The sequence below is a fragment of the Hippoglossus stenolepis genome, chromosome 1 (genome assembly GCF_022539355.2).
Source record: "Hippoglossus stenolepis isolate QCI-W04-F060 chromosome 1, HSTE1.2, whole genome shotgun sequence".
Lineage (NCBI taxonomy): Eukaryota > Metazoa > Chordata > Actinopteri > Pleuronectiformes > Pleuronectidae > Hippoglossus > Hippoglossus stenolepis.
The window spans coordinates 11,284,219-11,354,923 of record NC_061483.1 but is presented as its reverse complement, the minus strand read 5'-3'; the positions used below and the strand labels follow the sequence as shown (position 1 = coordinate 11,354,923).

The 70,705-nt window shown below is 41.8% G+C and overlaps 6 protein-coding genes across 10 annotated transcripts in view; 4 read left to right on the top strand and 2 right to left on the bottom strand.

Annotated features, from left to right (window-relative positions):
• Positions 1-5,216, top strand: part of galns (galactosamine (N-acetyl)-6-sulfatase) — a 21,783-nt gene extending 16,567 nt beyond the window's left edge. For all 3 annotated transcript variants that reach the window (XM_035155608.2, XM_035155607.2, XM_035155609.2), the window contains 2 exons: positions 3,525-3,642; positions 4,745-5,216. In XM_035155608.2, coding sequence (XP_035011499.2) covers positions 3,525-3,642; positions 4,745-4,831 — 205 coding nt within the window. In that variant the 3' untranslated portion in view covers positions 4,832-5,216. The remainder of the gene's footprint in view (positions 1-3,524; positions 3,643-4,744) is intronic.
• A 141-nt stretch (positions 5,217-5,357) lies between these two features.
• LOC118107014 (chemokine-like factor) lies at positions 5,358-7,202 on the top strand. The gene is made up of 4 exons (XM_035155611.2): positions 5,358-5,639; positions 6,087-6,242; positions 6,358-6,453; positions 6,771-7,202. The coding sequence occupies exons 1-4, from the start codon at positions 5,550-5,552 to the stop codon at positions 6,879-6,881; spliced, it is 453 nt and encodes a 150-aa protein (XP_035011502.1). The 5' UTR covers positions 5,358-5,549; the 3' UTR covers positions 6,882-7,202.
• Positions 7,203-7,367: 165 nt separating this feature from the next.
• cmtm3 (CKLF-like MARVEL transmembrane domain containing 3) lies at positions 7,368-14,913 on the top strand. The gene is made up of 5 exons (XM_035155610.2): positions 7,368-7,612; positions 11,384-11,539; positions 11,638-11,733; positions 11,829-11,946; positions 12,724-14,913. The coding sequence occupies exons 1-5, from the start codon at positions 7,493-7,495 to the stop codon at positions 12,750-12,752; spliced, it is 519 nt and encodes a 172-aa protein (XP_035011501.1). The 5' UTR covers positions 7,368-7,492; the 3' UTR covers positions 12,753-14,913.
• Positions 14,914-17,184: 2,271 nt separating this feature from the next.
• cmtm4 (CKLF-like MARVEL transmembrane domain containing 4) lies at positions 17,185-32,074 on the bottom strand. Its single transcript, XM_035160507.2, has 4 exons — positions 31,318-32,074; positions 24,989-25,165; positions 18,774-18,872; positions 17,185-17,909 (listed from the first exon to the last, which is right to left on the bottom strand). Exons 1-4 carry the CDS (start codon positions 31,501-31,503, stop codon positions 17,745-17,747), a joined length of 627 nt encoding a protein of 208 aa, XP_035016398.1. The 5' UTR covers positions 31,504-32,074; the 3' UTR covers positions 17,185-17,744.
• A 1,294-nt stretch (positions 32,075-33,368) lies between these two features.
• dync1li2 (dynein, cytoplasmic 1, light intermediate chain 2) lies at positions 33,369-47,917 on the bottom strand. 2 transcript variants are annotated; one of them, XM_035152035.2, is made up of 13 exons: positions 47,681-47,917; positions 46,832-46,905; positions 46,211-46,327; positions 45,868-46,098; positions 42,088-42,251; positions 40,560-40,653; positions 40,229-40,364; positions 39,966-40,077; positions 39,776-39,835; positions 39,129-39,173; positions 38,874-38,991; positions 37,666-37,803; positions 33,369-36,822 (listed from the first exon to the last, which is right to left on the bottom strand). In XM_035152035.2, exons 1-13 carry the CDS (start codon positions 47,764-47,766, stop codon positions 36,710-36,712), a joined length of 1,488 nt encoding a protein of 495 aa, XP_035007926.2. In that variant the 5' UTR covers positions 47,767-47,917; the 3' UTR covers positions 33,369-36,709. The 2 variants fall into 2 exon arrangements, with proteins under 2 accessions (XP_035007926.2, XP_047196444.1); XM_047340488.1 differs by having other exon boundaries at positions 33,369-36,817; positions 47,681-47,912.
• A 3,656-nt stretch (positions 47,918-51,573) lies between these two features.
• On the top strand, positions 51,574-56,792 carry si:dkey-56m19.5 (calphotin). Of its 2 annotated transcripts, XM_035162671.2 has the most exons (3): positions 51,574-51,857; positions 54,321-54,684; positions 54,727-56,792. In XM_035162671.2, the coding sequence occupies exons 2-3, from the start codon at positions 54,331-54,333 to the stop codon at positions 56,185-56,187; spliced, it is 1,815 nt and encodes a 604-aa protein (XP_035018562.1). In that variant the 5' UTR covers positions 51,574-51,857; positions 54,321-54,330; the 3' UTR covers positions 56,188-56,792. The 2 variants fall into 2 exon arrangements, with proteins under 2 accessions (XP_035018562.1, XP_035018553.1); XM_035162662.2 differs by having other exon boundaries at positions 51,575-51,857; positions 54,321-56,792.
• The last annotated feature ends 13,913 nt before the right edge of the window (positions 56,793-70,705 follow it).

The window sequence follows — 70,705 nt, the reverse complement described above, 5'->3', positions numbered from 1 at the left end:
GTGGAAGCTCCCGGACTGACCTTTCTTCTTCTGCCTTCTGCAGCTCTGCCTCTCGAGTTCTGCTCTGACCTCATCTCTTCTTCACCTCGCGCTCAAACTGCTCTCGGCCGCGGTGTGAGATTGGATGATAAAACATTAATGTTGTTTTTCATTTGCCCACCTTTTAGCCTTGCTATTCACTTGGAAGAATAAAAAAAAAAAAAACAATCAATATGCAGCCAGGTGTAGTGCTGGATGTGCACACACACACACACACACACACACACACACACACACACACACACACACACACACACACACACACACACACACACACACACACACACACACACACACACATAGAGAGAGGCATGCTCATTTCTGCGCCCTCCCACGCTGAGGGGTCAGTGGGTACTTCTACAAGGTCACTCAGCTTCATGACCTCTTCACTGCTCACCCTCCGTTCTTCTTCTGTCCTCTCTGATCTGCACCATTCTCCCCAAACGTTTGTCTTACTTTTCCCCCCTTGTTTCTTCTCCCTCCCCACTTACTGATATGCATCTCAGCTCCCTCCTCACCGCTCAGCCTCTGTCCCTCTGCATCCACTGGGACCGTTCTACTCCATCCTAGTTAAGCCTGTGTGTGTGTGTGTGTGTGTGTGTGTGTGTGTGTGTGTGTGTGTAACGTACACATGTGTATGTGGGGGTTTTGTCCGTGTGCTCCTCGGTCCCCCAGCTGGACTGGCTGCCTGGCCATCATTAATCTCTGTCGACACCTAAAGAGCCACTTAAGATGATGTAGGGCCTGTCTGCACACATACCTTCACTACTGTCGCAGGCTGTGATATAGCAAAGAGTGCGCACACTCACACACACACACACAAATGTATATTATAATTATGTAACAATCATCCAGTCGTTTTTAGTTTCAGTTGTTTCTCTACTGTCTTTTAATTAATGGCTGCGAGCCGAGGCCTAGCTGCCATTGCTTCAGACGTATGTGATTGGTACAGTGGGGTTAGAAGACGGTCGGGTCTGTGCTGGTGGTCCTTCTGTCCGGGGTCTGCACCCATAGAGTTGAGTTTGAAGTCTGTAGCCTTTTCCCTGCCCTCCACTACGCCCCCTACCTCTGTGACCTCAGGCCTCGAGGTTAACACACCCTGCCCTTCTCACCACCTACCTCAGCTCACACACACACACACACCACCCCTGAGCACCCCCCCCCCGATCAACCAGAGTGGAGTCCCAGCCGCTACACCGCAGGCAGCCCCCCGCACGGCCTGGCCTCATATGCTGCCTGCCACCGCGCTCTTGTGTCCCCAATCAATAGTCCTCACTGAAGTGCTCAATTTCCACCAGGGTGGAGAAGATGGTGGAGGGGAGGGGTAGGCAGGACAGATGTATTTGATTGTCTCCTCAATTCCCCCACCTTCTGCTACTGTGTGTGTGTGGGTGTGTGTGTGGGTGTGTGTGTGTTCCAGCAATAGTGTTATGAATCAGTAATCAGAGTGGTGACACACCTGAGCAATGCCCCCATCCCCCTTGGGTGCCATACATTATAAATCAAAAGACTCAATTTGCATACAGCCTGCTTATTATTCCAGATTTTGCCTCTACACCAGAAAGCTAAGGGTTATAATCATGATAATGAGGTGTGCTGACTGTGGGCTTTTCATTATTTGTTTGCAGAGGAGGCATAAACAAATGATATTATTAGTTTTTTGATTTAGAGGTCTGCATTGTAAGGTTTTTCGGCGCGCCCACGAAACAATAGGAAACTTTGTGTCTCGTGCAAGTTTTCTCCTGCTTTGCTTGCAGACTCGGATGGAAAAATGGAATTCTTCCAGCGCTCTGATAAATGTCCCTTACATTTACTTCTATTAAGTTGCTTCATCACTTATCGCCAAAATGAATCGCAGCAATCAGTAGCGGGCGCAGATATGAGGGGAATGAAATATCCCTCTCGCAGATCGAGATCGGGCGGAAGCAGAATTTGAGATTTGAGATAGCCGAAGCAATTTAATCTGGATGTCTACGTTTTGGAACCGTAGGGAGCGCTAATCTGCTTTTAATTTTTTTTCAGTTTGGATCACAACGCAAAGATAGTTGGCTTATGACGAATGTGGCAACGCGAATACACGGACTAATTGCAGCCGGTTCAGTAGCAGTCGAGTAATTGCTGGGGGAAAGTAAAGACTGAGAGTATGGAGGGGAAGGAGCAGGTGCCGGCTGATGGAGGAAGCCTTGCTGCCCTGTGGGAGATCTAAGAGGGGAGGGGAGGTGTGAGCTGGACAGAGCCTGGGGTTATTACTCTAATTGACACTTCACCTCACACACATGCACATGTTCCCCAGGGGCCAATCAGAGGGCCGGGCTTGCAGCGGAGGGAGGATGGAGGGTTGGCACAGGTGCTGCCGGCGAGTGTATCGAGGGTGTAATTGCACTGCTGATATTTGTCTATCTGTGTGTCACGCCACCAGACTCCCACTCCCCCCCCAACACACACGCACACACAGACGTGGACACACAGCCCATTAACCCTACAGGTCCTATTGAGAGCAGCGTTCCTTTGAAAGCCTTCGGGGCCCCTGTGTTTTACACACTGAATATAATAATGCACAGAGGTGCTCGCGCTCACCGGTGTCCAACAGCAGTAATTGAGAGACAGGGGAAGGGATAGAGGTTACATAGTTCACCCCCGCTGAGCGCGCCTTCCCAGAGGGCGCACGAGTGGACGGCCTGTTTTGTTTTTGTTGTTGAAAAGCTGCAGCATGTCCCCGCTATAATATAATGACTTGAACACTTAGTCTGTTGTATGGTTTTATTACCGGACACATGTTCGCACTGAATTTCGACTTGGAGTAAAACGGCCGAGACAAACGGGTTAAACAGAAAACTGAATGTTTGAGTCAATGGATTTTCTCTTTGTATTAAACATATAAACATTCAGTGTTATCAGACTAATCTACGTTATTTAAGCCTAAGATTTAAATTGTGATATATATATTTTTTTATTCTGGCAGGAAGTCATTCTTTATGCTGAGCATTAGAATTAAACGCGTTAGTCAATTGATCGAGTGGCTGATTGGCAGAGAAATAATCAGCTATTTATAAAAAAGAAAAAAAATTGAGTCCATTTTCAAGCAACGGTGCCACGTATCCACTGGTTATAGCTTCTACAATGTGAAAATTTGCTGTAAAATCACTGTAAAAAGAGAAATCTGGACTTGATCAGGCAAATCAAGACATCTCAAGATTATAGTAATAACTTTATTTATATAGCACCTTTCAAACAAAGTTACGAAAAGCTTAAAAATGAGTTAAGTATATCCAAAACACAAAATATAACAAGATAAGATATTATCAATAGTTTTATTATGAATATAATAAGAATAGATGTCAACTTGTGTGTGTGTGTGTGTGTGTGTGTGTGTGTGTGTGTGTGTGTGTGTGTGTGTGTGTGTGTGTGTGTGTGTGTGTGTGTGTGTGTGTGTGTGTGTGTGTGTGTGTGTGTGTGTGTGTGTGTGTGCGTGTGTGTGTGCGCAGAGTTATGAATCGGGAGTACGAGGACGTGCTGAGCAGGATCTCTCCAGTTGTGCAGCAGCATAAGAAGAGTCTGGTGCCCGGGATCCCTCAGCTCAACATGTGTGACCTTTCAGTGATGGTGAGATTTACGTTTACTTAAATAAGTTAAATTACTTTCATGATGCACTTATAAAAAAAAAGAATAGTGGCAGACTCCTAATTCTGGTTTGTGTGAATAATGCATGTTAGAAAAGTTGATGGAGCTGTTGTGAAAAATATAAAATCAATTAAAGTTGCTATAGGTTTCCATTGAGCTCCGTATCATCCATGTTCATCCTCCACTTCAACAGTGTGAGCTTTTATTTTCACATTTGTTTATCACTATTGTATAATGTGAATCATATTTGATGAAGTCGTTAATTAATTGTCCTCCAATCTGAACATTTTCCTCTGGGTTATTTCAAGCAGCTGAATGTAACGTGGCTTTGTCTCCTCAACGACACGTTGAACAAGCTGCTCTGGATTTATTTGTGTCATAGCACTGCCCCCGGGTGGTGAACAAAATAAACACCATTTTATTTAGGGTTGGTGTGTGTGTGTGTGTGTGTGTTTTCCTGTGATGCAACGTCCTGTCCTGTGTCAAGATGAAGTTGATCCTCAGTCAAAATGTCTATTAACAATATAATCATCTCATTTGGAAACATTAGTAACATTTTTTGCATCATTTGAGGGTCTGAAGTCATAAACTCTTCCTTCATGTTTCTGATTTTAAAGACTTGTGAAGTTTGAGGAATTTCATTATTTGGTATTTTGAAAACCTTTTTAAGACTAAAGTTTGTGTTGGTAAACATTGCACAGTGCAGTGAGAGGCTTAGTCTGTGAGGAGGCTGTGCTTGATTTACTTGTGAAGTGAGATTTTGTTAAGCGCTGCAAAAAGTTCTAAAGGTAACGAGACCAGATGTATATTTTAAATAAATAAATGTACGTGTAAATTATTCTGCTATTAAGAGATATCTTTCCATATAGTTTCCATGTGATGACCCTGAAATAAATGGCATGATAGGTCGGTATCAATAAAGGGAATAGAAACCAACTAATAAGACCTTGAGGACAGGACTCAAAAAGGATCTTGTGCTTGTCCCCCCGAGTGACAAAAAGCTAAATTATTAGTAAGACACATTTAACAATTTTGATGAATTCATATTCTTGTGTTTTACTGTGACGGCTGCTCTCTGTTGCAGAATTGGGCCCCCGCAGGCTGCGAGAAGTTAGGAAAGTGTCTCAAAGGGCCAAAGTCTGAGCCGTGGAAGTGCGACTGGCCACACTGAGAACAAAACTGCGGAGCCAGACATGAGGAAAAAGAAGCAAAACCTTTTTCTTTTTTTTAAAGTGCCTTTCTGCAAAATATTCATGTTGAGTAGCACCAAGAGAATCTTCTTTGTGTAACAACATTGATTTGATTGTGGAAATAACTTTTACTGCTGTGATTTTAAAGATCCAACAAGTGAATTGAGTAAATGGATCAGACTCATTTCAGTGATGTGGAACAAACAGGGAAATGTATTTATTTTCATCGTGCCTCAAGTAATAAACTATACGTTACTATAAGTGGGATTCATGGATTGATTCTGTATACTTTTGATGTGTTTTTTATTCAAATGTATCAGGACTGTATTTGGGGCTGATGTAAGAATTAAATATGTTTTATATTCAGTGTGTTCATAAATTATTCTTTATGTCCACAAAAAACAGATGGAGAACATTTTTTACAAATTTACTGTAGTTCTGCTCATGGGTTAAAAAATAACACGTGACACATGATTTCACAATAAGTGAGTTAACAGTAAAACATCGAATCATTTATGGTTTAACATTTCGTGAATATGAATTATGTGAATATCAGAGAACACATTTATTTACATAGTCGACTGTTGCGTAGCAGCAGCTGGTGTAAAACACATTTTTTACCAACAGTCATTTCCTACACAGCTCAAAGGAAATGGCTTGTTTCAGGAAACTGAGTGACTTGTCGTTTATTGCATCAACATGTCAGCGGATCAAGGTACAGTCACATCCATGGACGTGGACGTGGCCTTTCTCAAATCCAAGAGGGGAATCCTGAAAGCAGCAGAGATGGTGAGATATTCTTCATCATCATCTTCATCATCATGGCTTTGAAACCGCTGAACTGAAGTGACAATGCCCTGGACACATTAGGAAGCTGCAGCGGACGAAGTGCATGAGGAAATAACTAAGAGGAGTCACAAGTTTGCTGTGTAATTCAGTTACTAACAATGTTACTGGAACTAGTTTGTTATGACTCGCATGTATGTTGTGAGAGCGTTTTAGAGGCTAAAGCAGAAACGGGATCAGTTGCTATAGTTTGAAAATATGAAGAGGAAACTCACAGTTTAACAGGTAGATGTTTGACCAGTTCCTCTTTCTCTGCCAGAGCTGCAACATGTTGAGTGACGGACAGGGAAAAAAAACCCTGTGAATCTCTAGTCAGGATATTACAGTTGAATTCATATCTTCTATCGTTGAACTGATCTGTTGGGTGTCGTGTCTCTTTTCCTGCTGTAGGTGACTCTGTTTGCGGCTTTTGTGGATTTCACTGTCGTGTCCACACCAAAGTACATCACAGCCACTGTGCTGGAACTTCTCATCACTTCACTGCTGCTGTCGTTGTACCTGTTCAAACTCAACAAGAGGCTGACCTTCTTCTTTTGGCCTTTAGTTGTGAGTTCTGCTCTGCAGCACGCTATTGTCATAAAGTATTCATGGTCCTTGTGAGAGGAGAGCAAGCCGCTCTACATGTTGCATTGTCCCAAGTTGTTCTCCTATTTCTCTTCAGGACGTTTTCAATTCAGTCTTTGCAGTCTTCTACTTTCTTGTCTTGAGCCTGTTGGCTATGATCACACACACCGTCACAGGCATGCTGGTTGGAGGGGTGAGATATACTTTAGCATTTATTTAATACATATAATCTCATTCTTGGTTGTTTAATTCATGAGGATTTCAGTTTCCCTCAATACTTTGTAATTTAAATTAAATCATTGCACCACTGCAGAGGATGTAACTCAAATCTGAGTCTATTTTCTGCAGATTTAACAAAACCATAACATCTTCTTGCCCCAACTCTAATACGATCCAAAGATTTACTTGCTAACTCAAAGTTGAGTCTCTACAACGCGAGAGATAAACGTGCACTGAACTCCAGATGTGTTGTATTATACCATTTACTTTTAAAATCTGCTCTGTTTGCAGATATTCACCCTCGTGTTAGCTGCTCTGTTCAGTGCAGACGGCTACATTCTCTTCAGGAACATCACGTTCAACCAGCCAAGAGGTGAAACCCAGAGTCCAAACAATCAATGAGTGAATCAATCACATCAACTCACTCCAGTGGATCATGTATTGGTACTTTAAATATATGTAAAACGTGTAACACCACGACCCACTGCTACTTATGAGTATTAGAATGTACTGTGATGCTGTTCTGCAGGCTACAATAATACGTTTTTAAGGTTTACTTTAAAGTTTGTAGTTTGCAGCATATTTAAGATGCTTGCTGTAATTATTGAGTATTAAGTGACTTTACATATTATTAAAAAAATATAAAGCTGTGACTCATTTGAACCATATTTTACAGAATTTTACATTGACACAAATAAACAACGAAGATATATGAAACACGAATTTCGTCTGTGACATGCACTGAGTGATTGTGTGTGTGTGTGTGGGGGGCGGAATCTCATTTCACATCTGGAGAAAGCAGATGTTGCTCTTTTTGGTTGCCAACTTCCGCGCTGTCAGTGTTTCCGTTTCCACCCCGAGCTGCCTCCACACAGCCCCCTCTCTCTTTTTCTCTCTCTCTCTCTCTCTCTCTCTCTCTCCTCCTCCTCCTCCTGTTTTTACCTTGAGCCCGTTAGATACGCGCAGTTTGAGGAGTGTGAACTTTGGGGAGAGTTGCATCGCTTTGAGGAACAATGGGGGACATCGAGGCTCCGGGCTCTCGGCCGCCGCCGAGCCAGAACGCCCTGCTCTCGGTTCTGCCGAGCAAAGAGTTCGCCTCCTCCAAGAAAGGAATGCTGCTCCTCGCTGAAGTGGTAAGAAAAATGACCAGGGGGATCTCCTCTGCCACACACGAGGAGCTGGAGCTGTTACTGTGCCAGAGTTTCGCCCTGTGCGCGCTGGAGCCTTTGCGCGCTGCGTTTTGGGTACTTCTAAAGTTTTGTGCAGCTTTGGCGGCCAAGTGCACATTTAGAAACAACTTAAAGAGACTGTGTCACTTTGAATATAGGTCAGTCAGCTTTCCGTCACAAGGTTTCCATTAGTGAAGGGAGGAGCAGGGACATCTCACAGCAAACTTAGGATAAACGTGTGTGGAAACATCTGGATTATGGACAGCGCATGAAGACTTATCCATAAGCAGCTTATTCATTGTTAAGGCTCATCTGCAGCGTCAGCGATCGAGCTGATCAACCTCCAGGTCTCGTAGTGTTGTGTCACTTTGTGCACAATCGATTTAAACTTGTTTTTATTAGCGGTCCAAGTGGATTCCAACAAAGCAGGAACTGAAGGGCTGTGTGATGCATCATGTGTTACTTACAGGAAAGGCTCCTCTCGCAGTAGCATGAACCCTCACATCTGTGTCATGTGACGTTCTGCCCATAAGAGCAGTTGTCTCCCCCACAGTCACATCCTTCAGCCTGTTGCCATAACATGAGGCCGAGAGTACAGTCCTCACTGTGTGTGAATGCACAACTCTGCAGCCCCCTACACACACACACACACACACACACACACACACAATACTACCCCTTTACTGCCTCTTCATAGTGATTGTGATCATCACCCCTGGGCTAAAATTCTTCTTCTGTAACCCTGTTGGCTTCTGCTCACAGTCGAAGGCATAACCGTTTCCCTCTGTATGTGTTGAGATGAGGCCGCACACCTGGTTCAGGAGGAAGCGCCTCGAAGCTTCAGGAGATCTGTGGTATATGGTGCAGGGTTTAAATATCTATCTATAGGCCTATAAGTGCAATAAGTGAGAAAATCAGCCTTTCAGCTGTCGTGGGAGCTCTTTACATTTGTATGAATGTTGATTAATGTACAGAGTAAAAGTAAAGTGAATTCGGTGGAGCTCCTATCCTGTTAAAACCTGTAGAAACTGAACACGCTTCTTGGAAGTAACATTAAGGTTCAAGATGCTTTGTTCCACACAAACGATGACAATGCTTGAAATGAACACAACTGTTAGTTAGGTCCTGATCATCGAGACGAGATGTGTTTGTGTCTTATCGCCTCCGCTTTAAAATCCCAAACGTTTTCTCATTTTCCTCTGGTGGTATCTGGCTTTGCATATAATTTGGTTAATCACTTCCTGATTTTGATATTTCCATCTCTGAGGGGACGGCACTGCTTTTTTCCAGAAACTCGATATACTTGAATAAATGTTTGACTGGAATGAAAGTTTATATATATATATATATAGAAGGAACATTTTACATATTGAATGAAAAGTTTGAATAAGTAGAAACAAATCTGAATATATGTAGCTAAAGTTTGAATACGTAGAATGAGTGTTTGAACATATGGGTTCAATTATTAAACCTTAGGAATGAAAGACAGAAAATATTGAAAGAAATTAGAAGGTAGAATATTTAATTGAATATTGAGAATCCAAACCGGCTCACAGGCCCACAGTCAGTTAGTGTGACACTGTAAATACCATGGAAAAATAAATGAAACTTTTTTAGGGATGAAAAATCAAATAAAAATTCAATATTACCTTAATGCAGTCCTGGTTCTTGATTTGCAACATCAATGGTATATGATTTAAATGTTTGATAAACTCTATCTCACACTGTGTACAGTATAATTTCACTAAGTTTAGTGTCTCACAGTTTAATTGTGTTTCTGTTGCACCTCCTCAAGGCCGAGTTAGATCAGTCCCTGAAGTCAGCAGAGAGAAAACAGCTCGGAGCTTCACACTTCTGCAGAGTGTTAGTCAGACATACGCATCCTGCTGAGCGTGCATTATTATACAGTGTGCCAGACCACTGTGTACTTCTCTTTAGAAGTCTCGGTTTCCGTCAGCAACGAGCTCCAGAAGGAACGTGCACATTTTTGTAGCGTTTTGAAACGTTTCCAAAACACAGACGAGCTGTTGATGAAGGGTACGTGTTGTGGTACATGTGTGAAAAGTGTGTCTCCTCCTCCTCCTCCTCCTCATGTGGTATAAACTGAAACAATAGGGATGATTCGAATTCTTTACTCAGGGTGTTTCTGGCCTCGGGGAACTGTGATGTTTTTGAGTTTATAACTCTTCAAACTGCTCATTTAACTTTTTAGAGGCAGTAAAATGCTGTTTTCCTCCTGATCCTGTTAGAAAAGGATCAGATGTCTTAACGTCAGATCAGATGTCTTTGTCTTTTAAATGATAACACAAAGTTGTTGAAATGATTTGTTGATTAAATGTGCAACTATTTGACAGACTCGTCTGTTACAAGTCTGGCGATTCATCGTATAAATCACACTTCATGAAAAAGGCCAAAGATTCTCTGGTCCCTGCGTTTTCGTGGCTTTATGTCGTTCTGTCAGCCGAGGAGGTCAATGCTGTTTATTTAGGCAAGATTACGTTAAAACTATTGGACAGAAACTTGGTGGAAGGATGTGGTGTGGGTCAGGGGAGGGGCCATTCAATTTCGGTGTAGATCCACATTAGGGGGCAGAACCTGATATATTTTTTTTTTCAATTTCTTTAGCATTGACAGAAAAGGCGTTTTTCAACATTTTTGTTTTCTCCTGATCCGGATCTGCATTAACATGTAATGGGCTGTTTCCTGACCAACAACACATCCGTCTACTAAATTTTGTGGAAATCCGTCTGTGCATAATACTGTCTACAAACAAACAAACAAACGGACAAGGCTGAAAACACAATCTCCTTGGTGGAGGAAATAAAACATTTTTGGATTTTAGGCTGTTCACAACCAGACATTTGTTTCCCAACTAAATGATTAATTTACTCCTTGATTTAATTTACCAAGTTGGTCATAAAAGAAACAGAAGGAATCAGTTAGACTAATAATTGTTCTTACTGCCCTGGCACAGTTAAAATGTGTGATACCATGGAACTGTAGAGTATCAACATGAAGGATGATGTCCTTTACTGCCGGCCCACCCACTGATGTGTCGTGTTTCACTGCTGCACAGCGACCGTCCCGACATCCCACACATTATTCTTCAGAAGCAAACATTCACCAGGATTTTCCCAGAACCTTCAGAGAAAAATCTCACTTCGCTGTCTTGACTCTTTTTCCCTTAAAGTGCAGCAGCTGCAGCAGTTCTGGTCGAGTCAGGGGGAGTTCCTGGCCTCAGGCTGCTGTGGGATGACTGACTGAGACAAAGACAAGATGGCCGGGCCTGTTAGAGATTACAGTGTCTGGACTTGCTTTCATTTTGCACTGATATGATGCGTCCACCTCCTCTAATGCAGAGCTTCAAACACAAGCTCAGCTTTACTGCTTAACTGCACATCCAGCACGGGTTTAATCAGTGTGTGTTTGTGGGTTTGGTGTAAAAGCCTCCTGTTAATAAACATTGTCTTTTAATAGATGTATCTGCTTACAGGAAGTGGCCCTGAAGCTGTAATGCACACCGGCTCACAGCTTCGGTGCAGTGTAACATCTTGAAGGGAAAAGATTCCATTTTATTCATTATTCAGATAAAGAATGTAAATGTGCCCTCGAGCATCTTACTGAGAAATAAATAAACACACAAATTTAACAAAAAAACTGAGATTCTGTCCTTTCTTTTTTTTCTTCTTGTCTTAAACTGTCTCTCTCTCTCTTTGTTTGATATTTTGTCTTCAGGCTCTCTCCTTCATCTCGTTCGTGTGTTTCGCGGCGTCCACGGCTGCGGCCTTCGTCACCATCCCTCTGCTGGAGTTCCTGGCCGCTCTCTTCTTGTTGTTTGCTTACTCCACCAAATTCAACGAAAGGTTTAAAGGCTTCCTCTGGCCTCTTATGGTGAGATCAAACATTTTAAACATGAGATAAAAAGCTATGAAAATCCTCAAGTGCGGAAAGAAGAAAATAAGGTTAATTTTGATTATTTTCTCTCAAAGGATTTCATGAGATGTGTGTCCGCCTCCGTCATCTTCTTCATCGTCTCAATAATGGCAGTGTCTAAATATGTGGATGGGTCCTCGAAGGCTGCAGGGGTAAAGTCAACATCTCTTCATTATTACTCAGTAAACCGATGTCCAACAACTTCCCCTCCTCTAATTCTTTGTTTGATATCTCCTTCTCTTCTCAGGTGTTTGGGTTCATCGCGACCATCGTATTCGCTTTAGATTTTTACCTCATCTTTAATGAGCTCGCTACTTTCCTAAAGCAGGGAGGGGAGACCACCGAGGAGCCGTCAAGGCAGCAAGGTAACAGCACAAATAGGAATCTATATAAGAACATCTATACTGAACATGGACCCATTTGTGATTTTATATATCTGTTATTCTTGTATTAAAAAGTAAATGTTCTAATATGTAGCAGAAATAGTTTAGTATGTATGATAATTCAGTATATACGCATACATGTATTAATATATATCTATATATAGATATAGATATATGCTGTTTGAATATTCTGTGCTATATAATGCACACCCATGTTCACATCAACATAAAATATTTACTTTTCATTTATTTATATTATAAAGAAATGTGGATATACATACATAGCCCAGTTTGTTTTGCTAAGTGTTTAAAAATAGAATAGAACAGAAAACATGTTTTTTTTTATTGTATTGGTTTATATAACAAAATGCAGGTGTGGACCTCTTATAAATATAAAGAATATACACAAGGAGTGAATTTAATCATCGCCAATCATTTAAACATATTTGTTTATTGTAATAAAAGCAGTTTGCAGTGACCTCATAATCAACACTGTTTGATACCACTAGGGGGCAGTGAATATGAACCAACTTTTTACACAGCAAAGTTAACCACACCACTTCAGGGAAATAAAACCTATAAATGTTTTCTTCAACATTATAACTCAGTTAGTTTCATCATGTCTGAGTTATATTTTCACTCTGTCACTTTGTCTCATTGAAGTCACCACACTTTCCAATGTCTCTTATTTTAGTACCTGGCGAACAGGACGCACACGTGGAGAACTAACACACGTGTTTTGTCACTTTTATTTTCCAGATGAGTTTTCAGACTCTGACTCAGACTGAGACCTGGAGGGATCTTCACCAGCGGATACTCTGACAACAAGTCAACCTTTGCAGTAGAAATGTCCGCTGCTGTGCTGACATCTGTCTCGTCGTGCCTCAAGGTTACGTTATTAGTGGGTGTGCAGTAGAAATCCCACCTACACACTGACTGTGTCCTAATTACTCTCATCTGGGATTCTCTGTTCGGTCCTCTTGGGTCAAACATGTTTAAAGGGGAGGAACAGGATCCTGTGCAGTTTGAATGGGTTTCTTCTGCTGAGCATCAAATAAGTTGTTCTGTTTAGTTCATAATTCACTGCTCAATACAAGTCATTTGAAAAACAGTTATTTTCCATCCCCAAAGTCATTTTTCAGTGTCTCTGTAGATTTTGGTAAAATATAAAAGCTCTTTATCGACCTGATTCTTTAGTTATCATAAAGCTGTGAACTTGTTTGGTCGCATTATACTGAATTGTTAGAAGGTGTTTGTACCCACGTGTGAGATCATTCAGTCTAGATCGGAAATTGTGACTGATATTGACTTTTGAGCCTGTAGTGTGACCTTGATTACACACATCTTTAACACTAAATTAATGTCCGTAGTGAATAAATGTTTGCGAATGGCATCTTAAATAAGACGGGAGGCCTACACTCACTTGGCAGTTTATTAGGTACACCTCACTAAAGCTAGGGCAAGTGTTTCTGTCATTCTGTCTGCATTTATATCTACAAGGGGCGGCTAAATAACGGAAACAGCCCTCGGTATAATTCAAAACAGCATAAATTGCATCGTCCAAAATGATCTAACAGTTCAATCAACTCTGTTGAAAACTGTTAAACACTTACAAACAGAATCACCGCCCTGTGGTTAAATGCCAACCAGTGCAGTTTCAGACCTTTGACCTTTGATCACTGAGACCAAAACGGGTGCATGCAGACGGCCAACCTGAAAACATAATGGTCCACCCCGTGCATCCACTGGCTGTCGCTGGCACGGAGGCACTTTGGATTTGTTGCAGGTCGGTTGTATCAGCGTGCATTAGTTCTAGCTGGGTGTACCTAATAAATTGTCTGTAAGAAGGGTGTACTCAGCATTTATATATTACTATAAGAAATTGTACAGAATATAGACAAACTAGTTGGTGGCAGGTTGGCTGGTTTCAACCTCTGTCCAATCGTCTTAAATCTACAGGAGTGATTTGTTCAGAATTTCAGAATAATGTTTCTATTCCTTTTAAATTTGACTTTTGAATGAACAGAGTTCCTGTTCCTTCTGCGGGTCACTGCATTGCAAATCTATTCAGTGAACACAAAGTTGGAGAGCCTTTTCAGCTTGTCTGCTGTATGTGTGTATGTGTGTGTAAATAATGCATTACAGCCACTTAATGCAGTATTATTTTCTTTAATGCTAAATATCAAATATGTGAATTGTTTTTTTCCTCCAGTTTCTGCTTGTTTGTCTGATTCTTCAGTTCCTCCACTGCCACTACTGAGAAATCAGATGCACTAAAAATGCCACAGCGACTGTCTATGTAAAACACATCAGCATTAAATGAGTGTTGTAAATCAGAAATGAAAGAAGTTTGATTTAAAATTGGCGTCAGTGGCCTCTGATTTCCATTTGGGATTTAAACTGATTTGGGAAAGTTGAGCTTCGATAGTGATTTTTCACCATTGTACCTTATATGGGAGAGTTTTGTTTGTTGGGAAAGTAAAAGTGGTTCCATTTATATTAACATTCTGCTTTACATGAATGATTTTAGTCTAAAATTAAAAAAATAAACTCAAATCCAGGCAAAAGAACCAGACCACGACTGATGCTAAACAGTGTGTGATGTTTTACACAGTGTTATCACTGTCCTGTAAAACAACCCAAATCTGCAAAACTCCCAAATTTTCCACGTAAACTTAAATCAAATGGGATTTTAAATAGTTTTTTCCTATGAAGTTGGACAAATTTCCCACATGAAGGAACAGTTAATCCTTCACCTGATCACAACAAAACTTGTGTGTACACAATTTAGAAATAATCTCACGGTGAAGACGCAGTATCAACACAGGGTCATTTTAGGCACCTTGCTGAACAATTGTAGGTGAAATATAAAGTTGTGTTGTTTGTTTTTTTTACTGTTATGCTCTTTTTGTCTTTTGTGAAAAAATGTCAATAAAAACCTGAACTTTTTTCAAGGTCCAAATCACTTTATTTAATCACTAAACTCAAGTGAAGTGTTTTAATTACAAAAATACAGCTGAGTACGGCTCCGTGCTGTACAGGACAGACTGTCGTATTTATTAACATAGTTAAAAGGGAAGAAAATGAGCATCTCATTCAAACATTCATTCGTTTACACCTGATGTGTGTAAACTGTTTATATCACAACCTGGAAACAAAACTTTTCTTTCTCCATAAATACAAATTCTTCATAACATACTGTAGCACTGACTGGTACATTAAGAAGCTTTTAAAAAACACAATGGTCAGGTTATATTATCAAATAGTAAAATGCACTTGAATGATTTTGCTGCTGTTCAACAGTTTAGGTGATTAATTGTTATAGTGTCACTCAAAAAAAAACAAAAAATCGATCAATCAATATTAAAGGTTCAGTGTGTAGACTGGTGACATCTAGTGGTGGCATTGCATATTGCAGCTGAATACCCCTCATCTCACCCTCCCCTTACAAACATGAAAGAGAACCTGTGGTAGCCTTCAGTTGTCATAAAAACTCAAAAGATGTTTAGTTTGTCCAGTTTGGGCTCCTGTAAAAAACATGGCTGCCTCCGTAGAGAGGAACCGCTCCTGATGTAAATATAAAGTATTTATATATAAAGGGCCCATTCTAGGTTAAAGAAAACAACAAGCAATACAAATCACACTAGTGAAAACATCACTAGGATTCAATTTTTGCCAATAGATCCCTTTCACCTAAATCTTACACACTGAACCTTTAAGTGACGGATATAAATACAAACGTGATTGTCTTTCCGTACAATTCTTTCAGTCGCTAAATCAAGAGATATTATATAAATTATTTGAAAACATGAGAAAAGTCTGATTATTCAAACATATTGTGTAGTGTGAAAACCTCCGAGGCTATTTAAAAACCACGTGCAGTTTTATTTTTCACACACAAATACACTTCTGGTCCTTATACACACACACACACACACACACACACAATGCTGTCGACCAGGAGATGGAGCCACAGAGTCAATTCAGACCCTGCACAAACTCACCCGAGCCAAATATACACACAGAGGTCTCACACAACAAAGAAAACGCAAACATGTGTAACTGCAGTGTTGCTTCAATACATCACTACGATGAGAGATGACACAAATTAAATAAGCATTTCTTCCTTTAAACTAAAAAATAAGCAAAAATTAGATTTTTTTTTTTTTTTTTAAACTTCCTGTTTCCTTGTCGACTACACTGGTCGAACAGGAAAAAATAAAACCATGTTCTGCATTCTGTGTACGAGCTGCAATGTGGAATGACAGACTTCATAACGAGTGAAATGTGTGATAATATACTGTAGATACACTGACATTTAATTCAAAGAGTTAAATACAGAGTTAAATGTTGTTAAATGTACCATATTTCCATCCCAATGTCTCCACCTGTACTTTTCCTTTGCTTTTTTTAAATTAAAAAATGAATTATAATCCTCTGTGATGGTCCCGTCACGTGTGATAATTTAGAAGGCAGTGGGGAATACAGCGTTCACGTCGAGGCACCCTGTGATTTCATTTCAAATGTTGTCTAAGAATGACGGAGTGTGTCGATACCTGAGGTTCAGTTCAGGCCGAGGGCATCGATCTTGACCAGTTCCCCTGCTGGTGGTCAACAAATTGAGTTGCTTAAAGCTTCTGATAGGAAAATATAATTACCTTTTCATCTCCTGGCTCACAGAGACTTCAACATTCAATTTCTTTTAATTCTAGTGAGGATATATTTTTTTTTTTTGTTACAACAATATGGGATAAAATTCATGGAATGGAGTGTTACGAACTTTTACTTTGGTCTCGTAATAGAGTCAAACCCGTTGTTTTAGATTGTGTTGTTAATAAGTAAATCTGTCTCTGTTCAGACGTGGTATTAACATCTGTCCTGAGAGGGAGTGAGAGTGAGAGAGAGTTAGAGAGTGAGAGAGAGTTAGAGAGAGAGAGAGTTAGAGAGAGAGAGGACTTGTGATCAGATCCCTCAGGACGGATGTTAACCAGGTCTGAACAGGATTTCTGTTTCAGTCAGATATTATGACCTTTTCTTTCACTTCCTGTCTTTATTGCAGTAAAGAAAGACCCTGTACGGTTACTCTACGCTTATCGATGGCAGAGATCTTAATAGTAGCTAAAATAAAAGGTCATCAAAGGTCATGTTGAAAGGCATTTTCAAAGTGTGATCTTGAAATATTCAACGTCACAGGTGGAAACAAAACACTGACCAGTGAAGTCGTGGTGGGTTTCCGGCAGGCTGCCGTGGGTTTCTGGTACAGGGGCGTCCTGGATCCACAATCGCATTTATTATTACCAAAGACTTTACAAACAGCAGCGTGATATAAGCAAACTGTACAAAAGCTGACCTTCCTCTACTTCACTTCATTCACAGTGAAACACAAACCGATCTAAAAAAAAAAATCAACGCCATCATCACTGATGCACAGTTGGAGTGAAGTCGACCTTTGTTGGTTCTTCGTGGACATCATCCTTCAGACAGAAAGATAAGCGGATGATAAGTTTTCTACCTTCAATTGTCAAGACTCTGTGTGGCCCTGCAGCCTGACACACAAAATCCACAGAGCGCATCTGCGGCTGTGAAGTGAAGACGTGTTCAGCAGCTGAGCAGCGAGACAGCTCAGCTCAAGTGGTGTGATGAGAAGTCAAAAAGCGCGTGGCGAGCGAGAGAAGGCCGTTCTGCCACAGACTTTACAGTTCTGAAGGCAGAGAAGTGTCTCAGCTGCCGGACGGTGGTGTGGCTTTCTCTTAGTCTTTCTTTTTACCGTTTGCCAGCGCTCACGCGATCTCGGGTCGTGCCTCCATTTCTCCACGAGATGCCGTGCGTGCTCGCATGTACTCGCTGGTCTGGGGCGCCCTCTGACAGCCGTTGCCAAGGCGCATCTTCCGTACCGCCAGGAAGGTGTTGATTCCATACGCACCCGTCACCATGAAGCCAAAGATCTGGTGCAAACACGAAACAGAAAAAAACATTTAAATGTGAAACAATACACCAACGGCTGCAAGTATCAAGATATCTCAGTGCAAACTTGTCAGTGCAAACTTGATTTGGGCGGGTGGAGATAAACAAGAAAAGTCAGCTGCTCACATTTTACCAACACCAAGCATATGAGGCCGGTGGCTCTCCAGTTCCTGCCTCCTGTCACTGGCTGCCAGTTCAATCCAACATTGGATTTTAAGAGTCTTTTAATAGCTTTTAAAGCTCAACACAGTCTGGCCCACAGTTATATCACAGAGCTACTAACTCTCCAACACTTGCTCGTAGTTTTTAAGCCAAGGCTGGTGACTAAGGGTGACTGGGCCTTTGCCATCAGGACCCAGAGGCTCTGGAACTCCTTGCCTGATGAAATTAGAGTTACCAGCACTTTACCTGTTTTGAAATCATTAATTACACACAGTGTTTAATGTCTCATTTTAAAAGTTTTAAAGTTTTTTCCCAGGTTTTACCTTTAGATAAGTTCTATAGAAATGGTTTTATTTCTTTATTTACTAAACTGTGAAAATCATTATGAACATGTTTTAAAGTACATTAAGTTTAATTGCACTTAACTACACAAAAATTGTCTGGTGTTAAGAAATATGAATTCTGGTCTGTTTGTGTGAGTCGATAACAAATCTGAGCAACTGAATCTGACAGGAATCAATAGTTTTCAGATAATTCAGTATATTTATATTCATACATTAATCCTTCATGATAGGATGCTGCTAAATGACTAACCTAGGCAGAGGTTTACAGATGTTTGCTTTGTTGGCACTGAAAAACAAAACAAAAACAAAACAACAGGTCGGTTGGTTCTGAAAACTCACCACTGCTGCGATTTCAGCTCCAGTGTTGTGGTTCATGCAGGCGAGCACGAGGGACGACAAGAAGAAGAAGAAGGTGCTGGCAGCCGTGTTAACCAGGTCCTACAGGAACACACACACAGCAACATACAGGATCACTTTGCATTCCAGATGACTTTATGAGTATTTCATGAGGTGAGCAGCTGAGGCAGAGGAATTCAAAATAGATAATTTTAATGTTATTAAGTTGTCTATGGAAAAAAAAATCATTTTCATTTGTGCATAAAAATATCCAGTGGGTGCATCATTTTAAAATTGCTCAGTACTGCTGCCACAATACAGGACCAACACCAATACAAATTTTCATTTACAAGTCAAAACTTTTTCGTACAAGCATAATACCAAGAATATAACAAAATACAGTCTGAAATGGTCAAATGTTTATTTAAATCAGGAAGAATCTGTTCAAAGCATTTGACGGAGTATTTCATGTTTTTGTTTTAAGTGCTTAAGATCCATTACATTAATAATAACAAGAATCACAGCCTCAGGGTCTTTGAAGAACAATATGATGCGACAGTGAAGTTGACCTTTATCTTTTTGGATATAAAGTGGCATCACTTCCTCATTTTATCCAACTGTTTATTTGTCTAAAAATGTTTCCAAACTAGTGAATAAATTCTTGAGTTATGGCCACAAACATGTCAAGTGAGCGAGCTTGACCTTTGACCATCAAATTCTAATCAGTTAATTCTTGAGTCCAAGCAGAAGGTTGTTCCCTGATGTAATGAAATTTCCTCTAGACATTCCTGATAAATTATGTTCAGAAGAATGTGAGGTCACAATGACTTTGACCTTTGACCGAAAAAATCTAAATCAGTTCATGTTTGAGTCCAAGTGAACGTTTGTGACAAATTAGAAGAAATTCTCTGGAGCCGTTCCTAACATATCGCCTTCATGAGAATGAGACAAACGTACGGGTGGACAACCCACAGACTTAAAGCTTCTGGCCACAACCGGGAGGAAAAGTACATGAGCCTGTAACCTCAAAGCACATCAATGAACATGTAATCTAAAATTTATAACAAAACTAAAAACCTCTGAGGCCTTTCGACACTAATTAAACCAACAATAGCAACAAGGGTGATTCCATGTCCAGGCTTCACAGTAAGTTTAAAACCACAGAAGGACGAAGAGGCCAACAGCCACCTAGCACATCATATTACACACAAACACACGAGAGAATGAAAGACACACTTCCCTCTGATGTTTTTACTCGGCTGCTTTCAGAGGAAAGGGTTAATAATGAAGTGCTCAGCTTGACTGGGGCACTGCCCTCGTGATCAGATGCGTGATTGTGATCATGGCACACGCGGCCTCTCATATGACACACAGGGCTCATACAATAGCCATGTCTCACACACTCACTCACTCACACACAGTCAGACACTACATGAAGCAGAATCAGTGGAGGGTTAACGCTGTGATAATGTGTCACTGATCCTGCGGTTTAATCAGTTACACATTAATATGGACCCGAACTAACTGACACGGTCAATGTGCACCGGTGTCTTAATCCCTAAATGCCTTCAGTTGAAATCATAACCCCGTCCATCGCAAACTCCCACACCCTCAACATACTCAAGCATCTCAATGTCAGCAGTACAAACACTGCTGACATTTCCAGCAAACACACTCTCGAGTATCTTGCTCAACTGGTTCAACAGGTTAAACTGTATAATAAGGCTCCAGTGTCATGTTCCTGTTTGCAGCCTCATTGCTTTACTCTTTACCTTTTAACCAGACTGACAATCTGTAACTTAAACAACACACGGGACCAAACCACGGGCTCTGCGACTTATTCTTACCTCAGCGGGATTACACAAAAACTACTGAACCCACTTCAATGACAGTTTGTGGAGGGGTGGGGCATTACCCAAAGAAGCGACGCTAAAAAATGTCTATGTTATTTATCATTGCAGGGTTGTAATTTTTTCAAATAATTGTAAATATCTGAAGAAATAATGCAGGGATGTTGATGAAAAAAATTGGATATGTGTAATGCGTGCTAATAGAGTGCTATTATCTATGAACAGGTTTGGTGCAGATCTGGACTTATCTGATCTTAAAACACAATATGGTGATTAAGTGATGAATCAGCCACGACAGAGGTGTGCTTCCGTCTCAGAGTGAACCTTCTAGTTCATTTTAAGATCCTAAAAATGTTGAAATTTACTTGTTTTAGGAGTAAGAAGAAATAAAAAACAATCCATTAGACATGTTTGTATCTCAGCATGTGATTTAGAGTAATGAAGTGTTGCTTATAAGAAAGTCCAGATTCCAGAAAGAGGAAGGATTGAAATCTGACACATTCTGCAGTTTATTTTAGGTTTATATTTCTAGTTTGTGCGCAACAAGGGGATTTTTGATCCGCAGTGCCTGTTAGTATAAATAACACATGCCGTTTCATGCGACTGTGTGTGTGTGTGTGTGTGTGTGTGGTTCTATATTTCAGTTGTGCTCTCAAGGTAGAAGCTAGAAATACTCGTAGGACTGCATCTATGGAAACCCTGGAGGATGCAGTGGAAAACTAATTATGAAGCCAATGCCCTTGACAGTTGTAGCGGGTCACACGGGGCCAGGAAGCTTCATGCGAGAATAAAATCTCTCTCCAGCTTTCACATCTACGCCTGATTCTCTTTGAAAGACAAATAAAGATGGTAAAGATGAATTTCATGTCTTTTGGCTGCTTGGGTGGTAAGTTTCAGCTGTTTAAAAACAAACATGCTTTTATTGGAATCCACTTGTAGGTTAAGTAAATAGAAGAAGAGTAAAGTGGTTTCTGGTCTGAACTGATGATAGATTAATGACTGTGGCTAATAATAATAATAACCACTATCCACAGCTGTGTGGGTGTGTGGGTGCGTAAGTGGATTCAGGATAAGAGATGTCGGTCATTAGAATAACACAGCGTGAGACAGAGAAAAACGAGGATGGGTTCACATACACATATTGTACATGAAGACGACACACTGCAACTTCATGTGAAGAAGAAGATGCTCTGACACTGGTGTGTGTTTGTCGTAGGGATGTGAACAAACACAAATACATTATTTAACTATGATTAATTATTAAATGCTCTTTGAACAGATACAAAAAAGCATCTGGATTATTGCAGTAATAACACAAACACAACTCCTTCTTAAGATGTTTTCATGTTCTGAAGTCTGGACATTTTCCTGAACTTTTCCAGAGAACTATTTTACCCAGGCTTCACCCCTCATCTGGTTTGTGAACGTATCTGACCCGGACAATCTCCTGCTGCGTTCTTCATATGCAAACGGCTAACTACAAAAAAATGGGTCCAGACATATCTCGGAGTTCATGTCTGAAAAAATTACTGAAGGAAATTACTGTACAGTACAAACTGTGACTACTTGCAGCACAATGAATATATCTGTATATGATTACATATGAAACTTCTGGCAAACAGACTGACGGTAGTGGTGTGTGAAGCTGTGACAGATGTAATGAAGTGCCTCATTCATGCATGCATTAACTCTGATGAGATACAGTCTGCAGAAATCTGCCTGAAAACATGGCCAACAGTTATTTGGCTGTGATAATTAGGCGTGGTCTTCCTTCATCTGTCTTTCTGTTATGCAAAATAAGCCTTGAAGTTCAACTAAATCACTGAAAGTCACCAAGCAGCTTCACAACAAGGTCCCAGAACTGCTTTCATTTCGTTGTGGGAGTGGGAGTGAAGTCAGGACCAGTGTTTCCCCCGTCATCGCTGCCAAAGTCATCATGGAGGATGAATCAGAGAGGAGATGGGATCATGTAGCATATAATTGTACAATCAAAATCTCATTCTGAGACACTCGGGCGCACGTTAAAACAAGCTCACTCCATCGAGCAATGTCAGTGTCAGCTCACAGTTTGGAACGGAAGGAAGGCAGCAAAAGGGTTAACAGTTGGTTAACACGCAGAAGTGCTTACTCATGGCGACATTCCCTGGGGCCCAGTTTGACAGGAGCAGCTTTGAACTTGATAGACACACACAGCGTGGGGTAGAGGCTCCACTGTGAAGAGCCACGAAGCATCATGGGCTTGTTAGCTACTTCAACAGCACAGCTCTACAGAGTAGAGTCAGAGCAGAGACTGGGAACTTGTGAAGGCAACACCTACTGTGAGTGTAGCTACTCACTACTGACCAAACATGACCAGCAGGGGGTTATTGTGTCATAAACACAGAATTTGATGTCTGCCAAATACAGTACATGTTATTATTCACAAACTATGAAAGACTTCTAATTTTGTGTGCATCATAGCATGATTCCTTGAAATACCAATAAGTAGGGTTGGGTACTGAAATCCAGAACCAATCAGGCCCACAGCTGACACAGACCGAGCTAGTAGCTAGTAGCTAGTAGCTACCTCGAACGCATGTCGACAAGACAACAAAATGCCAAAAGCTAAATGGTGGAAAGTGTGGCTGTAATTCAAGCAAAGGATTCTGACACTGGGACATGTAGCAAATGTTTGAAAAGATAAATTTCAACCTCCAATTTGCCTTAGCAATGAAAACAAATATTATTTCTGTTCTTATCTTTGTTGTTTTTGTGCCTTTTTAAAGAACGTATTAGTTCTGGCACCATTTAGCCACCGGAACCATTTTAAAAGTATCGATATCGGAAAAATCCCAAACAATACCCGACCCTTCCAATGAGCTAAACCACAGGAAACTAGAGCCTAATTTTGAACATTGTTAAATATAAAATAGGCCGAGTTGTTTTTAGATATTTTAATGAAGAATTTTTACGTGCCATATCTAAAATTACAAATTCATAAGGCTTTTGATCACCCAAGTGGAAACTTATTAATTAGTCAGTGACATGTGAAAGGCCAGTGAGTCTCAGGAGAAAAGGAACTGCCCTAACAGAGCAGACTGAACTGGAGGATTTTAGATCATATGGACTGTAACTGGTATCTGGTAGAAGTTCCTTGATCAGCACTCTTAAATTAGCTCGGGCCTCTCTGAGCTTTCATTTGGTGTCGTACTGCCAGAAGTCAAAGTCAAAGGCACACCCCTCTTCATATTTGAGGTGGAATATACTGTACCAAGGATACCATCAAGCAATCTGATAGCTATGGTGGTATTTGGACATATGGTTCAACCTTCCCTGCTTTACGGTAGGTACACTGTAAGCTGTGTGGCCCCTGGAAATGCAGTTAGAGATGTTTTTTCACTCTGTAAAGGAGCTGGCTGCAGCTTCAGAAGTTGCCAGCGTGCGTGTATACGCAAATACTGGAAGTCAACCAGTATCTGCTGGAGAACACCCAGCAGCTCATTTGCTTACAGGTGCTGACAATGCACATATCCTGGTGGTAATGCTGAAACTGTATGTTCTCAGCTCCACACTCAAAGTTTTTCCAGCTTGTATGAGTTTGCGCTGAGCTTTACTCTTGATACTTCTGTATGTTATTCTTCAACAGAGAACTGTGCCGAGCTCGTCCCGCTCAGCTCAGCTCATAAAAGGGAAGAATAGATTCAGGAAAAGCCCCAAAATATATGACAACTATGATTATGTTGATAATTTAGGGAGAAAAATGAAGCTGAGAATGACAAGCACAAACAGTTTGACAACACATTTCTCACTTAAGCCTTAAACTTTTCATGGACCTTTCCTTTGACGGTTTCTATAAAGACATACCATCAATTTAAACTCTAAATACAGAGGAATAACACTGAGAGTCTACTCGTCTATAAGGTTCAGCACAGCAAAGCTTTGAGCTAAATGCCAACCTGAAAAAAACAGCACATCTAGAAGCTCCTGTTGGTGACGGCAAATAAAATCTAGATGCAGCATATAATTAACATCAAATTAATTAGCACAAAACACAAAGCACTGCTGAGGTTTCTGGAAATGCCTTTCAGACATATTTATCGTATAAGGGATATTACCATCTTGTCCTATGTTCTAAAATACAATTGCTTTTCCAGTTGTCTTGCTGTAGACAGAGCTTCCTCGGATTTCAGTTTGGCATTAGCTTATCTTACTGTCGTTATGTGTAGTACATTCTACAAGTACATTCACATAGGTCAACAGTAGTCTGATGACTCACTAACACTTGCTAGACTTGTGACCTCTAATGTCAAAAACCTGCAATCACCTTCATGTTAGTTATTCAGCTCGCTATGAGTCTGGCCCTTCGACGCAGTGTCTCCCTGTACGTACCGTGAGGCTCCAGTTGACATGGGGCACCTTGGTGTGCAGGTTGAGGCAGAAGATCAGGAGGAGGACTCCTGTCACCACAAAGGCACTGCAGCTGACAAACTCAAAGAAGTAGACGCCTCCACAGGGGGAGCACATCATGATGGTCTCTATGCAGATGAATCCGATGAGTGATAGGACCTGAGGAGAGAGGGGAAATAGCGAGAGTTAAGTGGGAGAAGATGAAGGGGACGTTGAGGCCAAGTTCTGCTCTCCATATGATGAATTGATTGTCCTATGAATAGAGCGGAGGCCATAAGCCCATCTCATGAGTCCCACTCCTGGCGGTCTGTGACGACGCCTGCCTCCAGCCAACATCCATCAGCAAACCACAGTATGAGAGGAATTCTGCTATTTAGGTGTTCCTCTGCCATCGAGACCCCGACGAAACCACACACAGATTACTGATTGGCTCAGCGCTATTCAGAACTGAGAGACGTAACAGCGCCATTAGACCGTGACACATTACTGACCTGAAGCAGCAGATTGCAGAACCAGTTCGGACCAGATCTGCTCGGTCTGGAACTGTTTGACATTTATTAAATGTTGATATATTAAATAATGGGGGGTTTGAGTTGAGGAGCGATGTGAGGTTAAACTGCAAGGAAAAAAGTAAATGGCAATTGTTTGAGCTTTTCCAAATGGCAAAACGATTTGCTGACAAATTTACTTTACGTATCAGACAAACTTTGACTATCAGCCTTTTGTCTTTTCTGTGTTTCTCTCTCTCCTTTAAACACTGGTGTGATTGCATGGAATTTAAAGATGTTCGTGCAAACTGCAAGGGCACCGTTTTGCATGAGTAGATTAACATTTTACACAGGTTGTAAATTTATATACATTTCTAGAAATCTCTGTTAGTGTATTTTAATGCAAAGTAAATCTAATGTCTTATGACAGTTAAAAACATTATGACATATAATACAGTATGTTTCGAAGAGTTTCTGTTCAGCTCATCACCTAATTTACAGTGAAACGCTAAAAATAGAAGCGTAAAGACGATCAGCTGCGTAACCAGAAGGGCTGCTTCATCAGCACCTCACGTCTCACTGATCCAGTTGGTTTCAAAGACTCGATACAAGGGTTGAAAGGAAACGATCTGCTCTCTGACAATATGGATTTTTTTCCCCAACAGTTCATAGAATCAAAAGTGGAGAAGTGCATTGATTAAACTGGAGCGTCTCTGTGGCACGTCTAGCTTTCTTCTCAAATGGAGAAAGAAGAGAGTTTTTGGTTGCTTTTTTCTTTTCACATATTAGTTTGGGTAAATAACAAACCCCTGGCTACAGAGAGGTCAGGATTATACAGTATATTGTTGTTTTTTCAGCCAACATTTATGGTCTCAAGTTTGAATAAGCAACATTTCCAATACAAAATCCACATTGTTAAACCAGCACCAACCTCTTTGAAATCTGCTTCCTGCGAGTCACCAGGCAACAAAGCAACTGGAAATTCTTAGGTTTTGAGTTCAGGAATGTGGTCAGATTATTAAAAATGAAAAAAAAATAGTGTGCAGTGACAGAAGCAAAGGAATTACTATTAATATTATGAAATAATTAAAATAGTCACATGGTTGTTAGTGTGTGTGGGATTTGAGAAAACTTTGGAATAACTTGTTTTGCAAGTAGTTGAATTTCACCAAATGTACAGCAGAGCTTCTCTCCAAGAAGTTGTTGTGGATAAAATCTTCTAGGATAAAGACTTAAAATCCCATCCCTGGAATTGTTTGTGAAACCCAGTATGAATTGTCAGCTGATCTGTATCCAAATTGAATCCAGCCCATCTAGTTGCAGCTCATTGCTGGAGACAGCTGAAAACAAATGCATTTGAGAACAACCCCAAACAGTCTCATTTGCACAAGTCCATTACGGCAGATCCCTCAAGCTCTGAGCGGCTCAGTAGCCGTTGGTGTTTGTCCAGTTTAATGAGCAGAGTGAACCGGCTCTGAAAAGCAAACTGTTCTTTCCTGGTGACTCTTGTGGAGAACTCGTCTCCTTGTGACAGACTGTAGACGTTGCTTCCAAATAACTAAAGCACAGACAAAAAGGAACAAATCCACCGAGCTGAGCATCATTAAGAGAAAACCTTTGCTTTGTGCAGCTGCTGCAGCCTCATTAGACACTTGTACTGTTGTTGGACAGCAGTCCGTCTGTGGCTCCGACTCAGCCAGAGTGGTTACACCCAAACAGGAGTGGAGGGCTGCTCGTGCTGGTGGATGATGTCATGTCTCTTGAAGAAAGCATAATGCGTTTCCCCAAGTCCCTTTGTAGCAGGTGTCAGGCAGCCACATGGGAGGAGGCGGGGTTTCACAAAGCATCAAGTAATGATTTAATGTTAAACTTCAGCCCTTTACGCAACCTGCTTGTCCTCAACTCTTTCTCTTTCCTCCCCCACATGAGCCCATATCCTTATCTCGGAGATTATGCACATTAGAAGTTGCCTTTAAAGATCTCTTGGACTCAGATCCCCTTCTTATACGCCATCTGTTGCGGACACAAAACTAACCCGGGAGAAAAGAGGCCTCGGTGCAGAAACTAGGCAACATTATACGCTGCACTTCTAGTCGTGTGGGACTTCATGCTCAAAAAGAAATTACCCAAAAATGCTCCAGCAGCAGCCCACAGTCATCTATGTGATGGAAAATGTGGCCTGAACGCAGGTTATATTTCACCCCGGAGAACACGAAAAACAGCAACGGCATGCACGTCTCCACACATGTGCGCACGGCGCTCCTGTTGTCTTAATGTCTCCCAACACGCTGCAAATAAGTAATGTTTCAACCAGAAGAGAGAGGGGAGCATGTGGTGTCTCTCTCAGAGCAGGAAGTGCTCCCTGACATTTGGGTGCACCTGGTAACTTCATTAGAGAACATTGACAGAAAAGAAACACCCTAACATAACATTTAACTCCAACTTGTTAGAAAAATACTTGGGAATTAGAAGCTGTTTTCACACATGAACTTGGAAAATTGGGTCCAGAGCGTTGGGTCCGGAGTTTGTGTGACATATGTAAAGAAAGCAGCAGGAGATTGTCTTGGTCAGACGCGTTCACAACAACAGGAAAACGTCCAGAACATTCAGGCGAGGAGAGATGTCTGGGTAGAGCATGCAGGAGTCAAGACATAGAAATTCCCCTCACTCTGACATTTTCCGAACATTTTACAAGGTGGCTGGCAGAAAAAGTTCCAGAGCAACTGACAGACATTTGTATTCTCACAGCCCCTCCAGAAAATTTTCTGTAAAATATCAATACTTCAGTGCATGTCTGAAACGCAGTCCGCTTAAGAAATTGTTGGAACTTGGCGGAGGTATGTGCTCTACTGATTACCGTTCTACTTCACAGTGACGTTATGAGGCTTATTAGGAAACTTTGAGAGTTTAAATGGTGAACCATCAGCCCTAAAGTATCAAATTCCTGTCAGTGTAGAGGAGCACATGGTGAATATCAGTTGGACTTTGTTGACACAGTCACAACAAAAAGACAAAGACAAACCTGCTGTCAGGGTGGAAACACCTCGGTCAGGTTACATGCCACAGGCGGGGTTGTGTCTGATCAGTGCAGGGTCAACAGTGACCTGTGTATCCATTCATCCAATGACTGATGAGTGGAGTGGGCTCTTTAAAGAGGACCCGTGCAAAAGCATGTTAGTGCTGTGGTGAGAAACAACTATACACTCGTCTATTAGCAAACAGAACCAGAGGAAAGCAAAGCGGTTCTCAGTAAACAGGGGTCAAGGCAAATGTCAGGACCCATTTAAATGAATTACTTGGTGCAAACGAGGCCTGGGCGTCGAGGTAATCCTGAAAACATTTCCTTGGCAGAATAAAAGGAAGTATGGACAAAGGGGGGTAGACGAGGCGTTAAAGCTCTTTAACTTTTGACTGATAAGGTGCGTGTTGAGAGAAGCATGTGGAACAATGCATCATGAAGTGCTGCACAGTACCAGTCCATAAAACGGATTTCTGTAGAGAGATGATTCATTCACAACACACGACTATTGCCCTTTCAGTCACAAGACAACCAACAGGCCTACTTTCTTGGCAGAGGACTGTTTACTGATTAACCATGAATCTTTCCTCATCAGGTAGGGTTTTACGTCATCATCGTCATATATCAGTTCTAAAAGATCATAGCGAAAGTCTCGGCGACTAGAGGACAGAGCTGTAAAAACTAAAGTGAAGCTATTAAAAGGTTGGCAGCACCTCGCAGGCTTCCTCTAAGACACTGGACGTAAACTTCAACGACTTTCATTCGTCCTGTCCTTGTCGGTGAAAGAGATACGACCGGCTCAAACTGGAAAGTCTGTATTTGAGCAGAACAAACCATTAAAGTAAATAGAAAGTGTAAATATAAGATTCCTAATCTGCACCAAGATAATGCTCATACACCCGTCTTATCTAAGCTGAGCAATAGTCAGTATATTCTACTGCATATATGTGAAAAGTATTTAAAAAAGTGCCAGGCATGTAAATCCATATTTGCATGGCTTCACTATCGGCCTGTGTTTCAAGTGTTGGTGCAACATTTAAATTATTTTGGCATCAGTTCTTTTAATACATCAGGTGCAGGTTTCATTTTCTGTGTGTGGGTAAAGGTGTAAAATGTCCTGAAACCATTGAAGTATTACTATCAGGTATCAGCACTCTGGTTTTACAGGAGATGAATCCCTACTATTCAGATATTCAAACCTTCATTTGCCATGTTCAGATATCGGAATCGGTTTTCGAAACGTCTCTAGCCTGCACACACAAATAAACCTTTTCATTGTATTTACTTTACAGATGTAAATTCATTTTTGTGCCGTCACTCCAACAGCCAAGTCGAAGAGAATATTGCAGCAGTTGCTTTGAAACCACAGAAGACCTGTGAATGTGAACGCTCTCGGTTATTGCATCCCCCAGACTTCTCCCAAGCCTGTGACAGATGGCTTCTTTCTCTAACTTCCCACGTACGCGGAGGTAAACATCACAGGTGTGTGCGACAGCATGGGCTGACTGTGCACTTCTGTCCCACCACTGGGAAACTCCGCCACCCACAACTTGGATGATAACACCCCTCAAACACTGCTTTTACAGGAGTTAAAAACAAAGCAGAGAGACCAGAACTATGCAGCATTATCTTCCAACCAGCTTTGGACTTTTAGTTTGCTTGTGCAACCCACAAATGTTGTTAGAGGTAATTGCTAGTTTCCTCAGCTCCATGGCTTTTCCTGTTGTGGACGCACGTACTTCATGTGTTTGAGTGTGCAGGCCTGTGTCTGGAGTTTTTGGCACCAGAAGAAGAGGAATGGCTGTGGCTTGATAGATATTTCCTCCTCTGGTGAATTGTCAGAGCTTTGGGAGCCCTCGTTCTTGTGCTTATTTGCTGCCTCTTCTCCCAGTTCAGACATCTGGTTTAAGTGTGTTGATCTGAAATATCAGCTAGAATGTGTGTATTTTCCATTGACAAGAAAATTTGGTTTTTTTGTCTTTCAGGACCTGAACAAATACACAGGTATCAGTAGAATAGCATAAAAGCAGTCACGCATTGAGAAGGTGATTTATATCTCCGCCACGGAGGTTATGTTTTCACCCCTGTCCGTTTGTATGTTTATAGCCAAGATTACACAAATACTACTGGACAGATTACCACGAAGCTTGGTGGAAGAATGCGCCATCGCTCAGGGAGGAAGCCTGCAGATCCGGATCAGTGGGTGGATCCAGGAATTTTCTTTTTTATCGCTTTCTTGAACATTGCGAGATAGCTTTTCGAGGCGTGATTTCTTTAAGCGTGTGCAATACATACTTTTACGTCCCTTAAGATACACATATTCTGCATAATAAGCAGACAATATCAATAAGAGTACAGTATGAAGACACTGTTGGGGGTAACAATGAAATGTAGGGGATCCAATGTGCATCCTTCAAAATAAAGGTTTGCTTGGAAAACACCGGCATGTTGTGCAATGCATGGCTGAACACAGAACTGTGGTACTTAACAACTGAGCTTATTCCACTTCACATGTCATGAGGTAAACACGTTTAGCATGAAACCTGTCTGACCCAGTATTTATGATGTAGTTCAGGGCAAACCAGGACCTCTGCGGGTATTTCTTAGAATAAACCATCTCATATTTGACTTTCAGTGACAGGAGTGAAAGTGTTAAAGCTCAAAATGAGGTCCAGCAGTTAAAAGTGTTAAGTTAGATGTGAGAATAGTTCTCGTGGTAGTTGTTTTATCCTTGTGTTTGGAAGTTGGTGCATGTTTTTAAACACTTTTAAGATGCACTAATGTGTGATCAGGCTCTGACTTACCACTTCAACCACCTTCAGGATCCCGAAGTAAGACTTGAGGTAGTGCACGTCGCACCGTATCCCCCCAAACACGTTCCTGGCGAGGACGGGCTCGGTGGTGGGCTGGTAGGGGCTGCTGGCCCCGGAGATCATGGACGTGTTGGAGGCCTCGGCGTCGAAGCCCTCCGTCTCCTCGGTGGTCCTCATGATGGTGATGGTTTTCGCGGAGGAAGCTGGACTCTCGACCGGGGACTGCTACGGCATATATTCACCGAGAACCGGGCTGTGTGGCGGAGAGCACACTGTGTTCCATGCAGGCTGGAGGAGGAGGTGGATGGAGAAGACGAACCGGACAGTCCACTTTTCATAGCCTCCTTCCCCGCGGGGGAGAAAACCAGCAGCCGCGGCGGGTGCCCTTCCTCCTGCTCCCGGACGCCAAGCGCAGGAAAATCCGGCTGCTGTCCGTGTTCCCTGCGGTGCTGCCTCCGGGCCAGATACGCTGCGTGTCTCCCTCACACAGCCGCTCTTACAACTCTACAAGGCGGGTCACTTGTTCGAGTCCCGGTGTCACTTCGCCGCGGACGGTTCTGGTTAAACAACAACAGAAATGCTTACCGCGCGTGAGCCGCTGCGTGACTGGACCCGGACAAACATGGAGGCATTGTGGGAGAGAAGGCCGGAGAGGGAGCGTTTCTGTTCGCTATTGTAAACTTGATGAGGTCGGTGGGAACCAGCGGGGACCCACGGGCTCAGGCTGCCTCCTCCTGCTCTCACGCAGCGGCCGTGGTGGATGCGGAGCTGCGGGGCGGGCGGGCGGGTTTGTCTCCGCCCCTCTGGAAACTGCACATTCTTGTGTCGGCTCTGCGCCAAGTTTCAAGTGTCCGCAAACACAGCCCCGCAACACGGATCCAGCAGGAACCGACTCCCCGACGGTTCTGGAAGCTTCTCCCCGGCTTCTTCTCACCATCGTCTGGGTCCTATCCCACCACGGTGTCCTACCAGGCCCGAGGAAGCGACCCCTTTATTCCTCTAGGGATTATTATTACTATGATTAATATTATTATTATTATGGGGTGCGGGCAGTTTTCTTTATATAGTCATAGAAAATATGAGATCAAACATTATTAGATGGTATGTCACATCATAAGATAAGTCAGAATTATGAGATGTTAAGTCATTTTAAGATACTAAGTCATTATGTTAAATTGTTAAGTAACTATTTTCAGTTATTAAGTTATTTTGAGTTAGTGTTGACATTATTTTATGATACTAAGTCATTATGTTGTTATTAAGTCATATTTTGAGTTATTTAATAACTATTTTGAGTTAGCGTGACATTATTTTAATAATTTGTTATCTTGAGATGTTATTTTGAGATACTAACTTGTTATTTTGAGTTAGTAGCTCATTGTTTTCAGTTGGTATGTCATTTTGAGAAAGTTTCACATTATAATGACTTAGGGGCTTCCATATGAACCATAAATATGAAAATATACATATTGATTCCTGCCTTACTACAGCCATTAGTCTACTATTACAATTTAATTGTATTTGTAAGCTGAGCCCTTACAAAATTATAAAGAAAAAAATCCCTTTTAACATGAAGAAGCCTCCAGCAGAATCTTCCTCGATTTGTTGGGGTGAGCGGAGAAAAATGGGGCAAGAAATAAGTTTTTAGATGGTTTAAGAGTTCAGGGATTAACAGTCAAAGTAAAATATAAAAGTGGATTAAACCTAACATTTTTTATGATTTAACTCCACTTCCCTGTACTTTACTGCCCTCATATGGTTTTTAGTGGGAACAAACTGTTGCCCAGGTTAAATGCTGAGGGCTGGAGAGGCTGCAAAAAATCTACATCATCACTATGTAACCTTTGGTGGAGCTCGTGATATTTATCACATGTGAAAATAAGCTAAATGCATTCGTTAAAGTGCAATATCATTAATGAGTATTATAAATTTTGTTTAGTGTTGTTGTATGGAGATGGAGTTAGGGTTGTGAAGTTATGAAAGTGGTAAATGTTTCGTAATATCATTAAGAAAAAAACTAAAAAACAATAGACACAAAAATGTTAAAGTCAACCACAGTTTGGATTCTTGGTTTTATTGAAGCCAGGGGTCTGATAAACATTTTCCTTATCTTTGTCGGTGTAAGAAGCGAGAATCCACGCGGCAGCTTAGAGGCTACACAATTGTGTTTAAGTGATACAATCAAACTTCTTAATTAGTTCAGGACACAGAAGAATGCAGCCAGCCACGTTTTTACAATATCATGATATCCTGAATACAAAAAGTACTGGAAGCAGAAGCTCTGTAGTCTCACATCGATGCAGACTGTCGATAGTGGTCGAAGGCAATTCAGTTAGGACGTGAGGAGGCAGTTGCTGTCAACTGACGTCTGAGTACAAAAGTTAACATCATCTGGTCATTGCTCCATCTTAAAAGCAACATCCAATCTTTATGAAGAGTTAAGTGCAACTTTGAGACGCAGCAGCATGAGAGCACTTCATTCCACTCAGCTAAATTTCAAATTCAACAAGTGTGGTCCTTTTTTGTTAGGACAAATCAGCATGGGCAGAGAGGTTAGGGTGACATTACAAAACTCATTTTTAACAAAGTGTAAATGGCCAAATTATATATATTTAAAAAACTGAAACAAAACATGCCTGTGTAAGATGTAAAAAGATACAAGGGGATGTTTCATGAGCAAAAATAAAGGACGACCCTGAAAATGAATGGACATTTATTTGGTTTATCTACTTCAAGATGTCCCCGAAAAAAACATTCCAAAAGTGTAATGACAATCATTTCTACAGGGTTGACATTGAACGTACAATATCACCGGCAGAAAGAAATTATTCCATGGTTAACCACAAGGGGCACTTTCCATAACTTAAGCAGCAAATGCAGGTAAACAATGCAGTTTTAAGGTGTAGGTTAAATTCTATGTTCTTTGCTAAATGATCTAAAAAGGCAAGGCAAGAGAGAAAAATATGCATTCTGTGTTTTTAACTGTAGCAACAGGGAAATGATACAAGTGTCCGTGGAAAAGTGCGAAATTAAACATGTGGTGGTTCAGCTCCTGGCTGTTCTGAAAATTGTGCTTTATCCACCTGGGCAACAGACCCTCAGGTGCACGTCCCACCCAGTCACAAGAAATAAAGAGAAAATTTAAAGCAATAAGAGCTTCATTTGGATCAAAAGTAAATCATAATAGTTGAGTAGCATCATGCATGCTGTGGTAATTCCCTTACAGAGTAAATGACGTTGAACCTAATTGCACTGCATTTCTGTACCACTTCAGTGAATTTGCCAAATTCTATCAGAACACAATTATAGCAGGTTTTTCTTTTTGACTTCTCACATCGCAGATATGGTCGAATAAGGCATTTTTTAGGGTTAGTCAAAACAGAAATCATAGGCAGGTCTGAAATGTGGAATGCAAGAGCTCCATGCAACAGTAGGACAAAAAAAAAATGGCCACAGATTAATCCTATGGATGATTATCATCTATAAAAGCAGAAAGTAGTGAATACTATGTATCTTTGGTTCCATGTTCCAATTCCCATTTTTTCCTTTTTGCTGTTATTTGAATAACAAACAGCTGCTCTCTTCACACATCCCATTTATCTGTGAAAGCTACTGATGTTCATTATCCATTGGATTAAGCAGGGCCTTGCATACAGACTCAAGAATGATAACATGGCTCCATGAAACCATAAATATTATTACAGATGATTTGATATGGTACAGTTAATGGTTTTACTTTTTAAAAAAATGAAAAGAAATTACATAACACAATTAAGCAACCCCCTTAAGGACACACAAATGAATTAGGAGCATTCCTGTGAAGGCAGGGCGCCCAGTGTGACAAACTGTTAGCTGTACATTGAAGGCAAAGGTCGTCGTTTTAAAAAGGGCACCGAAAGAGGCGGAACGAAAAAGATCTGTCGGGACATGAACTGGTTTCCTACAGGGATGTGTCTCTACAACTACTTCATGTAGAAACTGGGAATGTTGTAACTGACATGCGAAGTACAGTGTGAATAAAACATGTGAAGCCAAAAGAGGAGGACAGTGCCGTCAAACACTGAACAATACAATATCTCATTTTGTTCAAACCACAGAGAAGTGTTGTGTGTGTGTGTTTTGGCTGCAAAGCGAGTGGTTTCAACTACAGCGAGTGTTCTTCTGAGGGACCCAAAAAGTTCCACCCTGTGGTCTCTTCTTAATATCAGCAGCCTTTACAGTTTTCTATGAAGGCATTCAATCTATTGCTCTATTGAACACTAGCAACTAGGCCACAGAAACTTTTCATTCTGAAAAATAACAGTGACCACAGGCTTGTTGTACATTAACAAAAATGTAAAATGAAATAAATTATTTGGATGACAAGAAATGGACAAAAACCCGATTGTGCTACAGGGCCTTTCCTCTTCCGCAGACGAGCACCTCTACTAAGACACGAACAGCTAACTGTGCGAGGCACTTAGGAGTTATAGTAGGAAAGATGCTGCCCAACCCCCTCCCCAAATATACATACCTGTAGCTAAAGAAGAGATTCTGTTGCAACCTCTACGAGTCTCATTTAGTCAAAGAAGCCATTTTCAGAATTTGGACAGAATTGCATTTTATACAAAATCAAGATTAAACTGAATAGACTTTTTTTTTTATTTACAGAATCCTTCAGGATGACGAGGTCAAATGATATGATATGCTGTCAGCTATCTGGACTTGTCATATTAGTGTCATGACGTCAGTGGCATTTTATCGCGTTATGTTTTGCAGATCATGATGTTGTTTCCTTAAACCAATAAATGGTGCACAAAATAAAATAAAAAGACGGAACTTTGTATAAATACATCAGTATCATAGCCAACATTTTTTTCTTTTCACATACTACATATGTTTGCAAATATTTTAATAACTTTTTTTTCAGTGAATATATTTGTTGTTTAAATACCTTTCCAATCGCAACCGAATTCCTTCCATCAGATAAGCTGAACCAGAGGCCACAGGGCCAGTATATTTCCACTAAACCTATGAGGAGAGCATGTTCTACCCCAAGACCCGGGGTGCCTGCAGCCCAGCACACCAGGCTGGCTGCCAGGGAGTGTGCACACATTTCCATCATCCCAACATCCCTCACAAAAAGAACATTTACACTGGAAGAGAGGACAGAAATAAAGCCAAGTCTTCAACGCGTTCCATCTCATCAACACTTCCATCTTTGTCATCTCTCTCTTCCAAACTCACCAGAACACCAGCATATCTGATAGCATCTCAAACTCATTTCGGTGACACCCATTTGTGTGCAGACTGATATAGACATTGGGAATTTGGTCATTATTTTAAAAAATGTATTTTTTCCAAAGTATTAACGCAGTGGACGATGCAGTCGCTTTTGTTGCCTTCACGCTTCGTTTTCTGTCGGCGGTGGGATGTTGTTAGCGGAAACCATGGAGTCTTGTTTGCGAGTCATCCTATCCAACTCGGCCTGGACATCAGTCAAACCCGGCTTCTGCACTTGGGAAAAACAGGAGACAAAGCCCAAAGGTAATCTCCTGTAGCTTCTGTTTTTTCATAAATAACTTTTCTATGGCCAGCAAGCAGAGAGATGGGGGGGTTGGATGGTGATGCGGTCCCATGCTGGAGCTGGGTGGCTCCCTGCCACAGTTAACACACATGCAAAACTAATCATCGGACAAAGGAATCATGTACTCATGCATTATCCTTTCAGCTGGGTCTCTCAGAGATGTTAACACTGCTCATTACTGGAACAACAAGTCATGTCAGTGGTCTCAGACACAGAGATGAGTTATGCGATGGTTTCCTTGATATTTCACTGGGTAGATTCAGCTATTTCATAAACAGTATTTGACTTTGTTATATTTACCAAATATAACAAAGTTTCAAAGAAGGGCAAAACGTGCAAAACAGCCGAGGTTACTGACATAAATTAGTTGAGCAAAAAGCTGTGGGACATGGTGTGGAGTGAGTAACATTAGTTTCATGGTGACACTCATGGTTTGAGGTTTTGTGCATACAGGCCTGTCACATGTTCCCTTGGTCGACAGAAGTTCAGTCAAAGAGAAAAACTTTTCTTTCTCCCTTGTTTTAACGTTCTTTTTCAGGCTGCAGAGATAAAACTCCAAACGGGAAAAAGCTCCACTATCAACAAAAGGCTTTGTTTCTAACTCCTGTTGTCTTAAGACTGCATGTTGTCAATGCTCTGAGATGGATGTAAAATCACAGAATGTCAATAACACAACTGTTTTTGATAAAAGGAAAACTGTAGACCTGTAGACAAGTTTTTAGAATGGAGAGGACATTCAGAGGCGAGGTGCATTAAAAAACAAAAGGTTTTACCTGTTTTCTTGGCAGACCCTTGCCCTCCAGCTCCAACTGCTCCGGCTCCTGGGCTTCCTGGGCTTCCTGGGGATCCAGTCTTTTTACTCAACAGACTGTTGAAGAAGTTAGCCAGCACTCCCTCATTGGCAGCCCCCGCTGCATGAGAAAAAATTGCATTTTAAATGAGACCTGCTTTTCTTTTTAAAATTGTTAAAGATAACAAGATGACAAACACAACTTGGATACATTTATTACTTAGAAATATATTTATAACAACCATCACCCACAACACTTAAGAAATGAAACGCAATTGAACTGTTATTGCTTTGAACCTTCCTCCCAGTCTGCATGGATTTAAACAGAGTGTTCTTTTAAGCATAATGAAATGCTTCAAGGCAGATTGATGCAGAGCTGATCTTAATTTTATTCTGAAATCTGAGCCTGTGCTCTGATCCAAAAAGAAGGCTGGAATGACTAAACCCACGTGAAGACGAGGGGGGAAGCTGCAGATGGTCCATATGTGGTTATATACAGTGTTGTGTGTAAATAACTTAACATTAGTCATTGTTAAAACAAATTCAGTCAATCATGGAAAATATTTGGTCCGCATGACCACTGACTCTTGTCTCAGAGGGATTTCCAGTCTTACAGGCATATGACTCCCTCTATCTTAAGTATCTTTAGGTGCTTGATAAGGATAAGAAAATATTCAACAAAACCTCCTTTATCAGGAAAAAAAATGTATTGACAAAGTTGCTGCACAGGACAGAGAACCATCCTAATTTTGAGATAGTGAGAGCAAAGCTTAGAATATTTAATGTTAAGTATAGTAAAGGTTAACAGCCCTTTAATAAATCTAGTTACAGCCAACATTCAAGGTGGAATGTAAAACCCCCCACTACACTAAATGATGGAGATAAAGTCAATATTTCTGTGTGGCCACCTCTGGAGTGTAGAATTATTTTAGCTTTTACCGCTTGGGGGCAGTAGTGCAGCAATTCAAAGAACATTTGTTAATTTCACAAAACATCTAAGACTTGAACAATTGTGTTCAAGGCAGTTTTTTGCATGGTTGTAAATATTTTCATTAAATAACTGTAAGATGAAAGAGTGTTTTGAATTCAGTAGAGGTAATTATGTAACCCACTGAGACAAACTACAGAGCACTGGAGTGTAAAGATCACAGTCACTAGATGTTGAAATATATGACCACTAAGAGCTCCTACCTTTCATGTTAGGGTCAGGCTTTTTGACTGCAGTCATTGGTGAGCCACTGGTCACGGTGGGTTGGCCAGCTCGACCTGCAGGCCTGGGAGACGCCGACGCTGGCCGTCCTGGAGACTCCTGCAACACAGAAACCCAGAGTGAGACCGTGACCACAAACAAATCGCTCAGTTTGAGTATCAGGAAGGAAACATGATACAGTTCAGAGAAAAAGGAGAAAAATAATCCACCAGTTTGAGGGATGTTAAGACACTTACTGTTGCCCCTCTTGTTGGTGTGGCTGGCTGCTTTGCTAACAAAGACTGGAGAAAAAATACAGCACATAGTTTCACTCAGATCTCAGGCATGGTTTTCCAACAATAGGTTTCTATTCACAGTCAAATGGAAGGCACAAGGCCAAAATGGACACAGATATAAAATTGTTAACACATTTTGAATTTTCTGGAAATTTTATTCAGACAGTATTTACCATTTATCTAATTTTGAAAAATCTGCACATGTACAAAAGGAAAGGAACTGAAAGCATCTATTCACTTCTGTACAACTACAGTACAATCATTGATTTTGCTAAATTAAAGGGAAATTGGTGCCTTTAAACAGAAGAGAAGCCGGAGACTCGCTTAAATGTCCTTCCTGGTATATTTATCCACAAAATAGGAAGTGAAGGCAACATTACTCATCAGGTGGAAGTTTCAAATGTTCCCCAGAACATGATTACGATAAACATGTTTTGCCATAAAAATTCCAGGAGGGGATCACCAGCTAACTAGTTGTTCACAATTTTAGCCAAATACGTTTTTGAGACATCTTAATTCCATCCAGGAAATTGAATTTTATTTGATTTAGAAAACTTCTCATTGGCTGGAAAAATAAATCATTAAATATGGAGGAAAGAGACTCTTACCTGTTGCTTCATCAGAAAAACCTGCTCATCCTCTGCATTTATCTCTTTATCATGAATCAGCTGCAAAGAGGAGCAAAACAGAAAGAGAGAATGGCAGGAAGCTCTGAAATAGTTGATGCTGCATGTGTTTATTTATTGGCTTCAAAAAGAATTGGCACATTTTGTATTTTCAGTATTTGCACTGTCATACCTTCCGAACTGGAGGCTTTGTGATAAAATCTTCAAAAGGATCTTCGGGTCTGACTGTTGTGAAGTTTTCATGCAAAATCCCAATTTTCTTCTCATTATCCCATCCAGATGGACTAAAATATAAGACAAAGGTAGATTACAGGAAATGCAAACTAAACATTCTATTTTAGATAATTAGCTGGTGGTAATATCCGCTGGTGGCCGCTAGTTATACTGAATCAAAACTAAACAAGCCATGACAAACTAAACTAGAGCATCACTTACATGAAAACTGCATCCTTCTCCACCACTAAGGCAGGTGTGGTGAACTGGAAGTCATAAATCTTGTGTACTATATATTTGTAAAGCAGATCCAGGTTCTTCTCCTCTTTGACTGAGGTGTAGATCAGGCCGGCGCCATCTGTTCAGTTCAGTCAAGGCAGCAACGTAGATTGATTGATTGATAATAACCAGAATAACATGAGCCATATCAAACTGACGAATGGGCTGTTTGTTTGAACATGAATATGGGCTATACAAATAAAATTTGATTGATTGAACAGTAAATGTAAATCTAATGACCATTGTTCGAAACAAATATGCATGAAAAGGATACACTGTAAGCAAAATCGCCTGATGTTGGACTGGATGAAATCAAAGTGCTCCTCTCTGTAGTCATGCTCCTTCTCTAGTATGCTGATTGAGTCACACTGGAGAGAATAACAGAGAGAGGGGGAAAGAAATGTTTTCATGAGAGACAATAAAATGTCAGCATTTACATGTGAACAAGATAACACTGTGCTTTGCATCTTTAAAACCCGCCGACAATAATTGTGTTTTTTGCCGTGTCTAGTAGGAACAAATAGATTTGATTCCTAGAGACGCAGTTCATTGATGCTCTGACCTGTGAGTCTTAGTAGATTATACTGCACCATTACATGAATACTCAGTTCTCAGGACTCGACAGACGGAAAAACACCTGCCAAAGTACACAAAACCACCTCTGTTGTAGTTCCCATTACAGTAGGTGTCTCCAGGACCACATTTTTTCACCATGACAAACACAAACAGACTGACATGGTGGAAAAACAACCAGCAAAACCGCCACGTCAGTCCACATTGACTGAGAGAGAAGCAGTAATGAAAGCCCCCATACTCCAAGGTTTCCACATTATTAGATGTCATTAAAATCACCATAATAGTTTAGTTGTTGTTCTTGATACTTGTCTGTCTGCTGACAGAGGGGGTGGGTGCATGGGGGTGTGATGTGGCAGTGACAGCATTGAAATAAGAGCATTTCCTGTCCCTGGATTCCTACTGCAGCTTTCCCCATTAGTCATGAAAGAAGAGATGAGGTTTAATTTAAGACTGAAATGCACAGTTTTGCAATTATACGTCAAAAGATTTTTTACCTTCTTTTTTAGTTTTTATAGCCAAAACAGTTATAAATATCAAACGAGGCTCTTCAACAATCTTCTGCAAAGCCGAATAGTGTGACAAGAGCTAGACAGAGGCACTAAAGGGAAAAAAGGCACTTTCATCATTTTCTAGTCACAGCGAGCATGTGAAGCTCTGCTGATGGCAACACTGTTTTTCAGCACTGCTCTTTGCCTGGAGGATAAAGGAGCACATTTAATGCCAGCTTTTTATTAGAGGATACTGCCTCACAAAGCACAACATAAAACTAAAAGCATGAATAAAAGTTAACACAAATGTATCAGCGGGGAGAGGACAGACACTATAAGCCCACATGTCCTGATAGCCAGTCAAGACTGCATCAGAGCTAAGTACTGAGGACGTACTGACAAGTGAGAACGGCTGTGGCTGAAGAAGGGAACTAGAATTGCCGCCTTGCAGTCGTATGCCTCTGCCAACAAGTCACAGGAAATATGGTCATAATCTGTTCCACAAGTTAAAGCGATGAAAAACGGTCAGAAAATAGTTTTTGCAGAACATTATGATGTCACATTGAAGATGACCTTTAACCGTTCTGCTATAAAATTCCAACATTGTTTTTTCCTACAGACATTTGTGTTGGATTGTGTCATAATTACCACTTGAATTCTTGAGTTACGTAAACAACAAGTGTGAATAAAATGTAGAATTTCACACTTCAGGCTTTCGAGGCTGTAGGAAAGATTTACCTTTGTGCAAGCTATTAGCACTGGAATGCCCAGATTGTATGTGAGTGTGTTGTCCCCAAGCGGTAGCACAACAGCCTCGTCTTCCCCGGCTGTTGGAGCCCGTCTCTGTGGGGAGGATGTGCTGGTGTCCTCTGGTTCTGTGTACTCTTGGAACGCTTTTACCACTAGAGGAAAAAAAAAAAGGGAGTAAAAAAAAAATTTAAAAAAAAAGTTATTTACTATATATTACTTTTAGTGAATATACAGAGCAGCACGACAAAAAATATTAAAATGTCTTTAATAGAAATGTAGCTAAGCAAGGCAACAAACAATAACACTCACTCCAGATAAACACAGAATAATGCTCTATCGAGACAATACACAAGTGACAAGTATAAAATTATGTGAATGGTGTCTGTGAAAAGAATAAATACATCATAAGTAAGAACATTTAACCAACGAAGTTCTTCAACACGGTATCTCTTCCAAAACAAGTAAATGTTTTGATGTGCATGTCATCTTTGCTAGTACCTTTAGTAAAGCTAAGGAGCTACTTGTAGCCTCGGCAACACTCTGATGGAGAACTATGAATAGATACAGTACATGCAACAAGTCATTTCTATCATAGTAATATTTTAGTATCATTGGAAATTGTTAATCAAAAATGTCCACAATTTCTATAAAAGGCCATAAGTGAAAGGTATAAGATAAATACGTGGCATCCTCTGCTTTCCTGTTGTGCTACTGCAGCTTACCAGACATTTACAAAGCTGCGGGGGAGATGCAAGGGGGGTTATAGGCAGGAAGCCCTGGCCTACTTCCTCAGGAGCTTCGGGAATGCAGAAGGGGACAGCCCACAAAGCCAGACAGACTTGCTGCTTAGAGCCAAGCCCTTTACTTTCAGACATGGGATTTAGTATATGGGCCGAGATCTGGTGTTACAAGCAATCCAAAACGCAGCCCTCCTTGGATACAGGATTACACAAATCCAGTGCATATGCACAAATATGTACATTTTCTACACGAGGACAGGAGTTTGACATGCTGACTTAACACCTTTCACAGGCTAGATTTGGGAACATCTCTGGCCTTTTTTTGCCCTCACTGAAATATATATAAGAGGACATAACCCGATTAGACAAAGATTTGAATGGCTGCTAAAAGTACAGTCAGACTTCTCATCTAATCCCTTCAAGCAGACTTTAGGGGCACACATCTGAGATCTACTGACTGAAAACACAGACAACAGACCATAACAACAAAAAATGCATCAAAACCTTTACTAATATTATCTTACAATATCAAATGTGTTTATAATGTATTTAAAGTGACTTATGGCGAAAAACATCACTCAAACACTACTTTCACTCTCATCCATTATTCATTGGGCCCTGTATCTATCACAAGGGTGTTTGACAAAGTAGTTGATAGAGCAGAGGATTATTCTAAAGGAATCACTAGTTTGTATGGAGGTGTTGATGATTGGTTTTTGCCATGAAAACATGAATCTCTTATTTCGTGTGATGCAAAATAATATTTGGGTGGTGAGAAACTTTACAATACAAAGTGAGAGTGCTGAAGACAGACAGACTTTGCCCCACAACACCTTTTTAACTGCTCCACAAACAAAGGTGAGGTCAAAATGCATAAGATGGCTCAGCCTTGTGCAAATTACATATACAGCATTTTTCTGAACTGAAAAACAATTATATATTTAAAAAACTAAGAATAGTGATTCTTCTGACAAATTTACATTAATTTCTGCAAAGATGCCTGTACAAGCTAAAACACTTCTTTAGCTACAAATAAATTCTTCTTTGACTAACAAAACAAATATGGTCTCCCAGGTTTTACACCAGTGTTTAACTGTCCACTGTTTGCTGCTGTCTTGTGGTTAAAACACTGACAGCTGTCACATCACTCGCTTCCTCTAATTTAAGTGAAAAAGACAGAGTGAAAACAAAACACCCAAGATGTTTGCTTACACACTTCTCCTAAACACTTCAGCTAAAAACAATCCCCATCCCGTCACTACCACAGAGGACACTGAGTGAAATGTTTCTCATTTCAACTTGTGGTGCTGGCAGCAGTAGGCTGAATCTGTAATTTGACTTGAGACAGCTCAGCAGCCAGCCTACTTCAGTTACAGCAAAGGAGTCAGAACGTCCAGCCCACTGATTCAGACTCAGTTTACGTCCCTTCCTTACGCTGCTGTTGGAGGGGAGGGAACAATGATGCAATACGACTGCAAGACTCTCTGGACAAAAGTATCTAGCACACAATTCCAGTCTGTCTATTTTCACACACACACACACACACACACACACACACACACACACACACACACACACACACACACACACACACACACAGAGAGAGAGAGAGAGAGAGAGACACAGAGAGAGAGACAGAGACACACACAGACAGACACAGAGAGAGACACAGAGAGAGAGAGAGAGAGAGAGAGAGACACACACGGTCTCACCAATGTGCTACGGACATCACAGGATCACACTGATATGCTGGGAGATGCTTTATCTGGATGATGTGTCTAAGCTAAACTGGAAATCTGACTGTGTCAGTGGGGGGTGGGGGTCAAAAGGTTTGGTCAAAGAAAGGAAGGAGGACAGGCGCTCGAGAGAGATCTGGCAAACAGGTCTGAAATGAAGCCTCACAAATGGACCAAAATTTGAACTACAACTTGAATAATGAATGCTCAAGAAAACATCTTCAAACCACACCGTGTGTTGTATAAATTCCAGGCAGTATATCCTGTAATGTCAGGAAAGGAAACTGTAAAGTGAACCCATTCAAAAATCATTATAAGTGTTTTCAGTTAATGTGCTCTAGTCATCACTTGGCTACCAGCTCCACTTTTCTTTTTCATACATTTGCCAGCTCACACAGCTACTTGTTACCACTTGTCACTGTATTAACCCGTCACATTCAAAACACTTAAAATTTAACTGCAACATTAAACGAGTTTGCCCTCTTAATGATAAATCATTTCAGACTTCTAGAGCAGCAGCAGCAGCAGCAAGCAAGCTTTATAGAGGCAGAAAAGGACCAACTGTACAACCCTGCAGGCTGACCTGATTTGTCTTAAAAGCAACAATCTCAGCCAACATAAAAGATCTGTTCATAAGAGAGATAACCAATTCTAAAATTAACAGGAGAACAACATCTGAGTGCATCACAGGCATTGATTTGCAGATCTTGCCTGCAGCCAGAACACACAGCTGAGGATCATGGGCCTCTCTGATGATGAGCAAGAAACATCCATGACGGGGTGTAGTGTTGTACAGTGCTTCGCCTACGCACAGCTGCGAGCCAGCTCCTCTTTTTCCCAGCAACTGGTCAGCAAGGAGTCTGGCTGTTATTATGCAATTAACTTATGAATCAAAAATCATTTTACAATTAACAGGGTGACCCATTAAACAATTAACCATTATTAAGTTAGAGGAAGCTGTATATTTTGTAAGTATAACATAACACCTATTTTATTGTCTTTCAACTGCATGAGTCACCTGCTTATCTTAGTCATGATTGAGAGATCATGTCTGTGGTCAGCAATAGGCTAGTTCCGTTGGCCTGATGGATAATAACCCTGAGACTTCAGAACCCCAGAGAACATTCAAGTCAACAGTGCATAAATATTTCAGTTATTTGACTCAAACAGAAAAATCTAGGTCTGAACCGAACCAAGGATTTGGGGAAAGGTTACACCCATTGAATGTTTAATTTCCAATACCTTCCACAATGAGAGACACGTGTGGGTGGAGAACGGCATGTATTACTTACTTCTCTGCTCCATTTCTCTCATGTTCTCAGGAGGGATCCTGAGCTTGTCCACGTGGTCACGTAGCACACTGGCCCACTTCTGTAGAGAATCCATAATGGTCCAGGGCCGTGACATGTCCACAACAAATACAGCTAGACAGTCAGGTAGCGACTGAGCTGAAACAGCGAACTTGAGTAGGCCTTTGTGGTATACATCCCCATCCAGGATCCACACATTGCAACGGGAAAGGTCTGGAAAACAGAAGTCAAATCCAGGTTACATAGAGGCAGCATGATTATTGTTTTTTATGGATATAGTTTACTAAAGGCTACTGCTGTAAAACAACAGAGCAGGTAGACTCACCATCTCTGTCCTCATCGTGGACACTTAAGTACAGATACTCCAGCCCCCTCCCTTTCTTGTTGTGATCAGCTCCTTGAAGTTTGGCCATGAGCGACGTTTTTCCCGATCCATCCTCACCTGCCAGATGTTTTATATATCAGTCGTAGCAGTATTGACACATGCATGCTATCGTTGATAGTTTGGATTAATGCAGAATATGATGTGCAAATGTACCAATAAATAATTTTGCTCTCTATTAAAAAAAAAACATATCTAAACTTCACAATATTTCTCATCTACTCATAACATTTAAAGGTGACAACCCCTCACACACACACATCTTTCTGGGTTAAAAGCAGTGTTTCACAAGGTACACCCAAATCCAAATGACCCCCACATAAGAAATCCTGTCTGTATTTATTATGTAGTTTAGTTTAGTTTGCCAGTGTGCATATCCCCTGGGGAGAAAGCCAGCTAAGAGAGCAGACAGTTTTATAAATGTGCAGTCACAAGCTTTGCTAAACTCTGTGTTATTCTGCAGTTTGCGGGCCCTCCACCCAACTTAGGCTTGACTAATGCAAGTGCACTGAAAACCCTGCAGAAGCACAGGCTTCCATACGAGTGGCTTCAGAAAATACATACCAAACAGCAGGATGTGTTTTCCTGATGGCAACTTTGAAGTCGATCTGGTTGAAACTTCGCTCAGTATCGAGGTCCTGCAAGAAATAACAGGACGTACAGTGAGAAAAACAGGCTAAGGAGGGTAGCTTCAAAGTCGAGTGGCTCATTGACAGCTCGGGATCATTCTGGAAGTTCAGGTTGCTACCAAAACACTAGGTAGCGTTCCGTGGCAATAACTTGAGATCTAAACAAGGATTGTTCTACTTTTTCTTAGCCCGGCGATGGGTCCACGAGATCACAAAAACAGGAAATGATAGGTCATCTGTGGTACGTTAGAATTAAGCAGTAACACCAAGCGGACGATCTGAATCCTGAAATGAAAAAGTTTAAGCTTCATCACAATTCGATCCCCATGGATAAACATTGACTGAAGCCAATGTTCCTCCTCTGTGTGCTTCGGTTTGTCAGATTTGGTGCTAGCTTGTTCCCATTTACGTTAATGTTCATGTTAGCTAGCTTTATCAGCATAAAAGGAGCTAACCGGCTATTGCAGTGACACTGTCATGGTCCCTGACACCACGAATAGCTCCTCTCACACTTGACAAGTCAATTCAGCAACACTTCTTGTGTCAGTAAACCCCGCTAACCGTGGCGCTGTGTTGTTTAGCTAACCAGCAGTAGCCCGGCTAGCTGACGTTAGCAGCCGAGCTAACATACTGACCGCCCAAGCCTGAGCGAGATGCTAACGCCGCAGCTAGCCGGGCCGGTGTCTGACCAACCCGGCAGTGACAAAGCAGAACCATGGCGGCTGGGCTCGGACACGAAACGCCTCGGGGAGCACGGGGCTGTTACGGGAAGAGCGGGGCTCACCAGAGGGTTTGTCCTTCTTCGTCTTCGTTGTTGTTGTCGCCTGCTCCGGCTGCGCCCGGGAGCTGCTTCTCCAGAACGGGAGCCATCTTCTCTTCCTACAACCACAAAGGCGAGGCCCTGCTGCTGCCTGGGCACCGCTAGCACCGCCCTCCCTCAAGTAGCCAGCGGGGTGCGTTGCATTCGATCACCGCCGAGCCGCGCCGGACCCAGAGCGACCCTCTGCGCACGCGACCACTATTGATCACTTTAATATTAATTTTCAGGAGGTGATCAGCTTCTTGTACAAAGTTATATACTAATAGATACACGTGTAGAATATAGTATTTAACTGTGGTGAAAGGGTGGGCTCAATTTGTTCACCGAATAATCGAGCCGCCCCTCTCGCCACATGCCAATACATGATGTCATAGCAGTTTTTCCTTTAACAGCTGATGAAGAAGAGGAAGGTGATAACAATCATTACCTTTGGTCAGAAGTTCAATACACTCACAACCAGAGTATAAACACACATCCTGTCTTTTAGGGAAGATCAAACCTTTATTTATTTATTTATTTATTTATTTATTGTGGTCAGAAGTTCAACAAATGTACACCAACAGTATAAACACCGTCTGACTTTTAGAGAGGATCAAACCTGTGATTTTTATTGATTTATTGTGGCCAGAAGTTCAACATACTTCCACCGAGAGTATAAACACACTTTCTGTCTTTTAGCGAAACCTGTAATATTTATTTATTTATTTTACAATTTTTTGAGTCCATTTAAGCCAATTCATTCAGATGCGATTCCAAGGTTTCTTATACCAGTTTTTTTACTTCACTTCTTCTGCAAGTCTTCACCACAAAAGCAAGAAGCAGGGTTTGAGCAGGTGTCGTGGTTGCCCAGCACGCTAATAAAACGACGTTGTGGTTAAAAAATTATATAACCATGTATTTTTATGTTTTTTTATATTTTTGTTTTGTTTTGTAAAAACATGTATGACTAAAGTGTCCAGTAGGTGGTGCTGTTTCTGGCTGAAAACTGAAAGGGAAAAATTCTGTCCTACTTCACTGTCGTTGTATTTTGAATAACTCTTATGCATCTGGAATTCTAACACATCAACCGATTGAAATTTAATTCTGAGATATATTATTTTTTAAAAAGGGATATTGTTTAGTAACCAAAACTACAATAAAGTGCAGTTGTGAAAATATTATAGTGTTACCATGATGTAATGAAAGCCTTCTCACTGCGGACATTTCTGACGTAACCACTGATAATGGCTTCATTCCATTGACTTATTCCACAACTCTGATACTATGCATTCACTGAATTGTATAACATCGGAAACTATCTGTTTATACCACAGAAGTATGAAATGTCTTAAGTGAAGATTATTTACTCATTAGGAGACAGAGATTCAACGTGGTTCTTTATTTGTGTTGGTGTGCAGGTCATTTTTCATTTCAGGACAGACTGTGTTTTAGGCCATTTTTGAAAGTTGTGTTAATCATTATAAATGTGGAAGTTAACATAAAATATCAAGCACATGATTTTGTTTGAAATCGGATTATCATCAGTTCATTTATATATTCATGAAACATATTAACCTGCCCAGTGTTTACCCTTCTTCTCTCTATAGGAATACAACGTGAGCCAAAGCAGTGTGACACATTCCTGCACTTTGATGGAGAGCTATTGGCCCATAGGTTGTTGTAGCCCCAGCACTTCTTTATTTCTCCATCTCCACAGCCTTTGAGTCAGAGCTGCAGACAAATGAGCTTTGGACATCAACCTGATGAGAACTCGGGAGGGTTTTCCAAGGCCTCCCCTCATGTTTGTGAGTCGTCTGTTTATGTGGAGCAGGGTGGTTGGCTGGGATGGACGTCGGACTCCTGGGAATGCATTCCAGAGATTTTACATCATGTGAAACTCCGCCTTTGCTGCTCATTTGTCACTATTAAGCTGTGCTGTCAGCAAGGAAAACAAACAACAAAGATTATTTTATTTCCCCTTTTCTTTTCTCTTCCTTTAACAGATATATTGGACACAGAAACAGTCAACAGAGCATTAAAATAAATCATTACCTATAGGTCTCAAAAGAACAGAACGTTTTATGGTAAAATATGTAACTAGATATTTCCAAAAGTCATTACAAAATCACCAAAAATAAATAAGCACTATAAGCAATATTAGTATAATCTTGTTTGAGTATAGAGTTAATACCCAACAAAGTGTCGCTGTAGACACTGTGTTGTGCTATCAGTATTAGTAACAGGAGAGGGCGCTGTCTCCCCAATAATACTCAGGTATTCAATTCTTGAGACATGAGTGATAATGTTTTTTAAGATCCTCATGTGGGGAAAAGAAAATAATACAAAGGAAAAGAAAGAAGAGTAAAGTAAAGTCAAATGAAGAAAAGTAAAGAAACACAACTCTTTAAACTACGAAACCATTTGGACAATGATTTCACGCCCAGCACTGAATCTGTAACACTCTAAATATAAGATAAGATAATCCTTTGTTAGTCCAACAAAGGGGGACTTTGTTCAATTGTTACACTAAATCAAAAGATATAATTAGGCCTATACAAAATATTATAAATATATAAATATCTATTTACAAAATGGATTTCTTACATGCACCAAGACACATTCCTTGCATCCAAGCCACATGAGTGTGTACATTTCCAAATATGCGTAAATCAGGAGAAAATAACCGGTTTGGCTGTTTATCAGGACCGTTTGTGATTAAATACCAAGCCGGTTGGTTTTGAGTGATGTAATCAGATTATCAGTGATTTCTTTGTGATTTTTTCCCCCCTCCAGTTTCACTGAGAGAAACTGTTAAGAAATGTGATTGTGTGCATCTTTCAGGGAAACACCCACTCTCACCTTTCATTTCACAGACTCTACAAGTGAATGCAAATGAACTGATACTGGGAATTCCAGCCTTCATTGTGTTTGAAAGGAAACATTTTTGGGACAGTTTTACTTGTTTTATTGCTTTTTATATTTTGAGATGGTTTTTATATTCCAAGCCGTTGAGGTACTGGATGAAAATGGATGTGATTGTCAGGGAATCTGTCAGGGAAACACCCACTCTCACCTTTCTTTTCACAGACTCTACAAGTGGATACAAATGAACTGATACACTACATCTGATTTTTTTTTCTGCCACGTTGGTTCGGCCAAATTGTCGGAGGAGATGATTTTCACTTGAAAGAGTCAACTGTTGAATTTCATCAAGTCTCATCAAGTCTCAACCAAACCAAGCTGGTCCGATACGAACACCGTTTTGTATTACTGACAAAAACATCATAAAGCAAATTTGTAATATAACATGATTAAAATGACTTCTACAGACGAGCAGAATCCAAACACTGAAGTCCCTTCTCCATCAATATCAATAAAACTAAAGTACAATATGAATACATATCGATTGAATGCAGTGAGGAGGTAAAACACACAAATGATCGGCTTCACATTCATAAAATGTTTTCCTTTTTGGAGAGTGTTAGTAAATTCTCTGCTCAGAAGAGTTTAAAACCCACAACCTTCACTCAGGATAAAAATCAATCTTTAAACTTAAAATAAATAGTAAGGTGACATTCAATGTGATAATTATCGATATCGATTGACATGATTTCTATTTTTTTTAAATCTTGCTGTGATGTTCAGCCATAGCCTCCTGCCCTAACCAATGATTGCTAGGATTACTTGTAAGGTGTCGCAGAAGAAAAACCCACCAAGGAACCATTGTAATTGTCTACGGATCTTAGTTTGTATATATACATCCCCAGTTGTGTATAGTCAACAGCAGAGAAGTATGCAGAGGAGTGTGTGTGTGCAGCAGGGGAGGGGTCACAGCCCGGGAGGGTGTGGGCTGCAGCCCGAGCAGTGGTGGGGTATAGGCTGGACTCAGATAGCGACAGATGTCTAGAAAACTGCGAGGGGCGCTCCACGGCTGCAACAACCTCCCAGACTGCACCTCGAGCAGAGAGAGAGAGAGAGAGAGAGAGAGAGAGAGAGCTAGAGAGAGCGAGAGAGAGAGAGAGAGAGCAGGGGCGGAATCTGCAGCTGTCACTCTCAAGGTTTACCTCCATTATCACATCCAGCCTGCCTGAAGAGAGAGGGAGAGCGAGGGAGAGAGGGAGCCTGGAGAACAAGTCCTGCTGATCACTACATAGACAAACAGGTCGGTTACATCACAGATTTGTCTTTTTTATATTTTATTCATCATAGCCTGTTGTTTTCCAGCTGAAACATGTGTAGGATTTGGGGTTTTGTGTAAGAAAGAACGAAGGAAGGAAAGAAAGAGAGAGAGAGAGAGAGACGTGGAGTGATTGAGTCAGGGAAAAAAATGCCTTTAATCTGTAGCTATTGTTCTCTCCGTCTTTTCTCTTTTTTTATCCTATTATGTAAATATGCTAATTATCAGGGCTCCTATTATAAAGACAGGGTTTAGTGTTTTCAATGTAATGAAGCCTTGTGCGTTTTTTTCTTGGGTTTGCAGCGCATGCAAGGTTTTTTAATTTTTAATTTCAAATACTAGGCGATCAAAAGCAACCTCAGATTACATTTTTTTTTTAAAGGCGCAAAGACAAAGTTACGAAGTTGTGTCTCTACTCATTTTGTCCTGGATGTCGTGTCTTTTTTCTCCCTGTGCCTGTGTGAGTTGGACATTTTGGAAAAGGGCTCGTTGAAACAAAAAGGGCAGAGCAGCAGCAGCAGCAGCAACAGCAGCAGTGGGTGGTGGGTGGGTGGGTCGAAGTGGGGGATGGAGGCAGCTTTTTTATCTCAAGTGTTCGTGGCCGCTGAATGACTGTAAGGGCTTGGTGTAATTACCATGTGTGGTAGCCTATAGTCCACTATAGACCGCAGCTTGGCATCGGTGTCTGCAGCCAACTCAGCGCGTCAACCCTTTTTACCCTGTGGTCAGTGAGAAGCTGCTGGAGAGGAGGCACCATCCTTTGTTACCGGTCGGCACATGCTACCCGTTATCTGCTGCTGCGGGTGTCTCATGAAATATCAGCATTACGCATCACGTCCACCATCCATTCGAATTTCCTTACAAATTGACGAAATCGATGCACAATAATTAGATATGAGGTTTTTCATCCTGTAACTGTACATTTTGCTTTGTCTGATTTGGTGGTCGGGGACATGTGCAAATTGGGTCCATGCGTTTGGCAAAAAAAAAAAAGATGTCACCCGCAATAAAAACCAATTACAACGATGTGGAAGTGGATTTCAAAGCAGAATTAGCTGTAACAGCAGACATCTTGCTTTTTTTCTTTTCTTCATGCCAACGGATAGCACATGCATGGAGTGTAAATCTGTGTCATGGTGAAGCAGAATATCCCAGCATGCCTGGTGTGTGGTGCATCCGGTCTTGATTGCTCCATTGCAGCACTATGGACAGTTCCCGGATTGATCGTATACCTGTACCCACATGCTGCCCTGCAGGGTAACTGCCCTCCTCCTGGTAGAAAAATAAAACACGTTGCGTAAGATTTCTTGCTTTTGTGTTGAATATCCCCTGGCAATGTGGATTAGACTAATCAAATTCATATAAACCCGAAACCATCACCAGTGCAGAAAAATGGCGATTATAGGAGCGTTGTTTTCCAAATTCAAACAGGTCGATTTGTTCTTGGTGGGGTGAAACACAATCAGCAAGATAAACTTCCAGTTCTCTATTTTGCCTCTGAAGGGAAGTTAAAGTGTGTTGCAATCTTCCTCTAAAGCTTGTGGCAGTAACACAAAATAATTACATGTCTGCAGCGTTTCCTCCATTCACTGATCGTGTCAGTGAGATTTCTGTGGTTTTATACTGATTTGCGGTGCATGCGATCCAGTTTTCTCATTTAGATGTTTTCTGGAAATGAAACTTCCCTTTCTGGTCGCTCTATGTGTCTTGTGAGAGTCGCTCGCAGTTCCCGGGTTAGGGTTAACACGCTGACTTAGCTTTAGTTCTGAATCTATACATGTTCAACTCAGCTGTGGGTTCATTTGGCACCAAGCCGTACCAGACACTTCTGAATGGCCCAAGAGGCTGTGGAGTTGTTCTCACCGAGGTTCCCATGCATTTACATTTGTTTTCCTGCCAAACGGTGTTTGGCACAGAACACTCTCCTAATTGAACTTATGGTTCACGTCTCGACAATAGACTTCTCTCAGTTCTCCTTTCTGAAGAATTTACATTTGAAGGATCTGCATGGACCCATGCTGCATTTTGGACATTTTAGAAACATGTAACTAATACTTGTATTTCCATGACTCAAGGAATGTAGTTTAGATGTTACATATATAATCTGTATTAAGAGATTTTCTTTGCAACAACTGCTTGAGTAAACATACACATGTGTAAATCACCAGCAAACATGGGGGACAGAGTGGTTCAGTGGTTAGCACAAGTTCCAGGGGTCTCTCTGTGAGGAGATTCCTTGTGGCATGGGTTTTGTACCACACTCCAGAGACACACTGGTCAGGAATGAAAGGAATGAATGTGTTTGTCTGACTGTGTCTTAAAGAGATATTGCATTTTTCTTGGAGAATGTTTAAACATATTTAAACATTGATGATTAATGTCGGGCCAACATTAAACAAAGCTGCACTCCTCATATTAAATCACATCTTCATCTACTTGTTCCTACAGGAGACACATCATGGGAAACAAAATTAGCCGGAAGAAGAAGGGATATGATGTGAGCGACCCGAAAGAAGCGAAGGATGAGATCGCGGCGTTAGCTGCTCATGCAGAGGAATCGGCTAAAGTGAAGGATGGAGCCCTGGCCACAGGAGCTGAGGTGATAACTGAGGCCAACAATGTGGTGAAGGAAGCTGCGGCGTCGGCTGTGGCAGCAGTAACTGAAGCTGCAGCGGCTCCAGAAGAGCCCAAAACTGCACCTCCAGAAGAACCAGCTGCTGTAGCACAAGAGGAGGCTGCTCCAGTACAGGAAGTAGTCGCCCCAGCAGAGGAAGCTGCTCCAGTTGCAAAAGAACCTGCTGCTGCTGCAGAGGAAGCAGCTCCAGTCGCAAAAGAACCTGCTGCTGCTGCAGAGGAAGCAGCTCCAGTCGCAAAAGAACCTGCTGCTGCTGCAGAGGAAGCAGCTCCAGTCGCAAAAGAACCTGCCGCTGCAGCAGAGGAAGCAGCTCCAGTCATAGAAGAACCCGCTTTAGTAGCAGTGGAATCTGCTCCAGTTGCAGAAGAACCAGCTGCAGCAGCAGTGGAAACAGCTCCAGTCATAGAAGAACCCGCTTTAGTAGCAGTGGAATCTGCTCCAGTTGCAGAAGAACCAGCTGCAGCAGCAGTGGAAACAGCTCCAGTCATAGAAGAACCCGCTTTAGTAGCAGTGGAATCTGCTCCAGTTGCAGAAGAACCTGCTGCAGCAGCAGTGGAAACAGCTCCAGTAGTTGAAGAACCAGTTGTAATAGCTGCCCCAGCAGCAGAAAAAATGGTTCTGGCAGTGCAAGAGTCAGCCCCAGTAGAGCTCCCAGAGGCCGTTGCAGCAGCAGCAGAGGAACCTGTGCAAAGTGAAGTTGAACCTGAGCCTGCAGCTGCAGCTGCACCTGAAGTCCTCCCTGTAGAAGTACCCGCTGTAGTTGTGGAATCTGTGCCAGAAATAGAGGTTATTCCTGCCATCACAGAGGAAGCACCAAAGGAACAAGAGCCAGAGGCCATCCCAGAGACTGTTACTGAGCCTGAAGCGACTGTGGAGGAGACAGTGGTGCCTGCTGCTGCCCCTATCCCTGAGCCATTGGCTGAAACAGCTGTAGAGCCAGTGCTGGAGCAAGCCCCAGAGCCAGTACCAGAACTACAGCAGGAGCCAGAGCCAGTGAAAGCTCCCAAGCTGGAACCCGAACCAGAGCAAGCCCCAGCTCCAGAGAAAGTACCAGAGCAAGAGCTAGAGCAGGAACCAGAGCTAGAACAATCACCCGAGCCCGCAGAACCAGAGAAAGTACTACAACCAGAGCCTGAGCAAGAGGCTCTCCCAGTGGAACCAGCAGCAGAGGAACAAGTAGAAGACACTGAGCCAGAACCGATCGTAGCCTCTCAGACTGTGGAGGTAGAAGTACCTGCGATCTTGGAGACTGCAGCAGAGGAGATTCCCGCAGCTCAGCCACACGCAGCAGAACCCATCCCTGAGATCTTCATCTCAGAGTCTGTATCTGCCAGCGATATCACTGTTGAGTCTGAAAAGGTCGCTGAAGCCTCTGTGGAAGAGCTGCCAAGCCCTGAGCCTGAGGTCGAAAGCAAGATGGAGAACGGAGATCTAGAGAGCCCTTCTGTCCCTGCAATTCCAGCTGTGAATGGAGAGTGCACAGATTCCGCTGCCACTACTGTCACGCCGACAGAGGAGTGTGTTAACGGAAGTGACGAGCCAGAGGAGATGCCTATCAAGGAGAAGAGTGACTTTGAACTGAAAAAGGACATGAACCTGAGCGGGGATGTCCAGGAAGTTCCCGACGCAGTGTCCGACATGGTGGAGGGTCTCGGCACCGAGGTCACCCAGGCGGTCTGAGGGGACGCCGCCATTCAAGTCAATGTGAATTCAGTTTTAATCCTCCGATGGTGCGGAAGAGTCATCAAGGTATCACGAACACAGCTAGGCTTTCTGAAACGCCGTAACCACCGCAATGTCTATAGTGGTAACTCAGGCAAAAGGATGTTTCCTTTGAGTGACCAAAAACGAAATGCAACCACTTTAAGGTTAAAAGAGAGGGAGGGAGGGAGGTAGAGAGCGATAGAGAGACAGAGGGGGAGATAGCGGTTGAGATGGAATGCAGACTTTGAGTTTTGGATTTGAACGATGAGTGCAGACAGACAGGGAAACTTTGACAGAAGAGTGAAGATACTGGACAGTAACGACGATATTAATGAATGAAATGAATAAATCTGTGTTTATGTGTGAGCCAAGTGAATATTACAAAGTGGTTTATCGGAACAGCATTCATTATTATTATTAGTATATTATCTGATTTAGAATTTCATATATCCTTTCTATTACTACGCGGAGAGACATGACAACAAATGTTTTTGGCCTTTTATAATAATGGTACCTGTGAGAACTGTTAATTTCAAGCTGATTGTTCAGAATAGAGAATAAAGAGAGATTGTTATAGCCCACAGTGATCTTATTTTTCTTTTCTTTTCATGCGTTCACGCAGCATCAAGCATGTCACAATTGTTGGAGGCATTGGGTTACTTACTACAAGATTTATTGCTCGTTGCTCTAGGCTTTGCATTTCGAAGGCAACTCATTTTCTAAACATAAAATCCATAAAAAGTCACAGTTTCGCTTCTGCAGTTGCAGGAGAAACATTAGAACATCACATGTCTGTTAATTTCAAACCACTTGTTGACATCCACTGGCACCACTGCTCCTATCAGCTCCCACGGGTCAGAGTTTGGCTGATTATTGATATCTGCAAAGAGCAATGTCCTGTTGGTCACCGGCCACCTTACAAATATTTTGGTTGGTGCAACACGGCCGGCTAATGTATGCGGCCAAGATGGGGCAAATGAAAAGGATCCCACTGTACACAGAGGAATCAATCCATTTTCTCTCCTCGCCTCTTCCTCTCCCTCACATCACAGTGCCTATTGCTGAGCCTCTTTGCCATAGCAGCACCCCCTGCCAACATTTCACAGATCCATACCGGCAGAGGGGGACCTATAGGAGGGGGGAGGGGGGAGAGGGGGAGGGGCAGGAATGCTTGCATTAGGCGTAGAAAAAGAAAGAAGAAGAGGGGGCTAGGGGAGGGGAGCGGCCTGGGATGAAAGCAACTGCTACGATGCCGCGCAGGAGGAAAAAAAGGAAGATGTCAAACATATTTTCTCTTCTGGCGACAGACATCTTCCAGACCGAAATTAGACGCACGGTGGGGATGAGTCGAGCTGGATGGTGGCCGGCCAGGGACAAACATGTTTTGACACCTACCTGATGCCTCCTTGTAGAATGCTGCCACGCCTGCTGCTGACACTCATGTCAGAAACCGGAGGGTCTTTGTCGCACAGGTGCTAACGTGCGAACATTAACAGGAGGCAGCAAAGTGATAAATTAACGTTACTGTGCATCTACGCACAGTGGGGAGGTGTGCGGGCGTATGAGAGAGAGAGAGAGAGGTGGAGGGGTTGGCGTTTTTTGTAAGAGTACGGTCATCCAACCTTGACATAACTACTGGACCATGGGTCAGATCATGAGAGGAGATCTGATCGCGATAACAGAAACCTCCAACAGAAGTAGCTCCATAATGGGCCCATCCACATACCAGCTCTCTCCGGTTTCTTAAAGGAAAATACTCCAGCGCTGCACTTTTATGAAAGGAATGTTGTGGAGAGGGGTTTCAGGGGGGGCCAGGAGGATGAACACGAACATGAAGTCTTTCCTCTTTATCTCTGTACAGCTCAGTCACAAATACTGTGAGTCGCTGCCACCGGTTGTTGGTTATTTAAAACAATTTTATTGAAAAACTAGAAACGCACATATCTCTGCCAAGGCCCAGCAGTCTCAAACTGCACCAGATTGTACACACTCATTCATATCAGTTTCATAAACATGAATGATTCATGACTTATTTCCTGGGAAAACGGTGAAATTGTTGAGGGTGTGTTTTTACCCCAGTCCGTTTGAAAGATTACACAAAAACTACTGGACAGATTACCACGGAACTTGGTGGAAGAATGCGATATATGTCAAGAGAGAACTCACAGAATTTTAGTGCGGATCCAGTATTTTATTTCAGCGGATCTAGAGAATTTAAATGTAATTTCCTAAGGGGAATGTTGGGCCTCAAAAATTGACTAGATCCACATTTTATTGCACACACTCATAAATATCAGTCCTAAAAATGTTGATATTTTCATATAGATCCATCAATTATTCTCAGAAATCTGTGATAATGTTGAAAAAAACACCCTATCATCCAGATCTACTGATCCAGACCAACATTTAGAGACAGTTAGACAACACATCGAGCTTTGTATAGTATTTACCCACTAAAAGCCAAATTACACTGCATGCCATTCATTATCTGTAACCCACAGCTGACCTATGCAAATAGAGAACAGTTTTAATCTAAGGGATGTTGTCTTCATCTGCAGGACTGTATCTCTGAAAAAGTCAGTTTGGCAGCGACACAACGGACTCGTTGCCAACGTCACAGAATAAAAGCTATAAGAGGGTGTTGTCGGTAAAGGGGAAACATACAAACCGATCTGAATGGCAGTGCCAGGAGCAGTTGTATAGAGCACTTCCGCAATGAAATGCCAACATTTTTAAAAGTTAGCTATATTTGTTCTTGCCAACATTATCATTTATATAGTCGCTCCTGACGGCTCATCTTTTCCACATCCCCCCCTGGTTCACTCTACTTCACTCTCTTTCCCTTTTATGCGTCGGTGTGGGAGAACAGGGTCCTTGTCTTTTGGGTTTTGATTTAAACACTGCCTTAATGTTGCATAGTTGTGAAAAGCCAGCTGCACTGCCTGGTTACCCTGACACTATGTGCTCTATATGCAAGGCCCCTGCACAAAGCTCAGACTGTGTTTCGGCTCCTTTTTCTCCCTGCGTGATGACTTGCCTGCAGGCTTTAGCTGTCCGCAACTGATGCCTGTGAGAAGCAGAGCGAAAACGTGAACGAAATCCAGAGGGTATATTATGAGGGAAATGTATGAGGTACCAACATATCAGATCAGGTTTTCAAGTTCCGTCTCCAAGACACAGGTCTGGAGATCACTGCTGTGTCTTTTCAACATATACTCGGAAACGGTGATGGATTTATTGTTAGTGAGTATGTTTGGGCATGAATGAGAAGAAGATGGGGAAAGAGACAAGAGCGGCATGAACAAATTAAACCAATATCCTGCAGAACATCAACAAGTGATTATGTATAGTCCCTCATTACATTTCTAACACTTATAAAATCATCTGAAATCTTAACATAGAATGCACCGACATGGTTATTTATTTCCAGATAAATGTAGGGAAAGGGTTATATTATGTTAAATTTGTCTTTAATGATAAAGCCTCTTTGAAACTTGGTTTTAATCTGAAGTTTCCATCTGTTGCTATGTGTCAGGAGTCACTCACTATTTACTGTGGATTGCACAGCGGCGTTTTCACATCCTCTGCTTAATACAATAATTCAAAAATTCTCCATTACAGTCTAATCTTTGTAATCTTTCTGCCTAGAGCAGTTATTTAAATGGATCCCTCTGAGAACACTGGCAGTGAAACTGTTGACGAGAAAGTCATAGAGTCATGAACAGGAGGCAGAACAAGAACGCTGCTTGTTTGCAGAGGATCACAAAGCAAAAAGGAGGGAACCACTTGTGTTTGAAAGTGCATTCTATCAACTTATCATTTCTGTATAATCTGTAAAGTAAGCAGAAACTAAAACTGTCAGAAAAGTAAAAAGTTAAGTGGACTGTAAATTGACTATATAGAGCTTTTCTAGTCTTATCAACCACTCAAAGTGCAGAAGTCACATTCACCGATTCACAAAATATCAGAGGTAGAATTAAACTATTCATAGAGCACTTCTATTTGCAGAGCTTTTTTTTTTTTATCACACACCATTCATGCAGTGTTGGCACAGCTTTCAGTCCTCTCTACTCCCCCTCCTCCTGAGCCACAGCCTGTCTTATAGGTGGGCTTACACCAAAATACACTTCTTTGCTAAATAGTTAAATTCCACCCCTGATAGTGCACCATATGTAGAAATAGGAAAAGTAAGAATGAGAACCAAAACTAGAACGGCACTCAGGACCACATTTTAATTCGCTCGATTTATTTGGACCCTCGACCCTGCACAAACTTATAAATATCAGTCCCTTTAACCTGCCTGCTTTTTCCCCATCAATTTATCAATCAATTGATGAAATCAAGAAATCAATGAAAATATTGAAATGTTCAAGAAACTGAAAAAATTAAATTAAATCCTGCGCCTGCCCCCTGATCCAGATCTGCCTGACCCATATCGGATCCTTCCAACAAGTTTTGTGGTAATCCGTCCTGTAGTTTGTGTTTAATCTTTTAAACTGACTGGGGTAAAAACCTAAGCTCCTTGGTGGAGGTAGTAACAATACAATTTCAAGATTTAATAAATACTGTAGTTATTAAGAGTTTAGGACTCAAAAACTGCATCATCAGGTCTAATGACAGTGGCAACACAAGCAAAAACATCTGTCATCAGATTTGGATGAAAAAATTATCTTAATTCGGTCTGGTGAACAGGAAGTACAGTGAAACTTCCCCAGTTCAAACCAGTAAAGACTAAAATATAACATGTGTAACAGACTCATGTGAAAGGAATACAACTTTGGCAGAAAGTTCCTCTTTTCATGTTTGACTCTGTGACTTATAGAAAGAAGCTGATTGATAGAATGTGTTTTCAGCACCTTTAAAGTTTTATTACACAGACGAACGAGGCATCTCACCCTTCACTGAACCGACTGTTCCTCTTGACACACTCGCCTGACGCAATGTTTAACTTCAGTGTGTATTTACATTCCTTTTCCCTATTTAGAGCTCAGTCATATTAAATGACTCCAAAGCCCTGTGAGCTTCTCAAAAGGAATCTTTGAAAGCTGGTTTCAGACATGTACTGCACTCTGGACATTTTCGGGAATTTTTGCAGAGGGGTTGTTTGTCAAATGTTCAGCATGGTCAGTTGCTCCTGACATTTTTGGGAACTTTTCCTGCGAGGCCCCTTTGGGAGAGTTCAGGACGTTTCTAAAATGCTTCGGATGCAAAATTGAAAAAAACCCCAGAAGAAATGCAAATACTCTATACAAAAACACGATTTCTGCATTTTCCTGTTGCTGTGAACACGTCTGACCCGAACAATCTCCTGCTGTGTTGTTCACATTTAAAAGGAAAAATGTCTGGATCATTTTCTGGCGTTTATGCTGAAAACAACTTTGGTTCCTTCTTGGTCGCCGCTGAGATAAACACGCATGGAGGATGTGAGTGTGTGAGACTGCTCAGAGCTCTGCAATGCTTTCTGATGGAGGAGATTACTCCCTCGCTCCATCCTTTCAGCTCACATAGTGGATAATAGGAGTCAGGTGGCCAAATTACAGCAACAGCTGATCACTATTTATTATTCAAGCAAGAGGGTGTCGGAGCATGTACAGACAGGGAAATACACACAAGACTCGGCCAAGCACAAACAACCTCCCTTTTTTCACTCTTCCCTCGTCCCAGACAGAGCGAGTCAAATACACTCACTAATGTCCAATGCTTTTATTATGATTGCTGTACAAAGACTTCCTCTCTTTGCCTCCGCATGCTCTAAAGTGGTCGCTTAGGAGAAGATGCACTAAGTAACCGACGAAGATGCATTAAGTAAAAGGAGGAGAGTGTTGTATGGATTCATCTCCTGCTTGGATCAAACTCTGCCTGCATCAGCAAACTAGGAGCGTTCTACTTTTCTGTCTGTTGAGATCTCTCTCAGCCTCTCGCTCTCGGTGTCTGTCTTGCAAACATTATCAGCATTACTGCCTCCATTCTTTTCTCCTCTGGACCAGTAAATATTCTTTAGCCTCTTTATCACTCTCTCTCTCTCTCTTGTTCGGTCTGTGGTGTGCCCTCCCACCCCCGAATCCATCCATCTGGTCATGTACGCTAATGCTGTCATTGTATCGGGGCAGGCAGGAGCCTATTAGAGGGAGCTCGGTGGTAGTGAGGATCAATATTGATCTGCACGGTTGGTCTAATGGACGCTGAGAGTGGCACTGATTCCCCTTTGTCTGCTCAAAGATCCCTTCTCCCTTAACTCCTCACACATGCGCACAAGTCTCTCCAAATCACTCACGCACGTACACACACACACACACACACACACACACACACACACACACACACACACACACACACACACACACACACACACACACACACACACACACACACGCACACACACACGCACAAACAAAGAAACTGCTTTCTATTCTGTCTCAGTCTGCTGATGCAGCTACTGAGCTGAGTGAGCACTTTACAGTTGCGCATTTTCTCTGTGTATGTATGGGTGTGTGTGAAAGAGAGGCGTAATTCTGAGCATTATTATTTATAGTGTACTATCTACATGTATTTCTCTTTACCAAGAATTTTAGGCTAATAAGTCAACAACAATCAGAAGATTGAGGGGTTAACGGCCACACACACACACACACACACACACACTACTTGGGAAACCCTAACTTAAACTAATCTTATAACATGTCTTCGTTGTTAATAATTTCGTTGCTGAGACACCCGATGAAGAAGCCAAGTCTTTAAAATGTAACTCTGTACACAGATGCAGGTCCCCACATTAATACCTAGACGGGAAACAAGCTGCTGTGGTAGCAAACCTAGTGTGGTGTTAACTAAAAGTAGCAGCAGGTAGCAGAGCTGATTTTATCTCAGTTTTCACTTTGGCTCGACACCTGCTGAGATTTCCAGTGCCCAGCCTGTTGGATCAGCAACTTTTCAATGTCGCAGTGTTTGCTGGCACCAAAAGGAAAGTTGAGCCAACCCCCACTACATCCATCATTCTTTAAAATCTGGACACAGTAGACAACCCTTGTGCTGTAGAAGGAAAAGTTTGCCCCACAACTTCTCAAACAAACTGTCTGAGGTGGGGTAGGAACCTTAAACAGATTTGGATTTATTCCTCAAGTTCTCTTTTTTAATCCCTTGCACAATTAGTTTGGTCAACTTTGATGTGAACAAACAATTCCGACACTATGAATTTCTTTGAGGAGAGAAAATGTTTGCCGTTATTGTTATAGGTGCATAGGCCTATCATGTCTCACCACACGATGAGGGGGCAGTAATGCACCTTGACTTTGGTCGCCACCCGCCAATAAACCAAACAGAAGAAGAAGTGTAACGTCTCACCACTCTCTGTGATACCTTGGCTTTTCACCCTGTGGTTATAGCGGCTAACGTAGCCTCAAGCTAGCTTCAAGCAGACATGAGGAGCGGGCAATAGGGTGTTGTTCTTGATCGCCACCTGGTGGCTGGCTGCAGTATAGGTCATGGCCTCCTCCATGTTAGAGGATGGGACATGGGCGGAACTGAAATGTCAAAGTTAATGTTGAATCTTTTTTCTCAAAGATGGTTTCTGTCATCTTTGGTAGTTCTTATTATGCGGACATATGCTCAAGTATAAATATTTACGGATATTTTTCCAGATAGTGGGAGGAAGTGGAGACTCGTCTTTATATACAGTCTATGTTGCAGATACAGGATCGTATAGGAGTGCAGGAGTGCGAGTACGATCTATAACAATCTATAAGAATCAGATTCGCCATAAGTCTTCAAACCCATCCTCACAACAAAGACATATAATTCCACATACATAGTTTCCCACTGAACGACCGACTCTTCTACTTGTTATCTCAGCCTGGTCAGTGAAAGAATGGCTGCTTACATGAAGGGAATAATCACAGTGTGTGTTTAAGATTAGAGATGGAAACTCATTCTGTGCGCAGCCACCTTGATCGAGCCTCCAGGCCCTGTAGGTTCCACAGTAACATGCAGTGTTAAGCTCATTCCATCCCATAGTGAAAGATACACTCCATTATGTTGGAAATGATACTGAACATATTTTATTAGCTCATGCACTGAACTCAGCAGTTGTCATTTCATTTCAGTGAACAACGGAACGATGTCAGGAGCAAACTCAAGGGAACAGGGCACACTTGTTTCTTCAAATGTTTAACCATCTTGGCTGGACTGCATCAGCAGAGTCCGTAACTGACTAACCGATAGGCTGAACGAGTTACGCCATTGGTCCGCCCGGCCGAGTGTTGGCCTTCTCCCATTGGTCATTGCTCTTACAATATGATTTTGTGAGTGCTATTATGTCATAAGGGAGTGCGACTCGTTCCTCTTGGCCGCCCGATACTCTCACCCCCGGTGTCATGTGTTTGCTGAGTTCTGCCTGCTTGTTGAGAACTACATCCTTGTTGTGGGAACACGTGCAGCCAAAGTGGAAACTACCGGTGTGATGCCAAATTAATACCAGCTGACAATGTTGTCAGCAGGAGACACTCTCAACGGAGCGGGAGGATTTCATAACCGTGCTGTGACCCAGACCCCAACTTTCTGTCGATATGAAAAAGAGGAACTGAAGGGTTGGATGTTCAGTTTCGATGTCCATACGCAGTTCAGCAATATACTGGGGTTTTATGGTTTTGTTACTTGAAGATAAATTGGGACCATTTAGGAAATTTTGATGACCCTAATGAAGTTTGATGACCCTAATGAAGTTTGATGACCCTGATGAAGCCAAAACCTGTTGGTCTAACAATAAAATTGTTCATTACACTGTAATTTGCTGGAGTATTGAACTCTTTAAAGATTTTTTTCCTTTCTCTGTGTACCTTAGCAGTTCTCTCAGAATCTTCTACTCTCCTCCTACACCATTAGGAAAGTTGGCAAATGTCATGTCACAATGTCCCATAAAGCACAAAATCATTCAGTCAAAGAATAAACTATTTAGACCAAAAACCAAAATGAAGATTTAGAGTGGTCATACTTTTGGAGTCCACTGTAGGTGCGGTCTTCTTTTAGTTGAGCTAGAGCTATTTGGGACATTTCATGTAACCTATATTTCTATGCTTCTTCGTCAGCTATAGCCAGTGGCTGGAAGCATTCGATTTTCGTGTTGTCCGTCTTAATTGTGAACATGATATAGGATGACTACAATTTGGAGGTCAAACAGCAAGGTCACTGTGACCTAACAAAACCATTTTTGCCTTGTGAACGTGTTATCTTTAGACTACCTGGAGAGAATCCTCTCAAATTTGGCTAAAATGTTTACTTAGACACACGGCTTAACTGATTAAAATTGCGTCGTCAAATATCAAGGGCATGGTGGATCTCATAAAACATGTGTCTGGCCTCTTGAACACGATATCTCAGATCTGCCTTCAGAGAATTGTTTCAGAAATCCTACCAGTTGCCACTTGGATTTAAAGATGAACTGATTAGATTTAAGTGACCCCTTATGAATCTGGAAAAGAATGTGTGTAGAGTGAAACTGCACACGTTGGCAGAGGCACACAACTGCAGCGTGTTATTTCCAGTTATTCATATATTGAAACACAGAGCACTTTCTCTTTTTATCAAAATAAAATACCAAACTGCCTCTGTGCCCTCATAATTTAGTTACTGTTGTAAATTGTTTCAGCTCTAGACACCATGGCAGCAGAGGAGTGTCCATTGGGGAGAGGTGACCTTCACTGTGCCTCTGGTGACAGAGCTAAATCAAAGCTGCTGCTTGTTTAAGACAGCCACTGTGCACTGGCAGCACGGCCCCTGGTGAATTATTTATACATGAAATGAAATGACCTCTGGCACTTTGAAGACGTTATGGGAAGGACAAGGACAAAATGGATGGAGTAAAAGGTGGAGGGAGTAGCTAGAGAGAGACGTGCAGTAAGGTGGGAAGATGGAGACGGATGGAAAGATAGAAACAGATAGGTCAGCTCTTGTAGGAGCCTGCAGGGGTTCATGTTTGAGGTTTTTCACAACCTGTCGGAGCAGCAACACGTTCTCCGACTCGCTCTCTCCCTCTGTATGTTTCTGTCATCTCGAATGTCCGTCTTTGTGAGGACTGATATGACTTTTAAGCCAGGAAAAGGATGTTTATGGAAAGTCTCACTTCTTCAGAGGAACATTTGAAGTTTAAGACTTAGTTTTAAGTTCAAGGTTAAGATTCGCTTTAGGTAAAGTTTAAAGTGAGGGATTAGGTAGAGAATACATTATGTTAATGAGTGTCCTCCCAGTTACAGCAGTACAAACATGCGTGTGTTGACTTGTGAGAGGCAGTAGTCTGCTCACAAGCCGGCTTGTCAACTATGATAACATCCACCTGAAAGCTATTCAAGCAAGATATTCTGTTATGCAACACAGAAACACATACATGCTTTCACAAATACAGACCAGTCCTGCCTTCTGCAAATTCAACTCATACGCAATCATGCATTGGTGATTAACGTTGAAAGTCAGTGTTCGGTCAGTAGTGGAGCAGGAGGTTCAGGTCAGGGAGATGGATGGGGGGGGGCAAGTCTTCTGCCTTTGGCTCTAGATTCCTGTTTGTGTCTCATTGTGTTTTATGTACTCGACACTGTAATTCCTATTCACGTATATATATGAAGAATAACTGGGGGGGCATATAGGGCTTCAGGGTTGAGGCACAGATTACAAATTACCAGCTTGCGTCTGAGCGGAGACCAACTCACTGTTTCTCATGTCATCTCATGTTGTACTGTCGCTGGTCAATAAGGGCGTATCAAAACATATCAAAATAGGACATATTTGAATACGGACAAACTAAGGGTTCTGTTTGCTGCTGAAAAGTGAAGACAATTATCCAGGAGGCAAATCGTTTATTCAAATTTGTATTCAAAATACACAGTAACACTGTGATGGGCTCTGGCAGATGTGTCTTTGCAGACACCACTGAATGTCACTACTATCACCGTGGAGATTTAAAGTTGATAAAGTACTTGACAGAAGAACGATCTTTGTTTTCCCATCCATCATTTCCAAAACCTGCAAACCTCCTGAATGAAATGACAGCTTAGCATAGCAGCTGGCTTGTCAACTGTTTGTTTAACCTACTTGAATGATGAATATAAAGAGCTGCCCAGATTTCCTTTGGTTTACGCGCAGACAAACTAGACCTGACACAGGAACGTGTCGCTCCTGTTCGGCACTGAATCAAATAACATTTTCACTCTAGGTCGAGATGTGAATTCAACAGGTAAATAGTCTGGCAGGTCGTATGATGAGGACAACGAGCAGAAACACAACAGGAAGCCAACCGTGAACAGAAATGTAATGATGCGGTGTGGGACAACGTTATTATAGGTCAGCTGACAGGGGGTAGTGACTGACAGGTATGGTAGCCTGAAATGTCACATTCCTCTCCCACCCCCTCTGCTCCCCTCTCACATCTCACACGCACATTTGGCGGGTTATAAATATACATATTCATAATGTGGAAAAGTAGAGATATTACAGAGCGACTTCAGGTGCAAATCAGGCCCAGTGCCCTCTCTCTTCGTCCCTCTAGTTGAGTTTGGTGTATTGGACACTGATGATCGTTCGGTGGCAGGTAGATGTGAAAAGATGCCTTTCAGCAGCCAACTGGAAATAGCAACTTGAAGCATCTGTCACCTACTGTCCAGCTGCTTTAGGCACATGGACGACAGTCATGTGAACACACAACAAGGGTTAAATCGTGGAACGGCTATTCTTCGTTCAGAATGCCGTGGTTATGTTTGAGTTGTAATCTGTTTTCTCCCCAAAGTCTCTGATTTCACACTGTTGCACAATGGCTGAGGAGTACCAGCTTTGCATTAAAAGGCTCCATAGGTGAATTTCCGTAACGTCCGAGAAAAACGCATGACATAATATCTCTCAGACTGAATATATGCGTGTCGTAATGAACACTGTTATTGTTTCACATCACGCTGCACTCTTTGTGTTTCTTTTGTCTTGGCCTGTCAGCATTTGTTTAACAGCGGAGGACCATAAAGTGCTCTGACAGGTCGTCGCACCAGCTTTTCACGACCAGTTACGTCAACGCAGAGGGAGACTGGGAAAGGGAGAGAGATTCGATTCTATTCTATTCGAGTGCATTTAAAACCGATCAAATCCATTAACAATGTCTGCATTTTTTGGAGGGTTACATATTTCAGCAGCAAAACCACGGACGGGCACATTGCGGACATTTTTCTTTCTATAGGACACAACGATCCTTTGTAAAGTAACACATGCGCCCCTATACAGCTCGCTCCATATGAATTACACCATGCTACGGCAATGCAATTTCCCCACATACGACCATACACCATCAATTTACTCCATCATCTGCAAAGGATGGGCATTCTGTGCAAGGCTCATTTTGTACACACGACTAAAATCCAGCTGATGTTTTCACAATGAGGCAAGCAGGGCTCATAAAAAAAAAGGAATCTGTCCAGCCTGGATACACAGCAGATACACATAAAAGCACACCCAACCCCCGACAAACACAACCGCAGTCTTTGTCAGCCTCACGTTGCTCGGTTGTGGATATTATTCACCGATTCGACATATCAAATTGTGCATTCGCTGGCTTATAAAATGTCTGCATGTGTGCACGTGTCCACTGAAGAGAAACTGAAGAGAAGGTGGTCGACAAAAGAGCTGAGATAGGAAGTGTGGGTTACATAAAGGGTGGGTGGAGGAAGAGGGGGGGGGGGGGCTTATTGTATTAGAATAACAAGGAGTTCCAACTGGCCCCTCCCTCCTTCAGATGCACTTACAGAGAATCACCAGGCAAGTGTCGGGACCTCCTTCTGTTGCTGACCCCCTGCATGCCTCATTAAATCCCTTAACTTTGTCACAGATTCACCGCAACACACACACTCACAAACACACACACACATATATAATGCACACTGTGCCCTGTGCCTCCACCCCCCATAGTGCCCTTGGCCCACGGCATTGCCATATGTCCACCACACAGACACTGGCAGCTCCTCCATGCTTTGTACTGGCACACACACACACACACACACACACACACACACACACACACACACACACACACACACACACACACACACACACACACACACACACACACACACACACACACACACACACACACACACACACACACACTTCAACCTACTGCAACATGGGAAAAAGACCCTGCAGAACGACAGGCAGGCAACTAACATACACCCAAGGCCTTTGAGAAAGATGGTGATTCAGATGTTCTCACTGTTACTTCCTAAAATGGGTCCACGCATAAAAGTGATGTAACACAGTTGTCCAGTGAAAACTCCCCAACATATTGAATTAGTATATTTCCTTTGTTTAAATGTCATATGTTCCGTTTTATGGTTTGGGACATTTCTACAGGCTCTTACGTTCTTTATTATATTCAATAGAGTACCTGAAACAACTTTTGACAAAGTTTCCTTTACCTGATAGCAACAAGATGTCTTGTCATAAACACTGTATGTGCTGCAGAAAATGTGTTTCCCTGCACAGATAAATCCGTACACTGACATGTGGATTATAAGTGCTTGACAGCCTTTGGTGTAGTTGTAATGTGTAAACATGTGCCCTCACTGAGCCAGTTCTACTGCTCTATAACATTACATGTTATGTGTGCATGCTGCGCTCAGTGAGAATCGCTGCACTCTGGGTTGGGTTACTTAGTACAGCAGGTAATCATTTGACTATTGGTTCTCTATCATCTAGGTCAAGGCAAACATTGACACGGGTCCGGTATATGTATTCTTAACGCTCGGGATCCTGTTTTAAAGTAGGACGAAGTCGTTTTTTTTGTTTTCGCAGTAACTTTATTCTACTTTAAACCTTGCAATCAGTTCAGAGTTAATGGTTAGCTGCCGTGGGTCTTACGCAAGTGGTCACAGTGTCTTATTTCACGAATGATCGTACCATGTGAAACTCGAGATACATGTGTGATGCATGCACAGCTTGCAGGTATGGCACTTCCTACCTTGCATGTTTTAAAACTTGGGAAACTGGCCCCGATTCTATAATATTATTAAACAGCATAGTGATAGAAAATCATGATTTTTTTATGAATAAGTTAAAGTTGTACTCTTTAATAAACCAATGAGATGTCAGGAGGATTTGTGAAGTGTGAAGAAAAGAAGAGGGTAGAAATAAAGTGGTGAGAAAGGACTCGCAGCTCTATGTTCACTGAATCTTCTTCAGATGAGAACTGACAAGCTGTTAACATTTTGATGGCGTAGTCAGGCACACATATTAGTGCTGCCTCCTGAAAGTAGAAGACTCCAAAGATCAGCCAGATGAGTTGAGCATTCGCCTTTTTCTTAATCAGGGAGTTTGCAGGCATTTCTGGGACATTTCAGTCAGCAGAGGTACAGCTGCAGACTGAGCACCTCCATCCTTTCACTCTCCATCCACTGTACTTCACGTTGTCGTGTTCGCTTGCTGAAGATGTCTGTGAAAGGTGCAGGAAGCTGCCTGGATCCACAGTGAGTCTGAG

Coding starts and splice junctions, on each gene's coding strand:
- si:dkey-56m19.5 (XM_035162662.2), top strand. CDS start 54,331: ATGGGAAACAAAATTAGCCGGAAGAAGAAGGGATATGATGTGAGCGAC.
- dync1li2 (XM_035152035.2), bottom strand. CDS start 47,766: ATGGCTCCCGTTCTGGAGAAGCAGCTCCCGGGCGCAGCCGGAGCAGGC. Junction 40,078..40,228: donor GAGAAGGATGCAGTTTTCAT/GTAAGTGATGCT, acceptor CTTATATTTTAG/TCCATCTGGATGGGATAATG. Junction 37,804..38,873: donor GCCTGACCCTAACATGAAAG/GTAGGAGCTCTT, acceptor TTTCTCATGCAG/CGGGGGCTGCCAATGAGGGA.
- cmtm3 (XM_035155610.2), top strand. CDS start 7,493: ATGGGGGACATCGAGGCTCCGGGCTCTCGGCCGCCGCCGAGCCAGAAC. Junction 7,613..11,383: donor TGCTGCTCCTCGCTGAAGTG/GTAAGAAAAATG, acceptor TTTTGTCTTCAG/GCTCTCTCCTTCATCTCGTT. Junction 11,540..11,637: donor GCTTCCTCTGGCCTCTTATG/GTGAGATCAAAC, acceptor TTTCTCTCAAAG/GATTTCATGAGATGTGTGTC.
- LOC118107014 (XM_035155611.2), top strand. CDS start 5,550: ATGTCAGCGGATCAAGGTACAGTCACATCCATGGACGTGGACGTGGCC. Junction 6,243..6,357: donor TCTTCTTTTGGCCTTTAGTT/GTGAGTTCTGCT, acceptor ATTTCTCTTCAG/GACGTTTTCAATTCAGTCTT. Junction 6,454..6,770: donor CAGGCATGCTGGTTGGAGGG/GTGAGATATACT, acceptor CTCTGTTTGCAG/ATATTCACCCTCGTGTTAGC.
- cmtm4 (XM_035160507.2), bottom strand. CDS start 31,503: ATGAGGACCACCGAGGAGACGGAGGGCTTCGACGCCGAGGCCTCCAAC. Junction 18,873..24,988: donor ATGTCAACTGGAGCCTCACG/GTACGTACAGGG, acceptor GTGTTCCTGTAG/GACCTGGTTAACACGGCTGC. Junction 17,910..18,773: donor GAGCTGAAATCGCAGCAGTG/GTGAGTTTTCAG, acceptor TGTTTGCACCAG/ATCTTTGGCTTCATGGTGAC.